We start from the raw sequence: 72,089 nt of genomic DNA, 5'->3' as shown, positions 1-72,089 counted from the left end.
CACACCCATTCTACAGGAGATTATATCCAGTTCACCTGAGATTCTCAGCAGGCAGCCGAACTGGGCCTGCCTCCACCCGAGATCGAACCCAAGCTTCAGAAGTTGTTGGCCAACTCACCTACTGCTGCAAGGCAATCAAGTAAATCCTTGCCCAAGAGCGGGGGTCAAGGAACTCAGCAGGCAGGCCGGAGCAAAGAGCCAATGGAATCCCCTAAGGAAGATAATAGGGGAAATATCATCATCAGGGAGATCAACATGATCTCCAGATGGCCCACTGATGGAGACTCTACCAGAGCTTGAAAGTCCCATGAGCGCCACTTAGAGATACAAGCGGTAGGGTGCAGTCGGGAATAAGCTGTAGGGCTCGAAGTCAGCTTCGGGCCGCAAGACCTGGAGGGAGTAGAGCTCCCTCATGATGATGCCCCCATAATCAAAGCCGTCATTACCAACAGTCGCGTGGACAGGGTTTTTGTTGACACCGGAAGCTCTGTAAGTGTGTTGTTCAAAAATGCATTCGAGGGCATGCAGATCGATGCCAATGAGCTCCAATCCGTAGCCACCTCGTACTGGTTCACAAGCAATAAAGAGCGACTAATGGGTCAAATTAAGCTAGCTATATCTTTGGGTAGTGAACCATTGGTGAGGACACGGAGGAGCACTTTCATTGTAGTAGATTCTCCATCCTCCTACAACGTCATCTTAGGGAGACCCGCCCTACACGAATTCTGAGCGACAGTCTCCAACTTTCATCAAAAGATAAAATTCCCCATGGGAGATCAGGTCGGGGAGGTCAAAGGCGAGCAGCTGGTCTCCCGCAGGTGTTATGTCGACATGGTGAAGGTCGAGGAATACAAAGCTCAAAGAACCTAGGATGGAGGAATCCACAACATCCAAGAGGAGCATCTTCCTATAGCCAAAGAACTCATTCCCTAGGTGGAGGTCTAGCTTTATCCTAATCATCCCAAGAGCATCACTCACATATCAAGCGACCTGCAGATCGAAATTAAGACGGCTCAGGTCAAATGTTTGGTGTGTAATAGGGGCGTCTTCGCCTGGTCCCCCAAGGAGCTGCCGGGAGTCAAGCCTGAGGTAGTTGAGCACAAGCTTCATCTCCTGCCTAATTCCCAGCCGATCAAGCAGAAGAAGAGAAACTTCTCGACCAAGCAAAATAAGATCATCCAAGCTAAAGTTGATTAGCTCTTGAAAGCAAGACACGTTAGAGAAATACAACTCCCACGCTGGCTCTCTAACGTGGTCCTAGTGTCCAAATCCAATAATAAGTGAAGGATTTGTATCGACTTTCGGGATCTTAATTGAGCTAGCCCTAAATATTGCTACCCACTATCGAGGATCGATCAGATGGTAGATTCAACCTTAGGCTACGAAAGGATTGCATACTTTATGCTTACCAAGGATACCACCAGATTCCTCTAGCCTGGGAAGAACGGGAGAAAGTTAGCTTCATCACGGTCGACGGTACTTTCTATTATACATTCATGCCATTTGGGCTACGGAATATAGGAGATACTTATCAGAGGATGATAGACAAGATCTTCCGAGAGTAGATAGGGCGAAATGTGGAGGTCTACGTGGACGACATCCTCATCAAGTCCACCGTGATAATAAATTTGATTTCTAATATAGAGGAGACGTGCGACACACTGTAGCAGTATGGACTAAAGCTAAATCCACTGAAGTGCTTGTTTGGAGCTCAAGAGGAAAAATTCATGGGATACCTCGTTACTGAGCGGGGGGTTGGAGCCGACCCGGAGAAGGTTCAGGCACTCCGAGACATGTAGGCGCCTCAAAATCTAAAGAAAGCCCATAAGCTGGTGGGCAGAATCATGGCACTCTCCAGGTTCATAACTCGATCTGAAGATCAAGTGCTCCCCTTCTTTAAGGTGCTCCGAAGAGCTGCCAAGTTTCAGTGGGACGAAGAATGCAGTAAAGCTTTTAAGGAACTGAAGCAGCACCTGGAGACCATGAACTCATTGTTTAAACCTATTACTAGGGAGCCGCTCTTGGTGTATTTATCAGCTACCCTTGAGGTCGTGGGGGTAGTTCTAGTGAAAGAGCAAGATGATGTACAACGACCAGTATATTTCTTCAGCCATCTATTAAAATGGGTCAAGTCTCAATACACGACCTTAGAAAAGTTAGTTTATGGGTTGGTTATCATGGCTCGCCACCTAAGACCTTATTTTCTAGCACACCCAATTACTGTACTGACCAATAGTACCATGGGGAAGACCCTTACCAACATTGAGATAGTCGGTCGTCTCATCAAATGGGCAACCGAGCTGGGAGAGTATGATATACAGTATCAGCCAAGAACAACGATCAAGGCACAAGCCTTGGCCAACTTTCTGATGGAAATCCATCAGCATGATTCTGAGGAGACATGGAAGATATACGTGTTGGAGGATCGGTGGTCGGCTTGAAGGGGGGTTGGATAGACGGCACCCCCAAATCTCGCTTCCTACACTATTGTTAGCTTGCGCAGCGGAATACAAATAAAAACAAACAAGCTAAACTAAATACAAGACAAAGAAAAGAACAAGCAAACCAATGCACGTCGATGTAACGTGGTTCGGAGATGATGCTCCTACTCCACGGCTGTCCGTGAGGTGGACGATCCCGATCCTTCGGTGGATTAGCCCCCGGAAACTCCGGCTATCTCAAGTCGCTCCTTGTGGGTGGAGAAACCTCACCACAACACACCAAGACCTCTTGGATTCCACAAACACTTGAGCACTTGTAGACTACTAATTAGACCTTAACCAAGTCTAATTTCGTCGCCTTGGCCGGCCATACCAAGCTCCTTCTTATAGAGCTTGGGGAAATCAGCCTTGCTGATTTGCCCGTTACCAGTCGACTGGTCCATGCACCAGTCAACTGGTGCCAGCCCAATGGCACTCCAACGGCTATCTACCAGTCGACTGGTCCCATGACTAGTCGACTGATCCCAGCCATTTCAGGCACAGAAAGCTTCTGTGCTCACCACCAGTCGACTGGTTCCAGTACCAGTCGACTGGTAGGGTTTCCCATCCCGAGTACATTTCTCTCGCACTCGGACCCTCACGACTCACTTGACTCTTCTTTGCAGCCTTGACCTCTTGCCTTCAAGCCTACTTCCTTTGGCTCTCGTCCCTCGGATGCATCCAAGCCCGCGGCTCGTCCTAATGACATCCTTCGCGTATGCCTCGAAGTCGCTTCCCTCGGCCCTTGTCCTCGCTGCCTCGTCCATGGTCCCTCGGATGCTCCATCCTTCACCGGACCCGAAGCCGTCAACCTGAGTCACATGTGTCACCTGCAGTCCTGCACAACTCAAGTACACATATCAAATAACGAGGGTAAACCTAACTTAAACCCTTTGCCCAAACACCAAAACACATGGTCCCGCGAACCATTGGGATTGCTCCAACAATCTCCCCCTTTTTGGTGTTTGGCAATACGTTTAAGTTAGGGAAAACATATAGCAAATAAACATGCTAAAACAAATGGACTTACGATGCCAAGGCTACACACTTGGACTTACACCGCCAAATGGACTTACGTTGCCAAGGCTACACACTTGACAACCGCCGAATGGACTTACGTTGCCAAGGCTACACACTTGGCAACCGCCGTATGGACTTACGTTGCCAAGGCTACACACTTGGACTTACTCCGCCGAATGGACTTACGTTGCCAAGGCTACACACTTGACAACCGCCGAATGGACTTACGTTGCCAAGGCTACACACTTGGCAACCGCCGAAACAAAATGCAAACATGCATTGAAACCTATCATTAAGGCTCCCCCTACACCTAAGCTCCCTATTGAGCTAGGATTTTATCACAGGGCTTTTTAAGAACCTATCCCAAGGCTCCCCCTACGCAAAGGCACTTAAGGTTTTCCCAATTTAAACCTTACTTCTCCCCCTTTGCCTAACATCCAAAAAGTTCTCCAACAATATCCCAATTGTTGAAAACTTATCATCCAAACTGACCCTAAACTCATGTATTAATCCCCCTTGGATCCCATACATCTAAACGAGTTGACATGGTCAAGAACATCGCTGAAAAACACTTTCAGGCTGGTATCAGTCGACTGCCCCACGTGCCAGTCGACTGCCCTCGTTAAAATGAGCTTACAGAACCATTCTGTGCTCAAAAACATTGTTACCAGTCGACTGGTATCTGCACCAGTCGACTGGTACCCTATTTCTGAAAAAATCAACCTTTTCAGGCCAACTTCAGAAATGCACCAGTAATTCCCTAGACCTCCAAAAATTCCCAAATTTTGTGGAGAGGTCTATTGTACCCTTGTCTACTTGGGAAAAATACATTAAAAAATGTATCTATTACCAATCCCAAGATTTACACAAAATCCAAAACTAGCTAAATGGTTCAATTGAACCTTGACCTAAAGTCCTAGTTTTGGCTTCCTTTTGATGTATTTGCCCATACCAACCCACAATGCATCCATAGCATTGGTTTATATGGCATCTATACATCTAAAACCAATTATCATGCAAAATGACCCCAATGTCATATTTCCTTGCATAAAACATAATCCATGTGTGCCAAATCCCTAGGTTTGAGACTCAAATCCGTCTCTAAACCATTTGGCACACTCCATGGCTCCTCTAGACCCCCAAGTAGAACCCACCTGAGATCCATTGCTCATGGGTCCCAATTTGACTCTTTGAACTCCCCCTAGAGCTCTTAACCTTAGCCACCTCCCTAGGTGACTCATCTATTGTGGCTATACCACAATGATGTCCCTTAGAAGATCTCCTTATCTTCTTGACCTTGGATACATCATCCTTGCCATAATCATATGCAACCCTAGCATATTTCTTTTTATTGCCCTTGGATGACTCTCCCTAGCCCTTATCATGTGTCAACCTAGCACATGGTCTCCTTTTGGCCTTGGAGGGACTAGATCGGTATCCCAAGCCCGATCTATCATTGTTGGGTTTTTGACTACCCAACACCATATTTAATCCTTTAGATCCAATAGTGAATCTCTTAAGGAATTTCTCTAAACCATCAAGCTTTGCCTTCAAAGCTTGATTCTCCCTTTCTAGGTTCCTAAACCTAGAGTCAACATGTCCACCTTGGACATTCCTAGACCTACCCTTTCTAGGCATATGTCTCCCCTTCTTGGGATTAATGCCTTGGGCCTCCTTAGGTCTACCATTCCTAGGTTTTTCATGAATTGGCCTCCTAGGGTTTTGATCTACATTAACCCTATTCCTATCATGATACTTAAATCCAAAATTTTGCATGGGCATATAATGATTAACATTATTCCTAGCATGCATGGAGGAATTTAAATTTGTCTTCAAATTTAAACTAGGGTTTACCTTACCCTTTACCTTTGGAGCTCCCCCTTGACTCGAGCCTCCATTCTTCCTCCACTTCTTTTCCCACATCTTCAAATGCGCCAACTTCTTGAGCTCTTTCTTCTTTGGGCATTTGGTGTGGTAGTGCCCTATTTCACCACAAGTGAAGCATCTAATGTGCTTCTTCTCCTTCTTCTTCTTGGCATCATCATTTCTACAACCCACATTAGTATTCAAATCAACTTGAATGGGTTTAGAATTTACCTCTTTCTTACCCATAGGACATCTACTCTTGTAGTGCCCTTTTTCATTGCAACCGAAGCAAATGATATGGTCCTTTGACTTGACTTCGGTGGAAGTGCTTGTTGGATCGAAACGCGCTAGAGGGGGGTGAATAGCGCTCGTGGCTATAATCGTTCGATTATCGGAATCGTAAAACGTAAGAGTTAATGCAGCGGAATAAAATAACACAGAGAGACAAGGGATTTTTACTTCGTTCGGAGCCTGTGACGACTCCTACTCGAAGGCCCGCGATCCTTGATCGCTTTCCGTGGGCAACAACTATAAGCTCGACAAGAGTACAAGTATTACAGTTAAGTATTAAAAAGAATACAGTTATACCGACGACAATATCGTAATCTGAAGATTCGGAGCTCGGCGACTGCAACAGCACTTTAGAATCGTCTCGTGAGCAGCTTGTAGCGATAAGATCACTTGAAAGTTGTTATTTGAAGCTGCTGGTCGAGACCCTTATAAAGGGGTTCAAGGCGCCTTATACTGTCACCAAGGCGCCTTGAGCGAGCCGAGTCACCCGCGTGGATCAGCACGGACCTGGTCGAACTCTATCTGGTTCAAGGCGCCTTGACCTATCCAAGGCCTTCAACCTCCGTCAAGGCGCCTTGAACTCCATTCAAGGCGCCTCCAGTCTGCTGCGCGGCCTTTTCCTACTCGCACCCGAGGCGCCTCCAAGCTCCATGGAGGTGCCACTTGCTCCTTTGTTCCTGCAAAATGTGTTAGTCCCAAACACATACCCGCAAAACAAAGTTAACACGGAAACATAATGAATGATAATAATAAAAGTTTTGACAAGTCATCTGACTTTGGGTTTCCTACCGGAAACCCTAGGTCGACCCGACGCCTCTGTTCCCTCTACGGGGCGCGTCCTTACCTACTCCACTCGGGAGATTTACTTGATGCCATCCTCCGATCGACTGGACTTTTGCTCGGCACTCGATGCTTCGGACTTTCTGTGAACATCCGCTTCGGACAGTTCAGACTCGCGACATCAGGACTTTACACCTAGGGTTACCACCCCCTAGGACTTTTGCCTGAAGCCATCGACCTGCCAAGACTTTCCGCATAGGGTTACCACCCCCTATGACTTAGGGTTACCACCCTCTAGGGTTTTACCTTGCCTAACCGCAGTTAGGACTTTCCTGAAACACTCAGCAAAAGCTGTCAGATAACAAAGCACCTTAACTTTGAATCCTTTGCCATTATCAAAACTTAGGTTCGATCGTCGGATGCTTCCCGCACCAACAATCTCCCCCTTTTTGATTATGGCAACACGTAATTCAAAGTTAAGAAAAACAACATATGTAATAACTGCATAAAGTTAACCAAGCTTAAGTAAATAAACTTCAAATGCAATAACAGTTAAGCTAGAAACTTTTAACTTTGTAATATTAGACTCCCCCTTAATAAAAGCCCTCCTTTTATTAAATACTTTGAATTTTCCTTTAACTTTAATTTACCTACTCTCCCCCTTTACCATATATCAAAAACAAACCAGTTTGGAAGTAGATTTGTATTTTTCTGAAGAAAAATTTTCAATAAAAGGATTTGCTTAGAAGTTATAAAATATGAGGTCACTTGAATGAAAATATGAGGTCACTTGAAAAAAAATAACTTTAAAACGTCATAAAAAGTTGACTAGATTTGAAAATATTTGAATACTCAATTACATGGACAAGTTTTTTTTTTTTTTTTTTTTTTTGAAAAACTGTAATTAAGTTTTGAATACTCATTTTGAAGAAAGTTTGATATTAAAGAAAAATATTTAGTTTTAGGACAGAGGGAGTAGCAGTAGTTTGTTTTCTAGTCCAAGCATGAGTCAAATTAAATTATTGAGTTTAATTTGATTAAGTATCAGAGCCTTAAAATAATCAGGTAAAGTAATTTGATTAGAACCTTAAAGTACAATCATGCTTAAGCAAAAAATTGAAACTTAAGTTTTTTTTTTTTAAAAAAAATAATTTTGAAATTTAATTTTAAAATAATTTTGAAATTTAAGTTTTTAAAATGATTTTGAAATTTGAGTTTTTTAAAATAATTTTGAAATTTAGTTTTAAAATAATTTTGAAATTTAAGTTTTTAAAATAGTTTTGAAATTTAAGTTTTTAAAATAATTTTGAAATTTGAGTTTTTTAAAATAATTTTGAAATTTAGTTTTAAAATAATTTTGAAATTTAAGTTTTTAAAATAATTTTGAAATTTAAGTTTTTAAAATAATTTTGAAATTTAAGTTTTTAAAATAATTTTGAAATTTAGTTTTAAAATAATTTTGAAATTTAAGTTTTTAAAATAATTTTGAAATTTAAGTTTTTAAAATAATTTTGAAATTTAAGTTTTTTAAAATAATTTTGAAATTTAAGTTTTTAAAATAATTTTGAAATTTAAGTTTTTTAAAATAATTTTGAAATTTAAATTTTTAAAATAATTTTGAAATTTAAGTTTTTTTAAAATAATTTGAAATTTAAATTTTTAAAATAATTTTGAAATTTAAGTTTTTAAAATAATTTTGAAAAATAATTTTGAAATTTAAGTTTTTAAAATAATTTTGAAAAATAATTTTGAAATTTAAGTTTTTAAAAAAAGTTTGAAATTTAAGTTTTTTTTAAAAAATTTTTTGAAATTTAAGTTTTTAAAATAATTTTGAAATTTAAGTTTTTAAAATAATTTTGAAATTTAAAATTTTAAAATAATTTTGAAATTTAAAATTTTAAAATAATTTTGAAATTTAAGTTTTTAAAATAATTTTGAAATTTAAGTTTTTAAAATAATTTTGAAATTTAAGTTTTTAAAATAATTTTGAAATTTAAGTTTTTAAAATAATTTTGAAATTTAAATTTTTAAAATAATTTTGAAATTTAAGTTTTTTAAAATAATTTTGAAATTTAAGTTTTTAAAATAATTTTGAAATTTAAGTTTTTAAAATAATTTTGAAATTTAAGTTTTTTTTTTTTTTTAATTTTAAAATTTAAGTTTTTAAAATAATTTTGAAATTTAAGTTTTTAAAATAATTTTGAAATTTAAATTTTTAAAATAATTTTGAAATTTAAGTTTTTTAAAATAATTTTGAAATTTAAGTTTTTTAAAATAATTTTGAAATTTAAGTTTTTTAAAATAATTTTGAAATTTAAGTTTTTTAAAATAATTTTGAAATTTAAGTTTTTAAAATAATTTTGAAATTTAAGTTTTTAAAATAATTTTGAAATATAATTTTGAATTTTAAGTTTTTAAAATAATTTTGAAATTTAAGTTTTTAAAATAATTTTGAAATTTAAGTTTTTAAAATAATTTTGAAAAATAATTTTGAATTTTAAGTTTTTAAAATAATTTTGAAATTTAAGTTTTTAAAATAATTTTGAAATTTAAATTTTTAAAATAATTTTGAAATTTAAGTTTTTTAAAATAATTTTGAAATTTAAGTTTTTAAAATAATTTTGAAATTTAAATTTTTAAAATAATTTTGAAATTTAAGTTTTTAAAATAATTTTGAAAAATAATTTTGAAATTTAAGTTTTTAAAATAATTTTGAAATTTAAGTTTTTAAAATAATTTTGAAATTTAAGTTTTTTTTTTTTAAATTTTGAAATTTAAGTTTTTAAAATAATTTTGAAATTTAAGTTTTTTAAAATAATTTTGAAATTTAATTTCTTAGTCATCTCACCTGATCTAGATTGTCAATCAGGGAATCCTATAATTGCTGTGAGATGAATTATTGTTTAATTTAAGGGTCTGGTTTAATTTTGTGTTAGATTCAGGTTTGGCTTTGGGTTCAACAAGTAAGCATTCTTTGGATAAACTTCTGGGCTATGGTGAGCCACAAGGAGCTCATTAAAGTAACCGTGCCTTCGAGATTTTTCAAATAGTCCTACCCATTGAACTTAATCCCAATCCTTGGTCTAACTAGTCAGGATCCATTTAAGGGTAGCTTCGGTCAGTTCCACTTGGCCAAATGCACCAGGTCGAAGCCATATCTTCCTAGACATGCGATGCCCAAGCTTCCCTAACGTACTATCATCCAAAAACTTCACCAGTACTGTGGTTCAAGTTAACCTTAGTCATTTTTAATCTAACCTTAATTACCCTGCCGGGTAATCTACTCTTGTTTTACCCATTTCGGGTAGATTAGGTTCAGTTACCCTGCCGGGTAGTTTAGTTGGGGGTGCCAGCGAGTCTGGATCCTCCATCTTTATTTTGAGTTTTAATTTAATTTCGAATCTTGAATTTATAACTTAATTTTAAATTTTGAAGTTGATTTTAATTTTGAATTTTGACTTTAATTTTAATTTTAATTTTAATTTCGAATTTTGAATTTAATTTTAATTTTAAATTTTGAAGTTGATTTTAATTTTAATTTTAATTTCGAATTTTGAATTTTATTTCTAATTTTAATTTTGAATTTTGAATTTTGAATTTAATTTTAATTTCGAATTTTGAATTTAATTTTAATTTTAAATTTTTGAAGTTGATTTTAATTTTGAATTTTGAATTTAATTTTGAATTTTGAATTTAATTTTAATTTCAATTTAGAATTTAGAATTTTAAATTTTTAGGATTGTTTTTCTTTTTGCTCCCCCTGGATCATGGCCTCGATATGGTCTATCGAGGTAGTATATTTGATCCTTCGGAACCCAGTATTGGCCAAGTCCAACTTGATTGACCAAGTTAGACTTGGAGACCCATGCTTGGACTGATTTAATACTTTGTTTGTTTATTAATGATAAATAAGATCTATATTTACTTTTGTATCCCAGCCCAGTTCTGTTGTAGACGGCTCTTTGTGTCCCAAGAATCAAGTTCAAATTCTTGGAGCCCAAAGTAAACCATTCTAAGGTATTTTCTAAATCTTTAACCTGATTTGTTAGACTTGAATTTTCTTCCTCAAGTTTTTGAACTTGAGTTGGAAATTCAGTCTGACTCTGGTCAGGTAAGGGTTTGGTGTTAGCCACTTCTTTAAGGACACTTACTTCCTTTAGAAGTGACTTAACTTTCAGGTTTGACTTAGCTAATTTGCGCAATAAATAGCTAACTAAAATGTTCAACCGGGAGATACTTACAGTGGGGTCTGGTCCTTCGGAAACGGATACGGATCCGTGGCTTTGCTCGGACTCTGCCTCAGACTCGCTCTCGCATCCGTATTCGACGACTTGGTCCCGGGCCATTAATGCGAGTAGACTCGTTTGTTCGAGCTCGTCGTCGTCGTCCTCCGATGAAGATTCGTCCCATGTTGCCTTAAGGACCTTTTTCCTTCTTTGCTTTTTGACCTCCTTCAGGTTAGGGCAGTTGGATTTGATGTGCCCTCTTTGGTTACACCCGTAGCATGTAACTTCAAACTTCATCTTTGTATTTTGTGGGCCTTCCTTTGATTTTACTGCCTTCTTTAGATCTCTTTTGTCGAATCCTTTCGTCTTGTAGAGCTTCTTCACGAGGTTTACCAGCTCGGTTGTAATGTCACCTTCTTCATCGTCAGAGTCTGGTTCAGCTTCCGATGTTGGTTCGGTTCTCCGTCGTGGTCTCGGTTCCCGGGTTCGGCTTGTACCTGCAACCAACGCAATACCTTTCTCGGTTGGTTGTGCATTAGTCTGCTCATGAAGTTCAAATTCACTAAAAAGTTCATCTAGTTTTAAAGAAGATAAATCCTTGGAAACTTTGTAGGCATCTACCATTGATGCCCACAATGTATTCCTTGGAAACGAGTTTAGGGCATACCTTATTACGTCCCGATTTTCTATCTTCTGGCCAATTCCGTGAAGAGAGTTAAGGATGTCTTGTATTCTCGCGTGAAGAGAACTCGCCGTTTCGCCTTCCTGCATTTTTAGATTATATAATTTATTAAGTAAAAGATCTCTTTTACTTACCTTGGTGTCGTCAGTGCCTTCGTGGAGTTCGATTAGCTTTTCCCAGAGCTCCTTTGCAGAGGAGAACGGGCCGACCCTGTTGAGCTCTTCCTTGGTAAGGCCGCACTGGAGGGTGCAGGTAGCTTTGGCGTCGGCTTCCACCTTTTTTATTAAAGAGGCGTCCCACTTCTCGCAGGGTGTAGTTTTGCCGTCGTCATCGGATGGCAGCTGAAGTCCCGTCTTTATGATCATCCACGTTTCGAATTGTATCTTTAGATACGTTTCCATTCTTCCCTTCCAGTAGCCAAAATCCTCTCCGGAGAATAGCGGGGGACGTACAGTGCTGAAACCCTCTTGTTGGGCCATTTATAATATGTAACAAAAGAAAACAACAGAATATGTTCCAAGACTAAGTCTTGGATTAGTAGTGTTGGAATAAAGAATAATAAAAATGAACTCGAGTGGTGTTGCACCTACTTCGAGCAAAAGTCGATTCGAGGGAAACAAAAATTAGAATATAGCTATAAGGCTAAATTCTAATTCGACTCAAAACAAAAAAGCAATTTTTTTTTGAGTGGTTGACACCAATTCAAAGGACCGCACGATACCAATTGTTGGATCGAGACGCGCTAGAGGGGGGTGAATAGCGCTCGTGGCTATAATCGTTCGATTATCGGAATCGTAAAACGTAAGAGTTAATGCAGCGGAATAAAATAACACAGAGAGACAAGGGATTTTTACTTCGTTCGGAGCCTGTGACGACTCCTACTCGAAGGCCCGCGATCCTTGATCGCTTTCCGTGGGCAACAACTATAAGCTCGACAAGAGTACAAGTATTACAGTTAAGTATTAAAAAGAATACAGTTATACCGACGACAATATCGTAATCTGAAGATTCAGAGCTCCGGGTCGTCGATGTCTCGCAACAGCACTTTGGAATCGTCTCGTGAGCAGCTTGTAGCAGTAAGATCACTTGAAAGTTGTTATTTGAAGCTGCTGGTCGAGACCCCTTATAAAGGGGGTTCAAGGCGCCTTATACTGTTCACCAAGGCGCCTTGAACGAGCCGAGTCACCCGCGTGGATCAGCACGGACCTGGTCGAACTCTATCTGGTTCAAGGCGCCTTCAGCCTATCCAAGGCACCTTCAACCTCCGGTCAAGGCGCCTTGAACTCCATTCAAGGCGCCTCCAGTCTGCTGGCTCGCACCCGAGGCGCCTCAAGCTCCATGGAGGGCACTGTTCATCCGAGTTGTAACTTGCTCCTTTGTTCTCGCAAAATGTGTTAGTCCCAAACATATACCCCGCAAAACAAAGTTAGCACGAAACATAATGAATGATAATAATAAAAGTTTTGACAGATTCGAACTCGGGTCTGACTTCGGGTTTCCTACCGGAAACCCTAGGTCGACCAGACGCCTACTCTACGGGAGGCGTCCTCACCTACTCCACTCGGAGATTTACTTGCTGTCGATCCTCCAGATCGACTGGACTTTTGCTCGGCACTCGATGCTTCCGGACTTTCTGCTGAACATCCGCTTCACCGGCCAGTTCAGACTTTCACCTGGTTCGCGACACCAGGACTTTCCACCTAGGGTTACCACCCCTAGGACTTTTGCCTGAAGCCATCGACCTGCCAAGACTTTCTGCATAGGGTTACCACCCCCTATGACCTAGGGTTACCACCCTCTAGGGTTTTACCTTGCCTAACCGCAGTTAGGACTTTCCTGAAACACTCAGCAAAAGCTGTCAGATAACAAAGCACCTTAACTTTGAATCCTTTGCCATTATCAAAACTTAGGTTCGATCGTCGGATGCTTCCCGCACCAACAGTGCTCACTAGGTTGACCTCCAAGACCTCTTCTTCATACGTCTTGGATTCTTCTTCAACCCTTGAGGATTTTGATGATGCTTCATCTTCCTTCTCCTCCTCGGATCTTGAGCATGGCTCAACTTCCATTTGCTCCACCTCCTCTTCTTGAGCTTCTAAGCCCATCTCCTTGGGCTCCACATCCGATTGGTCCTTCTTCTCCTCTTGGACCACTTCATCACTTTCTTCGGATTTTCTTTCTTCTTGTGTAGGAATGAATTCCTCCCATGGAAATTTCTTCACTTTGCTCCATAATTTATGGGCGTTCTTGTATTCACCTACGCGATTTATCACATTAGAAGGCAAAATTTCAATCAATATTGATATTACCTTTGAATTTGCCTCCGATCGTGTGGTTTGCTCCTCGGTCCAATGTCGTGGTCGGAGCTTCTTCCCTTTCTTGTCTTTAGGGACTTCAAATGGCTCTTCCACCACCATCATTGTGTCCCAATCCGTCTCGAAGAAGTTCTTCATCTTCACCATCCAAAAGGTGATGTCCCATAAGCTTCCTCCTTCGAACTTTGGCGGATCTATCAAGCCGGTCATCTTTGCTTCCTCGGCGGTTAGTCCGACGGAGAGCGGCCTCGCTCTGATACCACTTGTTGGAGGATCGGTGGCCGGCTTGAAGGGGGGTTGGATAGACGGCACCCCCAAATCTCGCTTCCTACACTATTGTTAGCTTGCGCAGCGGAATACAAATAAAAACAAACAAGCTAAACTAAATACAAGACAAAGAAAAGAACAAGCAAACCAATGCACGTCGATGTAACGTGGTTCGGAGATGATGCTCCTACTCCACGGCTGTCTGTAAGGTGGACGATCCCGATCCTTCGGTGGATTAGCCCCCGGAAACTCCGGCTATCTCAAGTCGCTCCTTGTGGGTGGAGAAACCTCACCACAACACACCAAGACCTCTTGGATTCCACAAACACTTGAGCACTTGTATACTACTAATTAGACCTTAACCAAGTCTAATTTTGTCGCCTTGGCCGGCCATACCAAGCTCCTTCTTATAGAGCTTGGGGAAATCAGCCTTGCTGATTTGCCCGTTACCAGTCGACTGGTCCATGCACCAGTCGACTAGTGCCAGCCCAACGGCACTCCAACGGCTATCTACCAGTCGACTGGTTTCATGACCAGTCGACTGATCCCAGCCATTTCTGTGCTCACCACCAGTCGACTGGTTCCAGTACCAGTCGACTGGTACAACCCTAAACTTAGGGTTTCCCATCCCGAGTACATTTCTCTCGCACTCGGACCCTCACGACTCACTTGACTCTTCTTTGCAGCCTTGACCTCTTGCCTTCAAGCCTACTTCCTTTGGCTCTCGTCCCTCGGATGCATCCAAGCCCGCGGCTCGTCCCAATGTCATCCTTCGCGTATGCCTCGAAGTCGCTTCCCTCGGCCCTTGTCCTCGCTGCCTCGTCCATGGTCCCTCGAATGCTCCATCCTTCACCGGACCCGAAGCCGTCAACCTGAGTCACATGTGTCACCTGCAGTCCTGCACAACTCAAGTACACATATCAAATAACGAGGGTAAACCTAACTTAAACCCTTTGCCCAAACACCAAAACACATGGTCCCGCGAACCATTGGGATTGCTCCAATAGTACGTAGATGGATCGTCTACTCAACAAGGAAGCAGAGTGGGGATACTTCTTATATCTCCTCAAGAAGATATCATGCAACTAGTTGTTAGGTTAAACTTTAGAGCTACTAACAATGAGGCAGAATATGAGGCACTTTTAGCAGGACTGTAGGCATCTCAACACCAGGGATGTTGCGGTAGTCACGTAGGAGGAAGGACTCTAGCCCACAAAGTATTGTTGATCAGGTATTTTTTGTCCATCTTGCAGAGAGATACCTAACGGTTGGTGGCCACTTGCCTCTCTTGCCAAAAGCATCAGAACCTGATCCATCGATCGACTAAGATTTTGAAGACCTTAATAGTCTTTTGTCCCTTTGACCAATGGGGTATGGACATCGTGGAACCTTTCCCTATGCCTCCCGGGTAAAGACGATTTTTACTCATTGCGGTGGATTACTTCTCCAAGTGGGTGGAGGCAGAGACCCTAGCCAGGATAACGGAAGGAGATGTTATCCAGTTCCTATGGAAGAATATCTTATGTCGATTCAGAATCCCATATAAATTGGTCTCCGACAATGGGAGGCCGTTTCAAGGGCACAAGCTCCAAGAATGGTGTCAGGGGTTTAGTATCACCCAGGCCTTCACTTCCATGGCATATCCTCAGAGTAATGGACATACTGAGATTAGTAAAAGAGAGATAGTCAGGGGGTTGAAGGTCAAGTTGGACCACGTGGGCGACAATTGGGTGGAAGAGCTTTCTAGCATCCTTTGGGCATACCGAATGACACCATGAGAAAGTACAGGGCTTACTCCCTTTCATCTCGTCTACGATAACGAAGCAGTCATGTTAGTCAAGGTCGGGGTTCCATCCATCCGACGGTTATTATATGACCCTGAGAATACCGAGCGATGACTTTTAGAGCTGGATCTTATCAGTGAAACCCTCGAGAGGACGGTCACCCGGTTAACCGCGTACCAACAACAGATGCGACAAAACTATTATAAGAAGGTGATCCCCCACTTCTTTGGAGAAGGAAATTTGGTATGGAAAAGGATCAGACCGGTAAGAGTGGTAACTAAGTTAGCACCTCAGTGGGACAACCCTTATAAAGTCATTAAAAAACTAGCGTCTGGTGCCTATTACCTACAGGACGCTTAGGGTAGAAAGTTGGACTACCCATAGAATTCTAATTACCTTCATCCTTATCGTGTCTGAAAATATTACTCTTTGTTCTAACAGTTGTTTAAGAGAAAGATCCACAGTCGGGGAATGAGTACTACATGCATATGCACAAAGCACCCGGTCAGGTAAACTCGGCCAAGATTATGCTTAAGTCTTTTATGCCCTTTCTCCTTGTACAAGCCCCAAGTAGAGCTCTTCCAGACCTCGCCTAATCACCCAAGCTCACTCAGGCGAGGATCTAAAACTCCCATTCACGATTAGCTCTTGTGGCTCTCAGCATAAGGAGTTCCTCTCGTTGAGCACGTAATAACCCGAAGGTACTCCTACAACGAAATCTAGCTTGAAGAGAGTCGTGAAGCAGGAATAAAGAACGAGGATAAAAGAACTAGAATAAGCCTTTATAAACAAAGGAAGTAAAAGAAAAATGAAACAACAAATGTGGTAGACAAGAAGTTACTTGAACTCTGAAAAACCATCATCGGCCATTTCTTTGATGATCCGATGATGGTCTAGGAAATCTGCTGGAGGGTGAGATGACAGGTACTCTCCTTCTCTGAGATGTTGGCTGCTCCTATTGCTCCATACGTGAGCGACCTGAGAAAGCGATCTCCTACTTGGGAGACAAACTTTGAAGAACACAGGAATTCTTCTCAGCTTGTCCGAAGACAATCGCTCTCCCTACCTTATAAGCTTCTAAGGCGATGACAGAGTTGGACAAGGCAGCTCGGGCTTGAGATAGCTCCGTCTATAAGGAGCCCAGCTCGGTAGTCTGGGATTCCAAACCCTTTTGATAGTCCATAAGGATCAGGTCTTTGGAATTAAGCTCATTATTCAAGAGGTCCATCTCCTGCTTATGCATGAGCTTGAAGCTATCTAGGGTCGCAATTTGCCGGGCCAGCTCTGACTGTGTCATCTCCTTGAGGGCTAGCTTGATTTTTGGCATTGGTCATTTGGTGGAGAGCTTCAAGTTTCTTCTTATCCTCCTGTAAAACATTGGTCGCTAGTAAGGCCTCACTAAGGATTTGTTCCTAGGCTACATTTAGTTTCTTCAAAGACTCCACCTCCACCTATAGTTGGCGCACTGTTGGGATGGAGTTAGAAGGATGGGATTTCAGGTCCTCAATGCGGTCCTTAAAGATTTTGTTCTATTGATACACGTCTATGGCTTCCTAGATTAAGTGTAACACCGTGGCAAAGAACTGGCAATGGAAAAGGTTAGCCAAAATCAAAAGAGAAGACTAATACAGGAGGGTGAGGGCTTACCACGGTAGCATCTTCAAAAAATATGTCTGCTTGGGTGGGAAGTGGGATGACATCTGTCCACTCCATAAACTCCTCCCAAACATCCCCTAGCTTTCCCCACAACAAAATTGTGCCCACATGAAGAACTGGGGGGGGGGGTCATGATGTAGCCCCCGTTCGGAAGGCGTAGAGGTGTGAAATCAAAATATCCGGGACCTGGAGGATCCATGAGTAGTCCCGCCGGAAGCACGTCTTGAGGAAGCAGAAGGTCAAGAGGAGGAAGGCTCAACTGGGGCAGCTGGTGGGAATCGCTTTTGGAGGAATAGTAGAGCCGCCCAGGGGTCCTAGCGCTAGAGTAGAAGCTGGAGTCGGCCTGGGTATTTGGACCACATAGGAGGTTTCAACTACAGGGGAGGCTCCAGCAGGTCTGCCCCTCGGCTGACGCGCAAGTGGTTGCTCGTCTGAATTTGACTCCTTTTCTGAAGTCAGGGGATGACGAGTAGGAGGATCAGGAGGAGTTCATCGAGTTGTATCTAATGAAGAATGGACTGGTTGTGTCACCGGAGGGCTGGAAGGATGAGAGGTAGTAGCAGCTACGCCCATCCGGGGAGTAGTCAGAACAGAGGATGAGATGCCCCGCTTGCTCAGGATTATTCACCCTCTGTGATTTATTTCCAAAGCACTTAGCAGGAGATGCTTGATTACAAATGCCCGGGCAATAGTGTCCACTGCAGCAAAGCGATGATCAGAATAGGAAGGCGAAAGCAAGCTAAGGCAAGTACTTACCCAGAGAGATGTTCAAATGACTCTACACAAACTTAATAAAAAAATAATTTTCATACTATAAAAACATCAATTTACAACTATAAAATTATTACAATAATAGGAACACAGTTTTATTAAGTTTTATAATAACAACACCTTACAACAACACATAAGAAGAGTACAATAATTTAAACAAATAAACAATTAACAGTATATATCAATACAATTATGTAGACAGCAACAATAATAAAATATTATGAACAACATGTTGTTGGTTTTTAAAATCAGTAATACATTATTGTTGGTTTCTTAAGATCTACAACATGAAAACCCAAAACAACACATTGTTGTTGGTTTCTTAAATCAGCAACATAAAGATCAACAACAAGATGAGCGGCCATAATTTTTGATTAAGACTGAACCACAGAACGCACAATATATTAAATCAAAATCCATTCAGAGATTCTCAATTTGATTTATTGTGTGTCCCGTGATTCAATTAGAGTAAAAAATTATAGTCTCTCAAAGTTTAAGTCAACAACACATTGTTGTTTACTAGACATGAAGTTAGAAGTTCACTATAAATGGTATGATGGTGATATTTATTATCCGGCACTACAAAGAAATAGGACTCCCCAATGTTAGACAAAATTAAAATTTTAATTTTAGAATGTTTTAGATCCTCTGTCACTTTTGGGATAAAAGTGACTGATGGATCTAGAGATGTCCAAATGACTCTAGACAAACTTAATAAAAAAATAATTTTCATACTATAAAAACATCAATTTACAACTGTCATACCATAAAATTATTACAATAATAGCAACAACAATTTTATTAAGTTTTATAATAACAACACCCTATAACAACAACACACAAGAAGAGTATAATAATTTAGATAAATAAACAATTAACAGTATACATCAATACAATGATGTAGACAACAACAATAATAAAATATTATGAATAACATGTTGTTGGTTTTTAAAATCAGTAATACATTATTGTTGGTTTCTTAATATCTACATCATGAAGACTCATAACAACACATTGTTGATGGTTTCTTAAATCAACAACATACAGATCAACAACAAGATGAGTGACCATAACTTTTGATTAAGATTGAACAACAGAACGTACAATATATTAAATCAAAATTCATTCAGAGATTCTCAATTTGATTTATTGTGTATCCCGTAATTCAATTAGAGCAAAAAATTATAGTCTCTCAAAGTTTAAGTCAGCAAGCAATACATTGTTGTTTACTAAAAATGAAGTTAGAAGTTCACTATAAATGGTATGATGATGATATTTATTATCCGGAACTACAAAGAAATAGGACTCTCCTATATTAGACAAAATTTAAATTTTATTTTTGGAATGTTTTAGATCCTCTGTCACTTTTGGGATAAAAGTAACTGATGGATCAAGAGATGTCCAAATGACTCTACACAAACTTAATAAAAATAATAATTTTCACACTATTAAAACATCAATTTACAACTGTCATACCATAAAATTATTACAATAATAGCAACAACAGTTTTATTAAGTTTTATAATAACAACACCTTACAATAACAACACACAAGAAGAGTACAATAATTTAGACAAATAAACAATTAACAGTATACATCAATACAATTATGTAGACAGCAACAATAATAAAATATTATGAACAACATATTGTTGGTTTTTAAATTAGTAATACATTATTGTTGGTTTCTTAAGATCTACAACATGAAGACCCATAACAACACATTGTTGCTGGTTACTTAAATCAGCAACATAAAGATCAACAACACGATGAGCGACCATAACTTTTGATTAAGATTGAACCACATAACACACAATATATTAAATCAAAATCCATTCATAAATTCTCAATTTGATTTATTCTATGTCCCGTGATTCAATTAGAGTAAAAAATTATAGTCTCTTAAAGTTTAAGTCAGCGACACATTGTCGTTTACTAGAAATGAAGTTAGAAGTTCACTATAAATGATATGATGATGATATTTATTATCTGGCACTACAAAGAAATAGGACTCCCCTATATTAGACAAAATTAAAATTTTAGTTTTATAATGTTTTAGATCCTCTGTCACTTTTGGGATAAAAGTGGCTGATGGATCTAAAGATATCCAAATTACTCTACACAAACTTAATAAAAAAATAATTTTCACACTATAAAAACATCAATTTACAACTATCATACCATAAAATTATTACAATAATAGCAACAATAGTTTTATTAAGTTTTATAATAACAACACCTTACAACAACAACACACAAGAAGAGTACAATAATTTAGACAAATAAATAATTAATAGTATACATCAATACAATTATGTAGACAACAACAATAATAAAATATTATGAATATTTATCTTAAAAATTCACAGTAAACCAACATGCTTGTGATTATATTGGCTATAAACACCAAAGGTCTTCATATTATCAAATGAAAAATTAAGTTATCCAATCTTTCAAATATCCTAGATGATTCCATGTAGTAAGATACCTCAAGTGGTCCTTCTTAGTATGCTCTTACAGATTCATCAGCTAAAGATTAAACCTAATGATACGCTATATTGTAAGTAGACTTAGAGATGGCATGCCAGTTAGAGTCAAGGTGAGGTAGTGGTCAAAGTTAAGGTGAGATGGCAGTCAGAGTCAGAATATATGCATCTAAACGGGGTATTCTCATCAAGACTTAACTCCTCACTCAACGCTATAACTCTCAGAATAAAGTCGATCGTTCCAGTTGCTGGTCGAGCTCTCAGAATAAAGTCGACCAGCTTTGCAACCGGTCAGACTTAAGGGATTTAGTTCCCCTTTCTTTGGGTATAAGTCTCTCTATATACGGTCGATCGCCCCCAAGGCCCGGTCAGATTGGGAGGACTTATTTCTCCACTTGATGCTAAGATATATAAGATAAACCTAAACGACCCTAAGGTCAGCCGGCCATACAAGGTTTAGCTCCCCATCCTCCAGAATAGACCTTACCATAGTTTGAAATCGACGATTCGACCGTTCCAGGCAGGTCTACCCTTAACCTTAACCGCCCAAGACGGTTACGGTTCACGGTTTAGAACCACCGATTCACGGTTCGGTTCATGGTTCATAGGCCCGGCTCAAGGCATAGGCCATTAAGGCCTATGCCTAGGGCCCCAATTTTATTAGGGCCCATTATTATTTTAAAAAATAAATAGATTTCATTTAGATTTTGCTCCAGATTTGGCTTGCTTCGATTTTCATTCTAGTGCTTTTTAGATTTTGCTGGCTTTCAATGCAACGATTTTGCTTCAGATTTTGCTGGCAACAATTTTGCTTCAGATTTTGCTCCTCTCAATTTCCATAGTGCTCTTCAATTAATTACAATGGCAACTACATTTAATTACATATTAATTATAATTATTATATTCTCTAGTCCTAAAATCACATCTAGAGCTACAAAATAACTATATAAGACCTTACACCTAATGTTTTTGTTATCACGTTTTGTAATTAGTTGATCATCTACTCATTCTCTCATTAGTGCTCCATATATTTTTTTTCCTCCCTCGTCATTGGTTCTCTAAGAAGACATTCTTCTCTTATCTCACTCGGTAATATTTTTTTTCACTTTTTTCTTTTCCTCAAAATATTTTTTATTATTTTGTATAAATGATAAATTATAGAAGGAATGGACTATGAACCCAAACCTAGATTATTAGCAATTGTATGAGAATTTTCTTATATATTTGTGTCGGTAATAGTTGAACTTTGAAATATCATCAAATTAAAATTACATTCCATGAATTGTTAAATCTGATTTATTAAAAAAAAGTTAAATCCACCATTGTCGGTCCTAAGTTTGAATAAAAAAGATAACGAAAAAATTATTTTTTTAAAAAAATATTATTAAAGGCTTAAATTTTTTTTTTTGGCCAAGGGCCTCGTGGAACTTTGAGACGACCTGATGGTTCACCACGGTTCAAGATTATTATGTTAAAAAAAATAAAAAATACAAATTATAAATTAAAATTTATTGTAAAAAACGGGCTTATACTTATTTAAGTTGCCAACGTATCCCCTTAAGGTACAGGGGAATCAAGGCACATGTAGTTCTTTACATTTTTATCCTTTACATTATCACTCACTTCCATTTATCATTCCTATCGTATTCGTTTCTTCAGTATCAAAATCTTCAACTTCGTCATCTGAAAGTTGCGTTCATTGAATTCTTTTCTCCGCTCTGGTCCAATCGTCCAATAATGCTTGGGCTTCCAATGAGTCGGGAGACAAAGTTGATCGTTGTTCATCTAATATGTTACTACCGGCACTAAACGTCTGCTTCATAGCAACAGCTGACACTAGACAAGCTAAAATTTCTTTGGTGATCACAGAGAGGACGAGAAAGTTTTGAGCCTTCTATGACCACCACTTTAAGATATCAAAATTTTTGTTATTTGCTCCATTAAAATCAAAAAAGTCATAAAATAATTTTTAAGTTCCTGTATGGAACTTGAGGATCCTCATGGACGTTTTGTCTATTCTTTTAATAAAAGTTATGTTTTTGTAAGTTTTAAATTATTACCAGTAATTTATTGTATTTCAGAAACATAAATTATGATCTATATTTTACATAATATTTATTATAAATATCATATAAATAAATTCTAATATTATATATAATATTAACTGGATAAGGAGAAGAAGAATTTTTAAGTGTAATTAAAGGATCATAATATAAAGTTAACATTTCTGGTAAAACTTCTAATTTAAATCTAGGATCTAAAACAAATGTAATTAAATAAATTTCAGGAATAAAATAAAAATATTTTCTCCATTTAGTTTTTATAGCTAAGATGCAAGTAGATAAAAATTCATTATTAATATGTTCATTTAAAACTAATACTATATTAGAAAAATTTTCTAAAACTAATTGAGCAATGGGATAATAAACACTGGAAAGTTATTCAGTTGCATCATTAAATACTTTTAAAATTTCACAAATACTATTACAAATATTCCATTGTTGTAAAAATAAATATGTATTAATATTAGCATTTTTTGCAAAAAAATAAACATAATAATTCTTTATATTGAAATGAATCTTGTAATAATTGGTATGTTGAATTCCAACATGTTGGTACATTGCGTGAAAATTTTTTAGGTCTCATTCCATTAGTTTTATAAAACATGCCCCATTGTTTCATTATAGATGGATGAGACCATAAATAAGAAATTACAATTCTAATTGGTTTAATATAACTTTTTAAAATTTTTAATCCATCTTGAACACATAAATTTAAAATATAGCATACATAACGAATATGAAAAAATAAACCGCCAATAATAGGTTGATAAATAAATTTAAATCATATATACAAGCGATATTGGAACTAGCATTATCTAATGATATTGAAAATATTTTATGAGTTAAGTCATATTCTTCTAAAATTAAACATAATAATTGTGCGATGTTATGAGTATTATATGATTCATCAAAAACTCTATAAGCTAACAGTGTTTTTTTGAAGGTTCCAAGAGTTATCGATCTAATGGCAAGTCACACCCATATACGAATGTGTTTGCCAATGATCACTCCAAATATTAGAACATAAAGAAACTTTATTATCTAATTTACTAAATTCATCAATTAAATTCTTTTTCCCTTGTTTTACTAATTTTTTAATTGTACGAGTAAGTGTAGTCCTAGAAACACGTTTAGCACATGGTTAAGAGATTTTTTTTACAAAAATCTTCAAATGTGTATTTAGATCCAAAACTAAATGAAAGATATTCTACGGAAAAAAATTTAGCCAATGATTCTTTTAATTTATTATCTAAATATAAAAACAAATCGGAATCAGCACTACAGCTAGTTGAAGAAAATCTTGATAATTGTGTTTAAGAACGGTCGAGTCCATATTTTGTCTGGTGCTTCGTTTCTACAAGTCGTTTTAACCCCGTATAGTCGCCGCCAGTTTGGAATTTGTATAAAGCATTGCAGTGCTTACATTTTACATGATTTCTCTCGACAAAAGAATAACCTTCTCAAAATGTTTAGTAAAAATAGAAGACTTTAAAGGAGGAAGTTCCCAAACCTTAGAAGTAATTGCATCGGTACTTCCTTGTGTTTCGGATGTCAGATTTGGAAGGTGCTCGATCTCATCATCGGTGGATTGAATGTTGGGGTCCTCCTCCCATGGATTCATTATTTCCTTTCCCTTCCGAACTCGAGATGATGCACCTCCATGGCCTCCTTCCATTGTAATTGAAAATTAAAAACAAAAATGTATAAAGAATACGAAATTGAGATTAAGAGTAGAGAAGATGTGTGTGAAAATGATGAAATGAGATATCTATTTATAGAGTTTGGATAGTAACAAACACTAAATCATATCATTGATAAAAAAACGGTCAAATAATCCTAATTGTTGAAAAAATACTCAAACGCCCCCCCCCCTCCCCAACGGCTAGGAACCGCTGGTTAATCGGCGGTTCAAATCGTAAAAAAAAAAATTGGTTGAACTGGCGGGCCGAACCGGCGGTTAACTGGCGGTCCGCCGGGTTTTCACCAAAGGAATTGGAACCGGCCTGACAACTTGTCGGGCTGGTTCCGGTTCGACCCGGTGAACCGGGTCAATGGGCAACCGGACCGTTGACCCAGCTACGGGTCGGGGCCGGGTCCGAGCCAGACCCTGCCCGGGGTCGGGTCTACTCTAGAAGTATTCTCTCAGCACACAACAAAGGTAATCTCCTAACATACAGTTGACCAGGATGATATCTAGTTAAACTTTCAGATACCAACATAGCAATTCAAAGGCAAGTCTTATTACATTTGGCTGCTCGGTCTAAAGTGTAGGATGAACCTAGGGCTGAGCTCCCTATTTCCCAACAAAAGCACTCTCATCATATAGTTCGGTCGAACTAGAGGGACTTAGTTCTCCATTTTTATTACAGTCTCCTATTACATACAGCCGGTCGAATATGAGTCCAATCGGATTACTTTTGATGGACATCACTGTCAGAGAATCATAATAACCCGTCAAAGAATAACAACTATTCATCAAGAAATATTATGATATCTAACACATACATGCGTATTAAATAAGCTTGATCAAACATATTCATATTCTTATTTTTTTCTCTAAATAAAAAATTACTTCGTCATTGGGGATGCACTGACATTCCTTGGACCAAAATTGCCCTTCGGCGAAGAATCAAATAAGTCAGTTTCATCCCCCGAAAATGCTCATTTTCCTCCTCTCGTGACCGACTTCTCGGACTCATAGGATTTTACCTCTAATAATAACAACAACAAAAAAAACTCAAAACACAGAGGTCAACTGCTAAAAAAAAAAAAACAAATGTAATACAACGGCATGGGTATCATGAAAAAAAAAAAGTTAATTGAGTTGTGATAGAATGGTGAGAAAAGATCGCCCTTGGTGCCTCTTGTAAAATCGGCAGCGTTGGCTACCATTGCCGACATTTCGTGTCTCTTTGTACTATTGGATGGAGGTTAAGGGACGACGATAGATAACCGCCGTCGGTGTTCTTAGAGGAAACGGAGATGCAAGAATAGGACTGGGAGATTATTTTTTTAAAAAAAAAATAACATAAGAAAAGAAAGGTATTATTGGAAAGAAAATGCGAAAGGAGGAGTGATTTGGTCAATTCAAAAATGGATATGGTTTTTTTGAGTAATATGCAAAAACTCGGTACATAAATCGTCGAAACATCTAAAATATCAATGAAAAATTTGTATGCATGTCGAGTAAGGAAAAATTAATTTATTTAATAATAATAATAATAATAATACCAGCTTGTTAATCAGTCATTTTTTTAAAAAAATAATAATTAATTTAAAATGAGAATAAATACACAAATCGAAGCTCTAGGGTCGAAACTGACTAGATTAGATCAACTTTTACTAAAATGTGTCCCTCACGGTTCATTTCAAAGATCAATTTTCTCAACGCATTCGTACTCCTCCCAGCTCATAGCTACTATATTTCGTGATTTACCTCCGTGGTTAATTGTGAGAGGCGCCGAGCGTAATCACCTTTTACAATATCCATCGCGATTTATTTGACCAAAATATATCTGATTTTACGCCGATAGGAACTGAAAACGTGCCGCTCCGGCCGGGTGCTGGCCGTCCCGTCGTGTGCTGTGGAGAGGCGCGGGCTATGGGTCTTGAAGCCTTCGTGCTGGTGCCGTGCATGGGCTCTAACAGGGCATCCGTGTCCGTCGGCAGTCAAGACCTGGAGGCGAAGGACTCTGTGCTGCGCTAAAGGCGGCGCAGACAGTGAAGGGGGCGGTAAGGCGGCAGGTGTGGAGGCGATGACGTGGACAGCGATCAAGCCACGCTGGCGATGGGAGCAGGAGGCGGAGCCCGGGTGTAGGCCCAACATTGCCTTAGGAACTTTGCGCTGCATATGCCTGGCCCAACATTGCCGCCAGGCCAATTCCTTGATTCTCTCTGTCGATGTGTGTGATTCCAGAGTTGCAAAAGCAAGTCGGCAATATTTTTCTGGTGTGCCAACTTAAGAAACTTTTTTTTTAATGTATTCATGTCTTTGTATTTGAATTTTACTAGGTAGATTGAGAATAGTAAATTTTAAAATAGATAGAATAAAATTTAAAATAAAGGAAGATTGAAAAAGTATAATGATTTTAAAATAATTATCAAAAATGCAATAGAAAGGGGTAATACTAAAACCTTCTAACTAGGTTAGGTAAATGTCTATTTTATAAGATTCGGTGAATTTTGTAATCGTTAGTGCATTGGTTTGACAAAAGATTATACATTGACTCTGGATGTCTGAAAAGAAATAAATTAAAAAATTAAACAGAGCATCATACGAAAAGATATAGAATATTTTAGATGAGTGATCATAATTTTTGATTAAGATTGAATCATAGAATACACAATATATTAAATTAAAATTCATCCAGAGATTCTCAATTTTATTTATTGTCTGTCCTGTAATTCAATCAGAGTAAAAAATTATAGTCTCTCAAAGTTTAAGTCAACAACACATTGTTGTTTACTAGAAATGAAGTTAGAAGTTCATTATAAATGGTATGATGATATTTATTATCCGACACTAAAAAGAAATAGGACTCCCCTATATTAGACAAAATTAAAATCTTATTTTTAGAATGTTTTAGATCCTCTGTCACTTTTGGGATAAAAGTGGCTGATGAATCTAGAGATGTCCAAATGACTCTACACAAACTTAATAAAAAAATAATTTTCACACTATAAAAACATCAATTTACAACTATCATACCATAAAATTATTACAATAATAGCAACAATAGTTTTATTAAGTTTTATAATAACAACACACTACAACAACAACACACAAGAAGAGTACAATAATTTAGACAAATAAACAATTAACAGTATACATCAATACAATTATGTAGACAACAACAATAATAAAATATTATGAATATTTATCTTAAAAATTCACAGTAAACCAACATGCTGATGATTATATTGGCTATAAAGACCAAAGGTCTTCATATTATCAAATGAAAAATTAAGTTATCCAATCTTTCAAATATCCTAGATGATTCTCTGTAGTAAGATACCTCAAGTGGTCCTTCTTAGTATGCTCTTACAAATTCATCAACTAAAGATTAAACCTAATGATAAGCTATGTTGTAAGTAGACTTAGAGATGATGTATCAGTCAAAGTCAAGGTGAGGTAGTGGTTAAAGTTAAGGTGAGATGGCAGTCAGAGTCAGAATATATGCATCTAAATGGGTTATTCTCATCAAGACTTAACTCCTCACTCAACGCTATAACTCTCAGAATAAAGTTGATCGTTCTAGTTGTTGGTCGGGCTCTCAGAATAAAGTCGGCCAGCTCTGTAACCGGTCAGACTTAAGGGATTTAGTTCCCCATTCTTTGGGTATAAGTCTCTCTATATACGGTCGGTCGACTCCAAGGCTCGGTCAGATTGGGAGGACTTATTGCTCCACTTGATGCCAAGATGTACAAGATAAACCTAAACAACCCTAAGGTTAGTTGGGCATACAAGGTTTAGCTCCCCAACCTCTAGAATAGACCTCACGATAGTTCGAAATCGACGGTTCTACGGTTTGACCGTTCCAGGCAAGTCTACCCTTAACCTTAACCGTCTAAGACGGTTACAGTTCACGGTTTGGAACCGTCGGTTCACGGTTCGGTTCACGGTTCATAGGCCCAACTCAAGGCATAGGCCATTAAGGTCTATGCCTAAGGCCCCAATTTTATTAGGGCACATTATTATTTTAAAAAATAAATAGATTTCATTTAGATTTTGCTCCAGATTTGGCTTGCTTCGATTTTCATTCTAGTGCTTTTTAGATTTTACTGGCTTTCAATGCAATGATTTTGCTTCAGATTTTGTTGGCTTCCAATGCAAAGATTTTGCTTCAGATTTTGTTGGCTTCCAATGCAACAATTTTGCTTTAGATTTTGCTCCTTTCAATTTCCATAGTGCTCTTCAATTAATTACAATGGAAACTACATTTAATTACATATTAATTATAATTATTATATTCTCTAGTCCTAAAATCATATCTAGAGCTACAAAATAACTATATAAGACCTTACACCTGATGCCTTTTTTTTTAATCTCATTTTGTAATTAGTTGATCATCTATTCATTCTTGTTGGAACCCCAAGGTTGTTTTGGTGTGATCAACAAGTTAAGTTAGGTCCTGCGTTGTTTCTAACCTTGTGTCTAAGTGTGCAGGAGCTTAGGAGCACAGGTAGTCGAGCGGAAGACGCAGCTAGCGAGAAGGACGGCAGTCCGAGGGACAAGGTGCTGCAGAAGGAAGCGCGCGGTGGTTCCGAGGGACGAAAGCCGGAGCGGAAGATTGCTCGGGGAGCAAGAGACGCAGCTAGCGAGAAGGTCGACGACCGAGGGACGAAGACTGCGGATGAGTACGCTGGCGGACGAGAAGGAAACACGAGGCAATTCCGAGGGACGAGAAGCCGGAGGGAAGCACGCTCGAGAAGACCGGAAGTTGGGTTCGGGTGAGCCCTTTTCCAGATTGCCGAGATCACCCAAGCGACCGGATCCGGAGCGGAAGAACTGGACCGAGGCGGGACTGAACCAGAGAAGTCCCGGACGAAAAAGTCAACAGCTGTTGACTTTGGGCTCCGGGGCGCCCAGAGCCCTCCGGGGCGCCCGGAACCCTTCCGGGCGCTCGGACCTTGAATATTGACCAGATCGAGCTTTGACTCGATCTGAACATTGGGGGATAAAATTTATCCCCCCCAGGGCGCTCGGAACCCTTCCAGGCACCCCGACCAAGGCTATAAATATAGCCTTGATCCAGAAGCTTTTCATCAATTCAAAACTCGCGCATTTCTTTCAAACACTTGTACGCTTTCTATAGTTAGCTTCTGTTGTGCGCTTCAACTTTGTAAGAGGCTTCTCCGCCTGAAGGAGAAATTCTAGTGCAATCATCTTTCTTGGATTAACAACCTCCCCGGTTATAACCAAGTCAAAACCTGGTGCCTCGTTTTCTTTTCTGATCTTAGTTTATTGCTTTGATTATTTTACAAGTGTTAGTTTAAGAGTTCGAGAAGGGTGTTTGCGTTTTGATTTTTTTTTTCAGGGCTATTCAACCCCCCCTTCTAGCCGGCCCAACGGTCCTACAATTCTCTCATTAGTACTCCATGTATTTCTTTCCCTCCCTCGTCATTGGTTCTCTAAGAAGACATTCTTCTCCTATCCAGGGGCGTAGCTATATAAGACTTAGGGGGTGCGGTCGCACCTCCTGGAATTCAAGGAAAATATTAATACGGTGGGAAAAAAAATTAAAAACAAGGTATAGTCATAAATTTTGAAATTTTCTCGTCTTTTTAGCAAAAAAAATCCAATTAAAACCCTTTCAGCCGAACCCATTTTCCTCTTTTCCCAAGTCAATTTTTTTCTCTGCCCGTTTTTCTTCTTCCTCCTCTAATTGCGAACTTTTATTTTCCTCTTTTCATTTTTTTCTTCCTCTAATTTATTTCATATTCTTTTTGCTAACTCTAATTTTACCTAAAAAATCTTCCGCGACATGTCGCTGCCGTTATAGCCCAAGTCACTATCGCCGCACACCGGTTGCTACCATCATCACTATCTTTGTTGCATGGTCATCATCTTCACTTGGCTAACGTCGTCGCTTAGACGATGCTCCATAAAAAAATACCTTTTAATTGAGGTGAAATTTTCTTGATTGTTTTCTTTCACTCAACCGACACCGTTGTTTGTTGCCAGCATCACCGTCATCGTTTGCCGACTCCGCCGCTTTGCCCCTCCTGAGTAAAACACCTTTTAATTAAGGTGAAATTTTCTTGATTGTTTTCTTTCGCTCAACCGATGCCGTTGTTTGTTGTCAGCATCACCGTCATCATTCGCCGACTCCGCCGCTTTGCCCCTCCTGAATAAAAATCTTAGCTACACCACTGCAGTCCTATCTCACTCGGTAATATTTTTTCGCTTTTTCTTTTCCTCAAAATATGTTTTATTATTTTGTATAAATGATAAATTATAGAAGGAATGGACTATGAACCCAAACATATATTATTAGCAATTGTATGAGAATTTTCTTATATATTTGTGTCGGTAATAATTGAACTTTGAAATATCATCAAATTAAAATTACATGGCATGAATTTTTAAATCTGATTTATTAAAAAAAAGTTAAATCTACCGTTGTCGGTCCCAAGTCCGAATAAAAAAGATAAAGAAAAAATTATTTTTTTAAAAAAATATTATTAAAGGCTTAAAAAAAAAATTTGGCCTAGGGCCTCGTGGAAGTTTGAGATAGCCCTGACGATTCGCCATAGTTCACCACGGTTCAAGATTATTATGTTAAAAAAAATAAAAATTACAAATTACAAATTAAAATTTATTGTAAAAAAAGGGTTTGCACTTATTTAAGTTGCCTACGTATTCCTTTAGGGTACAGGGGAATCAAAGCCCGAGTAGCTCTTTACATTTTTATCCTTTACATTATCACTCACTTCCATTTCTCATTCCTGTCTTATTTGTTTCTTCAGTATCAAAATCTTCAACTTCGTCATCTAAAAGTTACATTCGTTGGATTCTTTTCTCCGCTCTGGTCCAATCATCCAGTAATGCTTGGGCTTCCAATGAGTCGGGAGACAAAGTTGATCGTCGTTCATCTAATATGTTACCGCCGTCACTGAACGTCTGCTCCATAGCAACAGTTGGCACTGGACAAGCTAAAATTTCTTTGGTGATCATGGAGAGGACGAGAAAGCTTTGAGCCTTCTATGACCACCACTTTAAGATATCGAAATTTTTGTTATCTGCTCCATTAAAATCAAAAGAAGTCATAAAATAATTTTTAAGTTCCTGTATGGAACTTGAGGATCCTCATAGACGTTTTATCTGTTCTTTTAATAAAAGTTGTGCTTTTGTAAGTTTTAAATTACTGCTAGTAGTTTGTTGTATTTCAGAAACATTAATTTGTGTTCCATATTTTACATAATATTGATTATAAATATCATATAAATAAATTTTAACATTATATATAATATTAACTGGATAAGGAAAAGAAGAAATTTTAATTGGAATTAAAACATCATAATATAAAGTTACATTTCTTGTAAAACTTCTAATTAAAATCTAGGATCTAAGAAAAATTTTCTAAAACTAATTGAGCAGTGGGATAATAAACACTGGAAAGTTATTCAATTGCATCATTAAATACTTTTAAATTTTCACAAATACTACTACAAATATTTCATTGTTGTGAAAATAAATATATATTAATATTAGCATTTTGTGCAAAAAATGAACATAATAATTCTTTATATTGAAATGAATCTTGTAATAATTGGTATGTTGAATTACAACGTGTTGGTACATCACGTGAAAATTTTTTAGATCTCATTCCATTAGTTTTACAAAACATATCCTATTGTTTCATTATAGATGGATGAGACCATAAATAAGAAATTGCAATTCTAATTGGTTTAATATAACTTTTTAAAATTTTTAATTCATTTTGAACACATAAATTTAAAATATAGCATACATAACGAATATGAAAAAATAAACCGCCAATAATAGGTTGGCAAACAAATTTTAGATCATCCATACAAGCGGTATTGGAACTAGCATTATCTATTGATATTGAAAATATTTTATGAGTTAAGTCATATTCTTCTAAAATTAAATATAATAATTGTGCGATGTTATGAGCATTATATGATTCATCAAAAACTCTATAAGCTAACAATCTTTTTTGAAAGTTCCAAGAGTTATCGATCCAATGGCAAGTCACACTCATTTACGAATGTGTTTGCCAGTGATCACTCCAAATATCGGAACATAAAGAAACTTTATTATCTAATTTACTAAATTCATCAATTAATTTTTTTTTCCTTGTTTTACCAATTTTTTAATTGTACAAGTAAGTGTAGTCCTAGAAATACGTTTAGTACATGGTGTAGGATCGAAAAGAATTTAGATATCTCCACAATGACATGATATTGTCCACTTTGGGCCTAAGCCCTCATGGTTTTGCTCTTGGGCTCTACCCAAAAGGCCTCATGCCAATGGAGATATCTTTTTCTTATAAATCCATGATCTTTCCCATGTGTTTTCAATATGGGACTATGTTTGCAACCTTGCAACCCCAACACATGGATTAAGAGATTCTTTACAAAAATCTTCAAATGTGTATTTAGATCCAAAACTAAATGAAAGATGTTCTACGGAAACAAATTTAGCTAATGATTCTTTTAATTTATTATCTAAATATAAAAATAAACCGAAATCAATACTACAGCTAGTTGAAGAAAATCTTGATAATTATGTTTAAGAACTATCGAGTCCATATTTTGTCGAGTGCTTCGTTTCTACATGTCATTTCAACGACGCATAGCCGTCGCCAGCTTGAAATTTGTAGGAAGTATTACAGTGCTTACATTTTACATGCATTTCTCCCGATAAAAGAATAACCTTTTCAAAATATTTAGTAAAAATAGAAGACTTTAAAGGAGGAAGTTCCCAAACCTTAGAAGTAATTGCATCAGTACTTCCTTGTGTTTCGGGTGTCAGATTTGGAAGGTGCTCGATCTCATCATCGGTGGATTGAATGTTGGGGTCCTCCTCCCTTCCGAACTCGAGATGATGCACCTCTATGGCCTCCTTCCATTGTAATTGAAAATTGAAAACGAAAACGTATAAAGAATATGAAATTGAGATTAAGAGTAGAGAATATGTGTGTGAAAATGATGAAATGAGATCTCTATTTATAGAGTTTGGATAGTAACAGACATTAAATCATAGTCATTGATCAAAAAACGGTCAAATAATCCTAATCGTTAAAAAAAATACCCAAACCCCCCCCACCCTCCCCAACGGCTAGGAACCGCTGATTAACCGGCGGTTCTAACGGCTAGGAACCGCTGGTTAACCGACGGTTCAAAGCGTAAAAAAAAAATTTGTTGAATTGGCGGGCCGAACCGGCGATTAATTAGCGGTCCGCCGAGTTTTCACCAAAGGAACTGGAACCAACCTGACAACTTACCGGGTTGGTTCCGGTTCGACCCGGCGAACCGGGTCAACGGGCAACCGGACCGTTGACCCAGTTATGAGCCAGGATGATATCTAGTCAGACTTTCAGATACCAACAAAGCAATTCAGAGGTAAGTCTTATTACATTTGGTCGCTCGGTCTAAAGTGTAGGAAGAACCTAGGGTTGAGCTCCCTATTTCCCAGCAAAAGCACTCTCTGTTGGTGCGGTTAGCACTAACGATTTAACCCAGGTTTTGATGAATGACAAATCAGGTTAAGTTAGTCTGTTGTTGTCTAACACTCTGATCGAGTATGCAGGAGAAGTCCAGACAGGTCGACGGGCTGACCGGATGTCTGGCATGAAGCCCAGCTAGGTCGACGGGCTGACCGGATAACTGGCGAGAAGTTCAAGCGGGTCGACGGGCTGACCGGACGCTTGGCGAGAAGTCCAGATAGGTCGACGGGCTGACCAGATAGCTAGCGAGAAGTCCAGACGGGTCGAAGGGCTGACCGGACGTCTAGCAGGTAAGTGAGGTAAGTCACTGGAGGGGAGTGACTGCGAGGACGCGTTCCTGGGAAGGGAACATTAGGCGTCGATCCGGCTTAGATCCATTTCCGATATCTAAGTCGAGATCGTGACTAGATTCCGGTCTCGGAAAGACGGAATCTAAGTCATACTTCTTATACTAAATTCATAAAACTGAACTAACACTTTATTTTGTAGGAATTACTTGTCTCAGACTAACCTTGTTTTGTAGGAAAGCTGTTCACTGGAAAAAGGTGGTCCGGGTGCCCGGAGGGGATCCGGGCGCCCGGAAGTCCAGGCGCTCGGAAGGGATCCGGGCGCCCTGGAGGCAAAAATCATCCTGATCGCGAGTCGCCACTTGGAGTTCGCTGGTTGGACTTGTTCGGATCTTAGATGGCTAGAGGGGGGGTGAATAGCCTCTTAAAAATTTAAACACAAATTTCTACAAAAAACTTGTTAGCACAGCGGAATTAGAAAACTAAAACAAAGAAGAAACAAGCACACTAACACACTGATTTACGAGGTTCGGGGATAACTTGCCCCTACTCCTCGGCGTGTCCGTAAGGTGGACGAGTCCTTGATCTTCGGTAGATCCTACCCCGGATGACTCCGGCTAATGAAGCTCTCCTTCTCGGTGGAGTAACCTCTCCATAAAGTCTCAAGAAATATATAAGTTAAAGCACAAGACTTACAGAGCTCGGTGGCACAGAAGAATGAAATGAAGCTTACAACCACGCGAGGATCAGTGGAAGCAGAGAACTCACAGATCGCAGTTTTTCACCCGAGAGCTCAAGAACACCACAACGATCAACAGAACTTTCTTACTTTCTTGTTGTATTCTTCTCTCCAGCATACACTGCTTCTTATGTCTCTGCTCGATCAGCCTGCACCGGATCGCTGCCAACCTGCACCGAATCCCTGCTGCAAGCTACGGCGTCGCCAATCGCTTCTCTTCCTCTTCTGATTCTCTGAGCTCACACCAATAGAACCACGGTCTTCACTGGTGCCTCTGAGCTCGAACCAATCACCAGGAGTTAAGCCAATCGCCGCCTGATCACTGCCAGAAACACAGCCAATCGCAACCTGTAGCCGTTGCTGCTTCAAATGCATTTGAAGCAGAGAAAGCAGTGGAAAGATCCTTTGTCTCATTCCTTTGATGAGGCTTAATTTGAAACTAAGCACTGGTATGGTACCTGCAACCTGCATCTCCAAAAGACTTACAGCAGAAGGTTAAATAGAGATTGGCAAAAAGGAGTGCGAATCAGAAAATATTAGAGAAAGCGCATGCACAATGAACTTAACTGTGGATCAGTCAGCAGACCGATCACAGACCTTTGGATCGATCAGACAACAGCCTGATCGGTCTGGAAGGGGTTTGATCGGTCTGTGGACCGATCAGACTATGGGTGGATCGGTCCACAGACCGATCCCCCTCGATCGTTTTGAGTCCCTGCGATTCTGATCCCTTCATGCTGATCGGTCTGTAGACCGATCAGATATCCCACAGAATGCTTCTGTGTGGTTACTGATCGGTCCACAGACCGATCAGATAACCCACAGAAACTCTCTGTGTGGTTACTGATCGGTTCACAGACCGATTAGATAACCCACAGAAACTCTATGTGTGGTTTCTGATCGGTCCATAGACCGATCAGAGACTTCAGTATCACTGGATCGGTCTATCGACCGATCCAGTCACACAGGTTATCACTGGATCGGTCTGTTGACCGATCCAATCTCCCTGAGTTAGTTTTAGAGCTTCCCAGCCCTAAACCCTAACGTCTTCCTGGTCCAGAGAACGAGCTATCGAGCCCTCTCTGACCTAGTCCGGAGAACGAGCTACCGAGCCCTCTCCGACTTCGTCCGGTCCAGAGAACGAGCTACCGAGCCCTCTCTGACCTAGTCCGGAGAACGAGCTACCTAGCCCTCTCCGACTTCGTCCGGTCCAGAGAACGAGCTACCGAGCCCTCTCTGACCTAGTCCGAAGAACGAGCTACCTAGCCCTCTCCGACTTCGTCCGGTCCAGAGAACGAGCTACCGAGTCCTCTCTGACCTAGTCCGGAGAACGAGCTACCGAGCCCTCTCCGACTTCGCGTGCCAAGTATCCAACTTGGGCTTTTCCCTTCCACATGATCAACCTTGATCAGTAATCAATCCGAGTTCAATTATCATCTGATACAAACTTAAATCAGTGTCAACATCAAAACAACAGCCAGGTCAGACTGTATCAACAATCTCCCCCTTTTTGTTGTTTGACAACACGATTTAAGTTTAGATCAGAAATGTTCTTATTTTCATAATTTTAGGGGAATCAAGATCCTCCCCCTAAGATGAATACACCACGATGTAAGGAAATAACGGGAATCAAGATCCTCCCCGTTATCTTCTCCCCTAAAATCAAACCTTCATACATCTCTAAACTTAGATATCCTCTCCCCCTTTGTCAAACACCGAAAAGGTGCGAATGGGGTGATAAGACTCAAAAGACTCCCCCTTAACCCATACTGTCTTTTTCTTAATGCACCTAGAATTCCCTCTAAGTGTATTATGAGACAGTGATAAATGAATAAGAGACATACAAGACAAGGCATATGAGTAACATATTAAAAACCAATAAGGAGTGAAACATAGAGAAAGAAAATAAATAGCATACATAGATGAAATGAACAAGCATCCAGGTCAGACATAAAATATCCAACAAGCAGCATCCAAAAACATAGACAGTCAAAATGACATCATAGAACAATGTATATCACTCAGCCTCCTCATCATGAGGAGCATCAGGATCATCAACGGGAGGAATGGATCCCTGAGGTGGCATGCCGCTGCTCAAGGATGGATAGCCCGGGAAATCCTACGGAGGTGGGTATCTGGCCATCCAATCCATAATCACCTGATGTGTCGCCCGCTGCTGACTGCGCTGGTCAATCCAGACGCGCAGCCCGTGAAGCTCAGCAACCAGCAGCTCATCGTGCCGATCAAAGCGACTCTCCAGCTCGGCGATCTGCCAGCGCAGATCAGGATCGGCCTCTCCATCGTCAGCAGCAGGAGGAGCAGCAACAGGAGCAACCTATCGTGGAGGTCCCCGTGGTAACTCACCTAGTGCTCTCCCATACTTCCACCGGACGTCCCCATTTTGTCCTATGATTCCAGACTTGGAAAATGCCCGCTTCCCAAGCCTGCAATCCTGTCTGACCATCTTGATTATTCTACCCTTAGAGACATCAACCTGAAGGGTCTCGAGCCAGTCTGTAATTATATGCCCATAAGGCATATAAACAGTGTAGCCGCTCGGCTCACTATAGGAGACGATCGAAGAGTAGATGCTAGATACGATGTCAAAGTCGAGATGCCGACGTAATCCATAAAGCATCAGGCAATGATATGGTCGGATCTCAGACAATGGTTTAGATGTGATAGGCAGAAGGCAGTTTGTGACAATTTTAAACAGAATGTAGTCTTGAGGAGATAATCTCAAGGCTGCAAAAGTAGAGAAGTCAACATCTAGCTCATCAAGGCCACCCGGTCTAGGTTTCCTGAAGAAATACTCATAGACGGAGTCAGATGTGACATCAAAAGGTGAGGGTAGGGGGTCTGGTAGATCAGGAAATATCGAGAAGACATTACCGGAACACCTCCAACAATCGAGATACTCAAAGAATGATAAGAAATTGAAATCAAGAGTCCGCTTAGCAACTCTTGTTTTATAACCTGCTTCATTAGGAATCTTATGAAGGTTGTTATAAAACTCAAAGACCAAGTCATAGTTGATATCCCGTTCTAAATAGACAAGTGAGTCAAGATTGTAGTAGGAAATAGTTCCAGACACAGTTGGGCAAAACTCGTCCATGAATTTACGATCTACAGACCTACACGGGAGTAATTTGAAGGTTCTTAGTCTAAAGGCTTCCTCAAAATTTTGGTTTGGGAATCTGCCGGAGACAGCTGGTTGAGGACGGGAAGGAGCCTTAGACTTTGACTTAGCTGGTGACTTAGAGGTACCCTCACCCTCACCCACTGGTTTCTTCCTAAGGTGTAACAATGTGAACCAATAGGGGAAATAAGTGAGCACCGGAGCCCCCGAAACAAAAACCACAGTTATGGTGAGAAATGAAATCGAAATGCCAAGTTCTTAGAGAGGTAAGGAGTTACCTTGGTGCCATTTAGCTGTTGGCTAGAGCTTCGGCTAGGGTTCCGGCGTGCAAAGAGAAGAGAAAGGAAGAGAAGGAGTAGGGAAGAGTCGGCTAGGGTTCCGCGTGAAAGAGAAAAAGAAAGGATCGGGAAGATTTAAGGGTTACAGATGGGTGTACAGTGAAGAAATGATCGGACGGTTGTCCGATCAGGAGGTATCAGGAGCCTCCTGATCGGTCCATGGACCGATCCAGGAACATCCTGATCGGTCTGTCGACCGATCAGGGAACATCCTGATCGGTCGGTAGACCGATCAGAGAATGATCAGTGGCTGTCCTTGCATACTGGATCGATCTGATCGGTCTCCGGACCGATCAGGGACCTCTCTGATCGGTCTGTAGACCGATCAGAAAGTGATCAGTAGCGGGTTCTAGCGTGCCAAGCTGACCTGATCGGTCCGTAGACCGATCAGTGTCTGATACTTAAACCTCTCCAGTAATTTCAGTAACTGAAATTCATAGAGATAGTTCGATAATTCGTGGGAGTTTCTCTAGGAAAACTTTCAGGTTCAGAACCTAGAACCTGGAGGATCTACAAGCATAACGATTACCTAAAGATTATGGTCTGAACTTGTTTATAGCCCTAAAATTGCAGACATTTAGAAAACAAACAACTTAAGGCATGAAAGCTGAAATTTTTGATCCTTGTTATGTTCAGTTTCAAGTTTGTCAAAATATGTCAAAATTTCTTCACCAACTTGTCCTATTTTCAATCAACATCAGGAAGGTATCAATCAAGGGTATCAATCAACACATCAACAAGGTTAGATGATTCCTAGACACAGATCCAACCAAGATTCCTTGGTTGGAATATATGAGTAAGATCTAGGAGCCAAATACACATGAATTATGTAATGACCTTCCCCATACTCAATTTATGTCTCTTCAACCTAATTATTCAAGGGATGCATGATACATTTTGAATAATTTGGTTGATCCTAGCATCTCACCCCATATTTAGCAAACAAAAACAATTTGTTAAACCTTATAGTTTGTGTGAGATGTCCCCAAGTTGCCCAAATTAATTTCCCAATTTCTCTTGTCATTTTAATGGTCCTTATTGATCATAATGTGGTCAAAATGACTTATTGAGCCAAACACATTCCCAATTCCCTCCTTAAATGACTAAATTCATTTTCCGGAAGGGGTTTTGTGAAAATGTCGGCTAAGTTTGACTTTGACTCAACATATGTGAGTGCAATGTCTCCCCTAGCTACGTGATCTCTAATGAAGTGATGACGCACTTCAATGTGTTTGGTCCTTGAATGATGGACTGGATTTTTCGTTAGGTTTATTGTGCTAATGTTGTCACACAACACTTGCACTCCTTTATATGAAAGTCCATAATCTTCTAGAGTGTGAATCATCCACAACAATTGTGATACACTCTCTCCCATGGCAATGTATTCAGCCTCGGTCGTGGAGAGAGCAACACAATGTTGCTTCCGACTTGACCAACTAACTAATGATGAACCTAAAAATTGGCAACCCCCACTGGTGCTTTTCCGATCCAATTTGCACCCAGCATAATCGGAATCGGTATAGCCTATCAAGTCAAAAGACTCTGTACGAGGGTACCATAGACCTACTCGAATTGTGCCCTTAAGGTATCTCAATATTCTCTTAACTGCAATTAAATGAGATTCCTTGGCACAGACTTGATATCTAGCGCACATGCCCACAGCAAAAAGTATGTCTGGTCGACTAGCTGTGAGATATAGAAGACTACCAATCATGCTTCTATATTGCGTTAGATCAACTGGTTTTCCACTCTCATCATTGTCAAGGCGAGTGTTTGTCGCCATTGGAGTGGATACTTCCTTAGAGTCACTCATGTTGAATTTCTTGAGCATCTCTTGAGTGTATTTTGTCTGATGGACATAAATGCCATCTCGAGTTTGTTTGATTTCAAGTCCAAGGAAGAATGTCAATTCTCCTACTAGACTCATCTCAAATTCACTTTCCATGTGAGTGATAAATTCATTCAAATAGCCCTTGTTATTTGAGCCACAAATTATGTCATCGACATACACTTGGGCTACAAAAATGTTTTCACCATCTCTACGCAGAAATAGTGTTGGGTCTATTTGGCCTCTTACAAAACCCTTTTCTAATAGGTAAGTTGACAACCTCTCGTACCATGCTCGAGGTGCTTGTTTAAGCCCATAAAGAGCTTTCTTGAGCTTGTACACGTGGTTTGGAACTTCGGTATTCACAAACCCCGGTGGTTGTTCAACATAGACCTCTTCTTTAATGAAACCATTTAAGAAGGCCGATTTAACATCCATTTGATAGAGCTTGAAACCTCTATGTGCAGCAAAAGCTAGCATTAAACGAATGGACTCTAATCGTGCCACGGGAGCATAAGTCTCATCATAATCGAGACCTTCGACTTGACTATAGCCCTTGGCTACAAGTCTCGCCTTGTTTCTTAAGACTTCTCCCTTTTGGTTTAACTTATTTTTGAAGACCCATTTAGTTCCAATAATGGTGGTCTTCTTAGGTCTAGGAACTAAGTCTCATACTTGGCTCCTTTCAAATTGACCTAACTCATCTTGCATAGCTAAGATCCAATCAGGATCGTGCAATGCCTCATCAACTATTTTTGGTTCAATTTCTGAAATCAATGCGACTTCATTAGACTCATTTCTAAAGAATGACCTAGTCCTAACTCCTTGTTGGATGTCTCCCACAATTTGGTCTTGGGGATGACTAGTGGCTATCCTAGATTGTCTTGGTGTTGATGGTACCTCATGAATGGTCTCACTAGGCACAGGCAAGGACTCAATATCAGGCAAAGGATCAGATTGAGTTCTTTGTTGCCTTTGCTCATCAACATCAGAGTCAACTTCGACTCGTTCTTCATTTTGATCATTCAAACTTAGATTTCTAAGTTCAAATTGAATTTCTCCTACATCCCTTGGTTGATCATTTAAGTTAGGGATTTCTTCAAAAGCTACATCAGAGGACTCTTCAATCAATTTTGTCCTATTGTTGTAGACTCGATAGGCTTTGCTGGTGAGCGAGTACCCGACCAGTATCCCTTCATCAGCCTTGGCTGAAAATTTTCCAAGATGATCCTTGGTGTTCAAAATAACCACCTTACAACCAAACACCCTAAGATGTTTAATTGTAGGGGGTCTACCAAACCAAAGTTCATGGGGAGTCTTTCCTAAAAACCTATGTATCAGGATTCTGTTTTGCACATAGCAAGCTGTATTCACAGCTTCAGCCCACAAGTAGCTCGGTAGTGAGTACTCATTGAGCATGCTTCGTGCAGCCTCTTGTAAGACTCGGTTCTTTCTCTCCACAACCCCATTTTGCTGTGGGGTCCTTGGAGTAGAGAACTCATGCCTATATCCCTTTTCTTGACAGAATTCTAAAAACCTATGATTTTGAAATTCCCCACCATGATCACTTCTAATGGTTTTAATTGTTGTTGATTTTTCATTTTCAGTTCTTCTACAAAAGGAAATAAAAATATCTATGGTTTGATCCTTAGTTTTCAAAAAGAAGGTCCATGTATACCTAGTAAAGTCATCAATAATCACTAAACAATATCTACTTCCATTTAATGAAATAACACTACTGCAATCAAACAAATCCATATGTAATAAGTCTAAGGCAGTAGTTGTACTTACAGCGCTTTTACCTTTATGAGGCGCTTTAGTTTGCTTACCCTTCTGACATGCATCACACAATTTGGTCTTTTGGTACTTGATGCTTGGTAAGCCTCGCACTAACCCTTTGTTGACCAGCTTCCGGATATTCTTCATGTTCACATGAGCCAACCTCCTATGCCAAAGCCACGATTCTTCTTCTTTTGACATGAAACACTTAGCAAGAGCATTAGTAGCACTTTTAAAAGAAACTTGATAAATGTTATCTACCCTTGTGCCTACTAGTACCATGTCAAGTGTGTCAATGTTCTTGACTAGACATTGACTCGAATGAAACTCAATTATGTAACCCGTATCACACAATTGACTGACACTTAGGAGATTAAAAGTCATCCCCTTGACTAGAAGGACATTCTTGATTTGGAGGCATTCGGATATATGAATGTCTCCAACTCCTATAACCTTAAGACTACCATTGTTACCAAATGACACATTACCTCTATTTTTGTTTTGAATGGTAGAAAATAGTGACTTGTCCCCGGTCATGTGCTTGGAGCATCCACTATCAACAAACCAAGTTGATAGACGCTCCCCCTTTACCAATGCCTACAAGACACGAAAGATAGATGTTTTAGGTACCCAAATCTTGGGACCTAATGCATCTACAATGAAAGACTTAGGCACCCATGCCTTTGTTACCTTCTTCCTAGTCTCATGAACCCTAGAAACATGCGATCTATGAAATTGGGTTCTTGACACTAAAGAAATAAAGCTAGACTCCTTAGGTTGGTATCCTAATCCAGCCTTGTTGTAGACCGCCCTTTGGGCATTTAGAATCATGTCTAATGTCTTGGAGCTAGTTGAGAATTTCTCAAGCATTTTCTTGAGTTTCTCAACCTCACCCTTCAAGGCCTTGTTCTCATCCTCAAGGAGCTCTAGATGTAGGTCATCAACTTCATCTTCCCTAAGAGCTCTCAAGTTTTCTACTTCTTCTTTTAATGATTTATTTTCTGTTTTTGATTTTTTAAGCAAGATAGACAAATGTGTAATAGTCTTATAACATTTTTCTAGGTGAGAAGAGGTTACCTCTTCATCATCCGAAGATGATGAAGCCGTGGCTGAAGTGCTTGAGTCATCACTCTCGGACTCGGACTCCTCCCTTGCCATGAGTGCCAATTGCCGAGTACTCTTCTCCTTCTTCTCTTCCTCCTCCGATGAACTTGAGGAAGATTCATCCCAAGTGGCCTTGAGAGCTTTCTTCTTCTTGGCTCTTTCCTCCTTCTTTTTGGCCCGTTCCTCCTTCTTGAGTTTTGGACACTCACTCCGGTAGTGGCCTTTCTTGCTACACTCATAGCAAGTAATGTTAGACTTATCAATATTTTGATCTACAGTTTTACCTTTGTATCTCCTGCTTCTTCTCATGATCCTCCTCACAAAATTTGCCATCTCGCTTGATGATGATCCACCTTCATCATCGGACTCGGAGGAGGATGAAGATGAAGGAATCTCTTTCTCCTTCTTCTTTTCTTTCTTTCTTCTCCCATCCTTGCTCTTTTCTCCTGCAACCAAAGCTATACCTCTCTCCTTTTGACCTTTGTTAGCAAGTTCATGAAGTTCCATTTCACAAAAAAATTCATCTAACTTTACAATTGAAAGATCCTTAGAGACCTTGTAGGCATCTACCATAGATGACCACAAGGCACTCCTCGGAAAAGCTTTTAGAGCGTACCTTACAAGATCGCGATTCTCCACGTGTTCATCCACGGAATGGAGACCATTGATGATCTCTTTGAATCTTCCATGTAGCTCACTTACTGTCTCATTTTCCCTCATGGTGAGGTTTTGGAGTTGATTCAAGAATAGGTCCCTCTTGGCTATCCGAGAATCTCGAGTTCCTTCTTGGAGCTCGATAAGCTTGTTCCATAAATCTTTTGCACTCGAGAATGGACCTACCTTGACGAGTTGGTCCTTGGCAATCCCACATTGTAAGGTGACTACCGCCTTGGCATCGGCTTGCCCTTTACGAGTTTGTTCAGTAGACCACCTTGATGAATCGAGTTCCTTACCTTCTTCGTCCTTCGGTGATGTGAATCCTTCCTTGACCGAGAACCACATGGAGATATCAGTTTTGAGGTAGTACTCCATGCGGCTCTTCCAATACTGAAAATCTGCTCCATCGAAGAAGGGTGGTCTGTTGGTGCTGAATCCTTCCTTCATGGCCATCTTGTTGCTCCTTGGAATGTTAGTCCAGATGAAGAGCACCAGGCTCTGATACCACTTGTTAGGATCTTAGATGGCTAGAGGGGGGGTGAATAGCCTCTTAAAAATTTAAACACAAATTTCTACAAAAAACTTGTTAGCACAGCGGAATTAGAAAACTAAAACAAAGAAGAAACAAGCACACTAACACACTGATTTACGAGGTTCGGGGATAACTTGCCCCTACTCCTCGGCGTGTCCGTAAGGTAGACGAGTCCTTGATCTTCGGTAGATCCCACCCCGGATGACTCCGGCTAATGAAGCTCTCCTTCTCGGTGGAGTAACCTCTCCACAAAGTCTCAAGAAATATATAAGTTAAAGCACAAGACTTACAGAGCTCGGTGGCACAGAAGAATGAAATGAAGCTTACAACCACGCGAGGATCAGTGGAAGCAGAGAACTCACAGATCGCAGTTTTTCACCCGAGAGCTCAAGAACACCACAACGATCAACAGAACTTTCTTACTTTCTTGTTGTATTCTTCTCTCCAGCATACACTGCTTCTTATGTCTCTGCTCGATCAGCCTGCACCGGATCGCTGCCAACCTGCACCGAATCCCTGCTGCAAGCTACGGCGTCGCCAATCGCTTCTCTTCCTCTTCTGATTCTCTGAGCTCACACCAATAGAACCACGGTCTTCACTGGTGCCTCTGAGCTCGAACCAATCACCAGGAGTTAAGCCAATCGCCGCCTGATCACTGCCAGAAACACAGCCAATCGCAACCTGTAGCCGTTGCTGCTTCAAATGCATTTGAAGCAGAGAAAGCAGTGGAAAGATCCTTTGTCTCATTCCTTTGATGAGGCTTAATTTGAAACTAAGCACTGGTATGGTACCTGCAACCTGCATCTCCAAAAGACTCACAGCAGAAGGTTAAATAGAGATTGGCAAAAAGGAGTGCGAATCAGAAAATATCAGAGAAAGTGCATGCACAATGAACTTAACTGTGGATCGGTCAGCAGACCGATCACAGACCTTTGGACCGATCAGACAACAGCCTGATCGGTCTGGAAGGGGTCTGATCGGTCTGTGGACCGATCAGACTATGGGTGGATCGGTCCACAGACCGATCCCCCTCTATCGTTTTGAGTCCCGGCGATTCTGATCCCTTCATGCTGATCGGTCTGTAGACCGATCAGATATCCCACAGAATGCTTCTGTGTGGTTAATGATCGGTCCACAGACCGATCAGATAACCCACAGAAACTCTCTGTGTGGTTTCTGATCGGTCCATAGACCGATCAGAGACTTCAGTATCACTGGATCGGTCTGTCGACCGATCCAGTCACACAGGTTATCACTGGATCGGTCTGTTGATCGATCCAATCTCCCTGAGTTAGTTTTAGAGCTTCCCAGCCCTAAACCCTAACGTCTTCCTGGTCCAGAGAATGAGCTACCGAGCCCTCTCTGACCTAGTCCGGAGAATGAGCTACCGAGCCCTCTCCGACTTCGTCCGGTCCAGAGAACGAGCTACCGAGCCCTCTCTGACCTAGTCCGAAGAACGAGCTACCTAGCCCTCTCCGACTTCGTCCGGTCCAGAGAACGAGCTACCGAGCCCTCTCTGACCTAGTCCGGAGAACGAGCTACCGAGCCCTCTCCTACTTCGCGTGCCAAGTATCCAACTTGGACTTTTCCCTTCCACATGATCAACCTTGATCAGTAATCAATTCGAGTTCAATTAACATCTGATACAAACTTAAATCAGTGTCAACATCAAAACAACAGCCAGGTCAGACTGTATCAACAGGACTTGCCACGTCTCACCAGGGCGCCCAGAAGGAATCCAGGGCGCCCCGAGCATCATATAAAAGAAGGGTCAGAGGGGAGCTTCAGAACAACAACGGAAAAAGAAAAGTCTCCTACTGCTCTGCGCTTCTGCGACACTAACAAAACTCCGACACTACGCTCCTTCCTTTTTCTTTCTTGTCGGTATTTGTTTTATTTTTCATTAGCATTCATTGTACTGTTTTTGTAATCATTATTTCGAATTGCTAGTGAATTGTCCAACGAAAGTACTCACGGAGTACGGACCTTCGAGTAGGAGTCGTCACAGGCTCCGAACGAAGTAAAAAACATTGTGTTCAGTTTGTCTCAGTCTTTATTATTCCGCTGCACTTAACTCTTATTAACGCTGGTTTTTCGAATTGATATTCACCCCCCCCCCTCTATCGACATTTCACGATCCAACAAGTGGTATCAGAGCAGGTACCGCTCTGATTTGGTGCAACCACCAATCAGACAGGGGGTGAAAATATTTTTTTTCTCTTTTTTCTTTACGCCTAATTCTAAGTTGATATTATTATTAATTTAGAAACTTTTCTTCTCATTGCAATTAAATCTAAATTGGTGCAACACCAATTTAGATACAGCTATTATTTTTTCCCGCACTACTAATCCAAGACCAAGTCTTGGAATATTTTTTTTCTCTTTGTTTACTTGTGTGCAGGATGTCTCAACTAGAAGGATTTAGCACAGTACGACCTCCCTTATTCAACGGGGATGACTTCTCGTACTGGAAGAAAAGAATGGAAGTATACCTAAAGACAGACTACGATCAGTGGTTCAGCGTTATAAAGGCCTACCGAGCTCCAACCGACAACTCCGGAAATCCACTAGACACGGAACAGTGGACTCCGGACATGAGGAAAAAGGCGTCGACAGAAAACAAAGTGATCAATACGCTACACTGCGGCCTAACACGAGAAGAGATGAACCGGGTCAGACCACATCAGAATGCTAAAGAATTGTGGGACAAATTGATCGAGTTGCACGAAGGAACAAGCGACGCGAAGGTAACAAAAAAAGACCTACTTTTAAATAAAATATTTAATATAAAAATGCAGGAAGGGAAAACGGCAAGTCAACTGCATGCAAGAATCAAGGACGTCCTTAACGGACTCCACGCGATAGGCCACCAGATGGAAAACAGAGACTTAATAAGGTACGCACTAAATGTCTTTCCTCGTAATAGCTTGTGGGCATCAATCGTAGATGCCTACAAAATTTCGAAAAATTTATCTAAGTTAAAATTAGACGAGCTTTTCTGTGAGTTAGAATTACATGAACAAACTAATGCTGGAGCCGAGAAAGGTATTGCTTTATTTGCAGGCTCATCCAAAGAAAAGAAGAGCAAGCCTGAATCTGAAGAAGATTCTGATCAAGATTCCGAAGACGAAGAACACCTTGTGAACCTGGTAAGAAAAATGTTCACCAGGAGAAAAAGAAGCTTCAGCAAGAAGGACCTTCAAAAGATCAGTTCTCTCTCGGAACAAAAGAACGTGACGTGCTTCGGATGCAACAAAAAGGGGCACTATAAGAACGAATGCCCAAGACTGAAGTTCGACAAACCGAAGCCAACCAAAAAGAAGGCCCTCAAAGCAACGTGGGACGAATCGGAGGGAGAAGAGCAGAAACACCAGAGCCACCTCGCGCTGATGGCCCGCGAAGCTGAAACAGAGGATGAGTTGGAAGATGAAGACGGGTCTGAACCCGAATCAAGCCACGAGTCCGTACTCGTTTCCGAAGGCCCGGATGAGGTATATTTTAATTTAAACAAAAAATTCTTTAAAATTATTTCTTCCTTAAATAGTAAGTTAATTAAAATAGAAAATGAAAACAAATCACTCCTTGAGGAAAATCAAGACCTCAAGGAACAAATAAAAAAATTTAATCCAACTCAAGATATAATACTTGAAGAGAACTCAACATTAAAATCAGAAATTAATAACTTAAAAGAAATACTAGAGAAATTCACTACAAGATCAAAAAATCTAGACTTAATTCTGAACAATCAAAAGGCATATTATAATAAAACCGGACTTGGGTACAAGTCGAATTCAAATAAAACTTTTAAATCATTAATAACCCAATACAAATCAACTAATCAAGCTTGGGTTCCGAAAGCGTGTTTGACCACGCAAGTAGGAATTAATCAATATTACATACCTAAAGAAAAAATATACTATATTAACTCGAATAAACTAAATCAAAACCCAAAACACAAATCAAAGAAAACAAAATTTAAAAATATTAAAACTCAACAAAATATAAATTATCACCAAGTTAATTATAACTATAAAAGGAATCGACACAAACCTAAAATCAAAATTTAAATTAATGGCCAATAATTCAGGGGGAGGCTCCAGAATAGCTGGCACCTCCAAAACTAACTTACCCGATAGGGTAACCTAAACAAACTAACCCGGCAGGGTAATCAGGATTAGTTAAAAAGAGACCAAGTTTAACTTGAATCATGGTACTGGTGAAGTTTTTGGATGATAGTACGTTAGGGAAGCTTGGGCATCGCATGTCTAGAAAGATATGGTTTCGATCTGGTGCATTTGGCCAAGTGGAACTGACCGAAGCTACCCTTAAATGAATCCTAACCAGTTAGACCAAGGTTTAGTACTAAGCTCCGTGGATAGGACTATTCGGAAAACCTCGAAAGGTTGGTTACTTCTAATGACGTCCATGTGACTCACCAAGCTTAGAAGTTTATCCGAAAAATGCCTGTTTGTAGAGACCAAAGCTAAAACTGAATCTAACACAAGTTAAACCAAAACTCCATAATTAAAATCCAACTCATCTCACAGAATTATAGGATTCACTGATTGAAAACTTAAATCGGGTGAGATGACTAAGGATCAAAATTAAAATTCGAATTTCAAATTTAAATTAAATTTCAAATTAAATTAATTAAATTAAATTTCAAATTAAATTTCGAACTGAATTAGTTAAGTTAAATTTTGAACTAATCAAATTTTGAATTAAATAACTAAAATGAATTACGATTAATTTACTTTTAATTCTAAAACCAAATTAACTTTAAAAATTATTTTAAAAATTAAATTAACTTTAAAAATTATTTTAAATTAACTTTAAGAAATATTTTAAAAATTAAATTAACTTTAAAAATTATTTTAATTAACTTTAAAAATGATTTTAATTAACTTTAAAAATTAAATTAACTTTAAAAATTATTTTAATTAACCTTAAAAATTATTTTAAAAATCAACTCTAAAAAAAAAAAACGGGGCGGGCACCCCTGGTATACCCTTCCGGGGCGCCCCGGAAGGGGTCCGGGCGCCTAGCCCGAAATCAACCCCGGGCGCCCGGAAAGGCTGCGAGCGCCCGGAGTTCCCTATAAATAGGGGGCAGCAGGCGCCCCCAACACTTGCCACAAACTCCTTCACTCTTACCAAGGTTCCATCTGAACCTCAGTGTGAGAGTGTTCAAAAATTAAATTTTCTTGCGGTGAAGACGCTGCCGCGACTCAACCGAGGTCATCAGTTCTATATTTTACGATGGCTCCTCGGTAAATCCTTTTTCCTTGTCTAAATTTTTTTTAAATTTGTCTTGATGTTTTTATTTAGAATATCTCTTTGATATAACAGTAGGAAACGAACAAATACTGGTGCTGGGCCCTCTAATGCTAGTACTGACCCTAGGTTTTCCACAGATGAACTTAGACTTAGATTTGAGTCAACCATTTATATGGCCATTAGGACTAAACGCATAGATAGATCATTCTTTTTAGTTTCTTGTGCTCCTGTTATGGAGGTTATAAACCACTATAACCTAAGAAACCTTGTTGAATGTACTAGTCCGGTAAACATAAGTCTGTGTGCTGAATTTTGTAACAACCTAGTGAAAGTAGATGACCTTACCTATACTACTAGGGCAGCAGGTACTGATATCACGCTATCACCTACGACGATCCGGGAGTTTTTAGGGTTACGTCCATCCACTTGTTCCTTTTTGTGCTATCCTCCCAGGGATCTACCATTCGGAGATCCCTACTCACATATCACTCTTGATACGATTTATTCGTATTTTTTGGGGGGAGAGCGAGATCCCACTGTGACCCAGTTTAGGTCTGTAGAACTTCGAGTCCAGGACTATGCTCTTTATAGGGTCTTAGTCTTGAAAATTGAAACTAGTTTTGAAATTTTAATCTTGAAATTTAAAACTTATACACTTGTGTTTAAGATTTTGTCTATTTAGACTTAGCTATTTTCTAAAATCTAAAAGCTAATGTTTTAAACAAGTTTTTCAAAAGTTTAAACTCCCCCAGATTATCTTGACATTATTTCTCTTTATCTGCTTATCTTGACATTTCAAAAATCTATGCTTATGTAATCAATGCTTATTTTTGATGAATGCCAAAGGGGGAGGGTTAGGTGGTTAAATTAGCTAAACCAGAGTTGAAAATACAAACTAACTTAAAAACCCTTTTTGTCTTTTCGTGCATATGTTTTCACTAACTTAACCAGGTTGTCATTCCATCAAAAAGGGGGAGATTGTTGGTGCGGTTAGCACTAACGATTTAACCCAGGTTTTGATGAATGACAAATCAGGTTAAGTTAGTCTGTTGTTGTCTAACACTCTGATCGAGTATGCAGGAGAAGTCCAGACAGGTCGACGGGCTGACCGGATGTCTGGCACGAAGCCCAGCTAGGTCGACGGGCTGACCGGATAGCTGGCGAGAAGTCCAAGCGAGTCGACGGGCTGACCGGACGCTTGGCGAGAAGTCCAGCTAGGTCGACGGGCTGACCAGATAGCTGGTGAGAAGTCCAGACGGGTCGAAGGGCTGACCGGACGTCTGGCAGGTAAGTGAGGTAAGTCACTGGAGGGGAGTGACTGCGAGGACGCGTTCCCGGGAAGGGAACATTAGGCGTCGATCCGGCTTAGATCCATTTCGGATATCTAAATCGAGATCGTGACTAGATTCCGGTCTCGAAAAGACGGAATCTAAGTCATACTTCTTATACTAAATTCATAAAACTGAACTAACACTTTATTTTGCAGGAAAGCTGTTCACTGGAAAAAGGTGGTCCGGGCGCCCGGAAGTCCAGGCGCCCGGAAGGGATCCGGGCGCCCTGGAGGCAAAAATCATCCTGATCACGCGTCGCCACTTGGAGCTCGCTGGTTGAACTTGCCACGTCTCACCAGGGCGCCCCGAGCATCATATAAAAGAAGGGTCAGAGGGGAGCTTCAGAACAACAACGGAAAAAGAAAAGTCTCCTACTGCTCTGCGCTTCTGCGACACTAACAAAGCTCCGACACTAACAAAGCTCCGACACTACGCTCCTTCCTTTTTCTTTCTTGTCGGTATTTGTTTTAATTTTCATTAGCATTCATTGTACTGTTTTTGTAATCATTATTTCGAATTGCTAGTGAATTGCCCAACGAAAGTACTCATGGAGTATGGGCCTTCGAGTAGGAGTTGTCACAGGCTCTGAACGAAGTATAAAACATTGTGTTCAGTTTGTCTCTGTCTTTATTATTCCGCTGCACTTAACTCTTATTAACGCTGGTTTTTCGAATCGATATTCACCCCCCCCTCTATCGACATTTCACGATCCAACACTCTCATCATATAGTTCGGTCGAACTAGAGGGGCATAGTTCTCCATTCTTATTACAGTCTCCTATTACATAGAGTCGATCGAATATGAGTCCGGTCGGATTACCTTTGATGGACATCATTGTCAAAGAATCGTAATAACCCGTCAAAGAGTAACAACTATTCACCCGGAAATATTATGATATCTAACACATGGATGCGTATTAAATAAGCTTGATCAAATATATTCATAGTCTTATTTTTTCTCTAAATCAAAAATTACTTCATCATTGGGGATGCACTGACACTCCTTGGACCGGAGTTGCCCTTCAGCGAAGAATCAAATAAGTCAGTTTCATCTTCCAAAAGCACTCATTTTCCTCCTCTCATGACCGACTTCTCCGACTCATCGGATTTTACCTCTAATAATAACAAAAAAAACTCAAAACACAGAGGTCAACTGCTAAAAATAAAAAAAACAAATGTAATACAACGGCATGGGTATCATGACAAAAAAAAAAGTGAATTGAGTTGTGATAGAATGGTGAGAAAAGATCATCCTTGCTTCCTCTTGTAAAATCGGCAGCGTTGGCTACCATCGCTGAAATACCATGTTTCTTTGGTGGTAAAAGATGAATACGTTCGTCTTCAGCGTCTCCACTAATCTGTCTCAGGGCTAATACGGAGGAGGTAAATCACGGGCGGCTACTAGCCTTTAGAATAGTGACTAGCACATAATGGAGGTATTTATCTCGACTTTGTCGAAATTCGAACCCCAGACCTCATGGTGGCAATACCTCATGTGCTAGCCACTAGACCGTCCGACAGCGTTGGCTACCATTGTTGACATACCGTGTCTCTTTGGTGGCAAAAGACGAATACGCTCGCCCTCAGTACCTCCGCCAATCCGTCCTAGGGCCAACACGGAGGAGATAAATTACGGATGACTATTAACCTTTAGAATAATGACTAACACATAAGAAAAGTATTTATCTCAATTTTATCGAAATTTAAATTCTAAATCTCATGATGACAACTTCATGTATTATACCATATTTCTTTACACTATTGGATGGAGGTTAAGGGACGACATAGATAACCGCCGTCGGTGTTCTGAGAGGAAACGGAGATCATGCAAGAATAGGACTGGGAGATTATTTTTTTTAAAAAAAAATAACATAAGAAAAGAAAGGTATTATTGGATAGAAAATGGAGAAAGGAGGAGTGATTTGGTCAATTCTAGAATGGATATGGTTTTTTCGAGTAATATGCAAAAACTCGGTACATGATTCGGTAAATCGTCGAAACATCTAAAATATCAATGAAAAATTTGTATGCATGTCGAGTAAGGAAAAATTAATTTATTTAATAATAATAATAATAATAATAATACCAGCTTGTTAATCAGTCATTTTTTTTAAAAAAATAATAATTAATTTAAAATGAGAATAAATACACAAATCGAAGCTCTAGGGTCGAAACTGACTAGATTAGATCAACTTTTACTAAAACGTGTCCCTCACGGTTCATTTCAAAGATCAATTCTCTCGACGCATTCATACTCCTCCCAGCTCATAGCTACTATATTTCGTGATTTACCTCCGTGGTTAATTGTGAGAGGCGCCGAGCGTAATCACCTTTTACAATATCCCTCGCGATTTATTTGACCAAAATATATCTGATTTTACGCCGATAGGAACTGAAAACGTGCCGCTCCGGCCCGGTGCTGGCCGTCCCGTCGTGTGCTGCGGAGAGGCGCGGGCTATGGGTCTTGAAGCCTTCGTGCTGGTGCCGTGCATGGGCTCTAACAGGGCATCCGTGTCCGTCGGCAGTCAGGACCTGGAGGCGAAGGACTCGGTGCTGCGCTAAAGGCGGCGCAGACAGTGAAGGGGCGGTAGGCGGCAGGTGGGGAGGCGATGACGTGGACAGCGATCAAGCCACGCTGGCGGTGGGAGCAGGAGGCGGAGCCCGGGTGTAGGCCCAACATTACCTTAGGAACTTTGCGCTGCATATGCCTGGCCCAACATTGCCGCCAGGCCAATTCCTTATTCTCTCTGTCGATGTGTGTGATTCCAGCGTTGCAAAAGCAAGTCGGCAATATTTGTCTGGCGTGCCAACTTAAGAAACTTTTTTTTTAATGTATTCATGTCTTTGTATTTGAATTTTACTAGGTAGATTGAGAATAGTAAATTTTAAAATAGATAGAATAAAATTCAAATAAAGGAAGATTGAAAAAGTATAATGATTTTAAAATAATTATCAAAAATGCAATAGAAAGGGGTAATACTAAAACCTTCTAACTAGGTTAGGTAAATGTCTATTTTATAAGATTCGGTGAACTTTGTAATCGTTAGTGCATTGGTTTGACAAAAGATTATACATTGACTCTGGATGTCCGAAAAGAAATAGATTAAAAAATTAAACAGAGTATCATACGAAAGGGTTTATCGAGAATCGACTTTTATTTGATTTAATCGTTCTATCATGTAATTGACCAACCCAAGGATAATTGTAGTGCATGGAAATTTATAACCAGTGGTAGAGACTTGTTCAGAGAGAAAGAAATTGCACTTATCGTTAGGCATGCGACATGCGGCGCATGTGGTGAACTAATGACTTGACGTGTGTCCCCATCAGATGCCACTTTTGTGGTAAAATAATGAGACACGGAGTCGATAAGAGTTAGGCAGGGTAGACAGGGAAGTGATAGAAGTTGGGCAAAGCTGAATGAAATGTGGTTAGAGACAAGAATGATATGATGGGTGACGTTCTGATACTTGCTGCTCAACGATTCTCTCTTAACAGTTGTTATAAAGCAAGCTGGCACAACCCAATCCATCTCACAGTGAATTGTGTTCCCTGTATTTTTCTTCAGGTAATTAGTTGAATAAATTGATAAACAGTCGATCAATCGAGGCAAATGATACATGATTTGCTTTTAGCAGCCCCTTGTAGTCTGTAGGGTAATGATATACTAAGAATTTTATTGCCTACCTACTAAATTTATAGTATTATATCTCGATTATTGTTTCCTAAAAGTAAAAACAAAGCTATATATTTCTGATTACATATGCGTTCTGCTTACTAACGACATAAAATGATATCTCAATTTACAATGAGTAGAATGGGTTTAACTTTTAATATTATAAATCTCCCACGACAAAATCATCTACATTTACAATATGATGGATTAAGAATCACTGTATTAAAGTGAAACAATTGGTTCGGTTAGATAATTCAAAGTATAATTTAAGCATTTTTTTTTATGGATTGAAAACTCATGCAACAACAAACCACAGCTTAAATAAATGAACGTTATTTTAAAACGAAAATGGTATTCACATAAGCAATAGTGACCCATGTCTCTCAATTAAAATACTAGTTCCTGAATAAAATAAGTGACCATGGAAAATAGTAGAGCGCAGTTCTTATTAAATCAGTGACGTCACGAATATGTTTGTTTCTGTTAATCTAATCGCACTTTCTAGTGGAAATTTAAGTGACAAAAAAAATCATATATTTTTTTTCTAGAGACAAAGGAGCATAGACGACAATAATAGTGGTAAAAAAGTCGCCAAGGAACTCACATTGGGAAATGCGATATGATTGAATAGAAAAAAAATTATAAATTGGTGGCCGTGATTAAAAAAAATAACTACATATAATATTATGTAATTAGGATAATTATTTTAAAATAATATTGATTATATTTAAATGATTTTCATCAAATTAAATAAGATGGTATAATAATATTTATGATTTAGAATTTGAGATTTTAGGATGAGATATAATTACGTAACAACTAAAATAACTGGTACAGGATAATTGACATGGTCAAAAATGATATAAATAATAATTTTTCTTTTTTATTTGGTGCATCTTTTCCTTTCTCGTGTTCGCCTTTCTTTCTTTTCCATTTGACAGTCTATTCCATGATCTGACTTATTGGCTGTAAAAACAGAGCGGGCCTATTTTTCCATGAATGGATTCGATCTCCTCTAGTCAACTCTTACAGCATCATCAATGAAATCTTATCACGCTTTGAAGATAAAAAATTTTTAAAAAATAAAAAAAATCACGCATAACAAGAACCGAGATTATGTCCTTTACCTACATCCCCCCGCACTGTCTTTGTTTTTTGCACTCTCTCTTTGACTTGAGACATTTAGCTTACCCAAAGATACCTTTTTTATCATGAGACTCCGCAGTGTGTTCATTCAATGCTGCCTCTCCAAGTAGAATAAACAGCTGCTCCTTGATCAATGCTCATTGCTCAGTTCTTTTTTTAAGGAAATCGAAAGGCCCTTCCTTGCCCCTGATATTTACTGCAGCCACAAGGCAAAATAAAAGTTTACATGCCTACTTTGAGAATTTAGTACAGGGACAGTGTTAACATCAGTGTGGAAGAAGATACTTTAAGACCCAATGGATCTTCTCTCCTTACTTCCTTCCTCCTGCCATGCTCACAATCACTTCTGCGCACCCTGGCTCCACCTTTTCCTTGTCCTGTCTTCAGGATCTCTGCCTACATCCCCTCTGTCTGTCCCTTCTTCCCTCTCATGCTCCTCTCTTCCTATCAAGCCTACATAGGCGCCAAACGACTAATACCTAATACACTGATAGATAGATAGATAGACAGAGAAAGCTTGTTGACAGAGAGGAGAGAATGGAAGAAGCAAAGGATGATGGCAAAGCACCAAGCAACCCAATGGAAGAGAGGAAGCTGATGGAGCTGTGCAATCCTAGTCACCATCATCATCGCCATCCACTCCATGGTGCCTCATGCCACAACACCAGGAGATATCAGGCTGCTGCAGCGTACCCAGCTTTACTACCACTTCCATTCACCTTGCCTTTGCCTTTGCCTTTGCCTCCTCCTCTCCTCCTTCATATCCCTCCTATCGCGTCCCTCCCGCAGGGCATCAACATCCCCAAGCCGAAAGCACACATCCACAAAGCCTTGTGGAAGGAGAAGCCCGTTTGCGATGGAAAGTTGGAGGCCAAGGTTGCTGTCTTGCCGCTCTCTCCAGGTGTTCTTGAGTTCCTTGTACTTTCCCTTGTTTGTTGCATACTTGCACTTTTGTCATTGTGGTTCTGGGCGTTGTGGCACGACACAAAGTAAAGTTTTTAGCTTTTTCTTTTCTTGGAAAAAGAAAAAGAAACAAAAATCATGCTAGCATGAGTGCTCTTTGCCCTGAACTTATGTCATAAACCTGATTGCAGAAATCAAGGTGATCAAACCACAAATCGACTCAGTTCTTGCACAAAAAAGCTCCCAAATAGATGAAAAATGCATGGGCTTTGATCAAAAGTCTCTGCTTGATTTACAAGCTTTGGTTGCCACCAAGAGGCCTGATTCGGGAGGTAGAGAGGGGTCTACAATTCACCTCCTAGCAAATCACTTCCTAGTGCAATTTGACCCCTCGCAAAGAGTCTACCATTATGATGTGAATATATCCCCACGTCCCTCAAAGGAAATTGCTAGAATGATCAAGAGAAAACTCGTAGAAGACAATTCGGATGTGCTTTCGGGTGCTTTGCCGGTTTTTGATGGCAGAAAGAACTTGTACAGTCCAATTGAGTTCCAAGAACACAAGCTTGAGTTCTTTGTAAGTCTCCCTATTCCCGTTACCAGGTGCTTGCCTAATCAAAACGGTAGCTTGATTGGGAAAGTGAAGTCTAAGTTATTCAGGGTGAACATAAGATTAACTTCCAAGCTCAGCGGTGAGGACTTGGATAAATTTTTGAAGGAAGAGAAGGACTGTGTGCCTCTGCCGCAAGACTTTCTTCATGCATTGGATGTTGTCTTGCGCGAGAATGCAACAGAGAATTGCCTCCAGATGGAGAGGTCGTTGTACTCGAACACCATGGGCGGAGCAAAAGACATTGGTGGTGGAGTTGTGGGTATGAGAGGCTTCTTTCAAAGCCTCAGACCAACAAAACAAGGCCTTGCGCTTAATGTTGATTTCTGCGTGACTGCCTTTCATGAGAGCATCGGCGTCATCCCGTACCTTCAAAAGCGTTGTGATTTTCTACGAGATCTCTCTCAGAAGAAGACTAGGGGATTGATTGGAGAAGAAAAGAATGAAGTTGAGAAGGCTTTAAAGAACATTAGAGTCTTTGTTTGCCACCGAGAAACAGATCAGAGATATCGGGTTTATGGCTTGACAGACGAAGTGACTGAGAATCTCAAGTTTAGAGATAGAGATGGGAAATACTTGATGCTGGTTGATTATTTCAGGGACCAGTATAATCATGACATACAATTCAGAAACCTCCCATGCTTACAAATCAGCAAAAGTAAGCCATGTTATCTGCCAATGGAGCTATGCATGGTTTGCGAAGGCCAGAAGTTCCTTGGAAAACTTTCAGATGAGCAGGCGACAAGGATTCTCAAGATGGGCTGCCAACGACCCTGTGAAAGGAAGGAGATCATCAACAATGTTATGGGAGGAAGAGCAGGCCCAACAAGGTGAATTCACAGTTACGTTTGGCAAAAATTGCGTTGATAGATTGGTTTTTCTAACATCCATTTTCCTTTGCAGCGGACATTATGCAGATCAATTCCAGCTTCAAGTTTCTCGCGAGATGACACAACTCTGCGGAAGAATTCTTGAGCCTCCAAAGCTCAAGCTTGGTGATGGTGGGCTTGTTAGAGATGTAACACCTTCGCGGTACGATCGACAATGGAATTTTCTTGATAGTCACGTAGCTGAAGGCTGCCATATTACAAGATGGGCTGTGGTAAGTTTTGGTGGAACCCCAGAGCAGAGATCCTGCATTCCTAAGTTCATAAACCAGCTCTCTTATAGATGTGAACAGCTTGGAATATTCTTGAATAAGAAGACAGTCATCAGCCCAATTTTTGAACAGATGCAAGTCCTGAACAATGTTCCTGTTCTCGAAAGCAAGCTCAGGAAGATTCATGATGCTTCGGGGAATTTACAACTACTTATCTGCATAATGGAGAAGAAACATAAAGGTTATGCTGATCTGAAGAGAATTTCCGAGACTGTCATTGGTGTCATAAGTCAGTGTTGCTTATATTCCAACCTAACCAAGCTCACTTCACAATTTCTAGCAAATTTATCCCTAAAGATCAATGCTAAGCTTGGTGGCTGCAATGTAGCATTATACAACACCCTTCCTTGCCAAATTCCGACAATTTTCTCTGAGGATAACCCCTCAATCTTCATGGGTGCCGATGTCACTCATCCACACCCACTGGATGATGTTAGTCCATCTGTTGCAGCTGTTGTTGGCAGCATGAATTGGCCGGCAGCAAATAAATACACATCGAGGATGAGATCCCAAACTCATCGCCAAGAGATTATCGAAGACCTAGCTGATATGGTTGGTGAGCTAATTGAGGAGTTCTTTTTATCAGGTAACAAACTTCCTAGCAGAATTATCTTCTTCAGGGATGGTGTAAGTGAGACTATGTTTCATAAGGTGCTAAAGGAAGAGCTCCGGGCCATTTGGGTGGCTTGTTTGAGATTTCTCAATTACAAGCCAACTATTACTTTCATTGTGGTCCAAAAAAGGCACCACACTAGGCTCTTTTTCAATGAAAAGAAGGCTTCTACTGGCCACTTCTTCGACGAGAACATACCTCCTGGAACTGTTGTGGACACTGTGATTACGCATCCGAGGGAATTTGATTTCTACCTGTGTAGTCATTGGGGGATGAAGGGGACAAGTAGGCCAACCCATTATCATGTTCTATGGGACGAGAACCAGTTCAAGTCTGATGAAGTGCAGAAACTGATACACAATCTTTGTTACACATTTGTCAGGTGCACCAAACCTGTATCGCTCGCCCCGCCCGTGTATTATGCTCATCTAGCTGCATACAGAGGCAGATTGTACCTCGACAGGTCAGACTCTACTGCATTCACAAGACAAACGCTATCGAGAGCTGGACCTCTACCGACTGTGCCACTGCCTAAGCTTCGAGACAATGTCAAGAAGCTAATGTTCTACTGCTGAGCAGTTTCTTCATTAACTAATAGATTTTGAACAAATTGGACGACGTGTGAAAAAACAACATTGCCAATCAATTATAAATGAAACAATATCCATTAAAGGGGACCTTTTTTTTTTGTGACGTCTCCATCGAGTATGGTACTTTGACGTGGTAGTGGTAATTCAGACATACTCAGCTGCCAAAAACCACTTGAAATCCACCCAGATACAGGAAAATTCATTCTGAAAGGGATGCAAGTATATTCTTTCCGGAGTTGTATCATGATTTTACTTGTGTAGCTCTGCTAGTTAGTAGGATGTGTATTGATGAAAATTTTCCTGTATATATAAGTTGCTTGTAAAAAGCGAACTACTCGACAATGGATTGTGATGGTGAAATGCAAAACGAATCTATTTATTGATATTGAGCATGGTCCACGTAGCTGTACGTGTATTAAGCAATTTGACAGCCAAGAAGATAGCTACTTATTTGCAAACACAGAGATGTAAATGAAATTGATCGGCAAAAGGATTGTGACATAGCGAGGCATTAAAGATATATGTTGCAGCTCTTCAGGAAAAAACGGCAGCAAATTGCATGAGGCTTCTGCCATATAGTAGCTGTGTAAGTAATGCATTAATTATTTAGTATAATTTGTTTCTCGTTTCAATTAAATTGTATTCAATGGCATCACCAGAACAACTTTGTCATGTCAGCGACATAGTCGCCCATAACAAACAACGTCTCAAGATTACGGGGATTTATAACGTTTAATATTAAAAAGAAATGCAAATATTTTTTAGTACGATATTTTATGACGTAATGAAAAAGACGAGACAAGGACGATGTTTCATGCGAATTAAAACTCTCCGTTCTGTCTCCCCGAGGAAGCGTAATAAATGTCAACCCTTTCGCTGCCACTGGAACCCGAATCACGTAACAAGTGCAGCAGCAACAGCAACACTGCCGCAGCATAAAACAGCAACGCTCGGTGCCTCTCTCTCTCTCTCTTTCCCCAGAACCGTCAACAGAGCACCAGCTCAGCTGCGGCAGAGTCGAGTACCACTGTCGCAGCACCAGTGCCTCTTCTCTCACTCATGATTCCTTCTGTCCAACTCCTCTGCCGTCTGCGCCACGATTAAACCCCCCATTAAATGCAGCCCAAAACACAGGGCTCAAAACGGACCCTCAAATCTCCGACCTCAAATTAATTAAAAAGCTAGAGCGATGTAGATTACGGCCATCGTAGACTTCATCATTTGCCTAGCTAGCCACGCAGAGGTATTACATCGACGCTTGACTACTGAAAGGCTGAGCCGCAGAACAGATTTAAACTACAGTCTATGGATCACTCGCACAGTGCACACCTCGCTTCCATATATCTCCGACCTTCCGCCTGCCACCGCGAACAGTGACAAGTCGAGGCGTTGGGGTCCTCTGCAACCGTGTCTGCTGAATCGGTGTTGGACCTCGTGCGTGTATGGCTGCATGCGCCTTAATTTTATTTAGTGTGGGACTACCACTGCTCCTTGTCAATTCGAAAAATGTGTTACTCTTCTGGTAGAGTTCTGCGCGCTGTAAAATACTTTTGAGGAAATATACGCGGTCCGTAGGGAGCGAAGGGATAATGTGGGTCGCCCGGTGCTTGCTTGCTTGCTTTCATTTGCTCGACGAGCCACGTGAAGACTGAAGAGGCGTCGGTTTGGTTGGAGTAGAGCGTGGTTAAAGGGCACGACCGCCACCGGTATGATGAACGTATAATATTATCTATATGGTAACTGGACTAGTGGTGGAAGACTTGAGCTGTTAGCTGAACGTCTTAGAGCAACGTGGGAAGCGTTAATGTATTTTTTTTATTTTTTTTTAATGAATATGTAGCATTAACGCGTTAGCTTTGAACGCGTTCGAAAAAGTCGCCTGGATGCCTTAGCCTTTTTGCTTTTTCTCCTCGTCTAAAAAATTAAACGCGGTAATGTTATGCGGGCCGGAAAAGGCTTATTTGGGCCGAGCAAGGCGCATGGTCAGCCCATCGTGCTTTCTAAATTTATAATCAATTTCAATTTTCCGATAATTAAATAATGAATCGGTTGGTTAATTAAAATGACGGTGAGAATTGGCACCCTGTTCTAATGTGGCTACGCCATTGACAGCCACCGGTATTGTCTACGATTGAACTGGTAGTGGTCTCCTGGTGTGGTACGGTGATTAAGATATTGAATGTTAACACATGATGTCTTAGATTAAAATTCGATGTATCCAAGTATATTTCTCTCATGCCTTGTCATCTATGTTAATCATTAATAGACATTTATAATTTACAATTTTCATGTTAACTTAGAAACAAATTGACTAAAATATTAGGGATGAATAAATCATCTTACGTGATTCGATTTCTAGTGGAAGACTTGAGCTGTTAATTGAGCGTCTTGGCTTTTTGTGATTTTTTCCCACTCGACTAAAAAAATAAATGCGGTAGTAACGTGTGCCGGAAAAGGCTTATTGGGCCGAGCTAGGTGCCTGGTAAGCCTATTGCGCCTGATTTTAATTTTCTTGTTTTATTAATATTTAATTAATCACATTTTCATATTTTCTAAAATCGTTCAGAAATTTTGTAAATCATAATTTTACTAAATTTTCATATTAATCTTACCTTTTATCCAACAGGTAATGTTAAATGATCAGCCAGAATATATACATGCATGTATATGCATTGACATTTTAATAATATCATATGTATATACTAATTATATGTATATATATACATACATTATAATTGGGAGATAATTGAGAGATGGAGATTTCTATCTGATTTACTCTTATCTATCCAATTTGGCTTGCTTGCTTTCCGTAGAAAGTTCAAAAAAGTTGTGATAACTGCATCATAAATTAACCTAGCAATGATTTTAAGCAAAAGAAAAATTTATTGTGAAAGTTAAACAATTTCCAAGTCCATAAATCAGCTTGCCAACTGAAATTAGTTTTCCTTTTAAAATTTATACCGTATATTCAGTTTAAGTTAATTAATTTTAAGAATTTAATTTTATAAAAAATTTTTTTCGATCATCAAAATAAATTAAGAAGCACAATCTATTAGCTCAACATTCTCAAAGATAATATATATATATATAAAACTAAAACACACCCTATCAGCGCATTTTACCCCGAGTTATATCTTCCTTCCAAACATAAAGCCCTAACTAGCTGACATCTTTCACTACCACAAATTCCAAACATAAAGCCCTAAGTAGCTGACTTCTTTTACTGCCACAAAAGCCAGATCATACATTCAACTAGTAAGATATAATTTATACTATTGTATATCAAATATCCTGTGAATTTACTAAGAATAAATATAATAATTTACTTTAAAAATGTATACAATTAATTATATACATAAGATATATTTAAAATTATATTTAACAAAACTTAAGCATAATAAAAAATATAATAAATTATACCGTTAGGTGCAACACTAATATAGAAAACTCTTGTCAATAATAGAATAAAAGATAATAATACTCATCTCAAGTGGTTTAGTATCGTCGGTCTATCAATTAAATATAGACAGATAAATCATGAGAGATTTTTTACCTTAACACAACAACAATTTGCAGGGGAGGTAAGGCACCTAACAATATATTTTACATCTGCTGAGAATTAACTCCAAGATCTATTGAAACCCACCCATATAATTACCAATTATACCAACCCGTATGGACTAACGTCAATATGACTCTAAGGAAGAGTGAGATCACGTTGGATTTATTAATTATACTTAATCTTACGTTACCTTACAACTCAAACTCATAATCACAAAGTCACAATACATATTAACCATCCTGATGTGGGGTGTTAAATGTGGGCCCCGGGTTGACGTGGAAGATAAAGTCAAGGTGAGATGACGGCCCAAGTCAAGGAAAGGTAGTAATCAAAGGGTCATCCTTGAATAGGGCCTAGCCTCTCGTCTATTACTAAGGCCTCTTAATCTAAGGACAGCCGACCCAATGGCCGACCGTGCCTGAGGGACGAAGAGGTTCGGAGATGAACTCCTACTCCTCGGCGTGTCCGTAAGGTGGACGAAGCCTATCAATCCGTCGGTGGATGAGTCCCCGGAGAACCGGCTAAATATGAGCTCCTTATGGGTGGAGAAACCTCGCCACAACTACTTCTTGCAACAGCAAGATAAGGAGTACAAATACAAGAGAAACAAGAAGTAAATACACAGCACATGTAAACAACCCTTGCCTTCTTGTCGACTGTTGAAGAAGCAACAGCTTCTCAGACGCCAACCACAGCAGCAGCTCAGTCGGAGTCCCAGCCGAAGGAAGAAGCTCACGCGAAGCTTGAGCACCCAACGAGCTCAACAAAGCTCAGCAGGAAGAAGAAGCAGAAGCTTCAGGCAGGAGAGAACTTCCAGAAGGAAGAAGAAGTAGAATCAGAGAGAGACTCACCGAAGTCCTGTAGCCTTCTTTTATTCCTGCGAAGAAGAAGAGCAGAGAACTAGCCGTTGCTACGCAACGGCTAGTGCGTGGACCGATCAGGCTGAAGCCTGATCGGTCCAGATCCTCTCTGATCGGTCTTGGGGACCGATCAGGACCTGTGCTGATCGGTCCCCGCACGATCAGACTTCGAAGAACTCGCCCAAGTTCCCTCGTCTCTGATCGGTCCGTGGACCGATCGAGGTGCATGGATCGGTCCACGCACCGATCCCTCCTTTCTCTTTGCCTTCGTTGGCTTTCGATCGGTGCGGACCGATCGAAGAAAGCCAGCGATCGATATCGATCGGTCACGGACCGATCGGATACCCAATATCGGATCGATCCACTGATCGATCCAGAGCTTGGGTTTCGCCCAAACCAAGTTCCAAGTCTTCCAAACCAATATCCGGTCAACCTTGACCTATTGGTATCTCATGCTTAGCATCTGGTCACTCTCTTGACCTGCTAAGACTCCCTATCAAGTGTCCGGTCAATCCCTTTGACCCACTTGGACTTTTCTCTTCGTGTCAAGTATCCGGTCACTCCCTTGGCCTACTTGACCTTCTCAACACCAGATGTCCGATCACCCTTGATCCATCTGGATTTTTCCTTGCCCGGCTTCACTCACCAGGACTTTCACCTAGCTTCACTCACTAGGGTTTTCACCTGGCTTCACTCACCAGGATTTCCACAACTGCCTGGCTTCACTCACCAGGACTTTCCAACTGCCTAACATCCCAGTTAGGACTTTCTCATTCACCTAGCTTCACTCACTAGGATTTTCACCTGGCTTCACTCACCAGGATTTTCCCGAATGCCTGGCTTCACTCACCAGGACTTTTCAACTGCCTAACATCCCAGTTAGGACTTTCCCACTGCCTGGCTTCACTCACCAGGACTTTCTACACTGCCTAACATCCCAGTTAGGACTTTTCCATGCCAAGTCTCCATACTTGGACTTTTCCAGTGCCAAGTCTCCATACTTGGACTTTTCCCGTGCCAAGTCTCCATACTTGGACTTTTCGCGTGCCAAGCTCCCTGCTTGGACTTTTCCAGTGCCAAGTCTCCATACTTGGACTTTTTCCCGAATCAGGTCAACCAGGTCAACCTTGACCTAAGGTTGCACCAACAATCTCCCAATCATCTATTCTTGTCCCATATCAAGAATACAACTCTTCCACGAGTGTCAAACATCAACATGCAACTCAACTAGGTCAACCTTGACCTAAGGTTGCACCGACAATCTTCCTAAGTCAAACATCAAAATACAACTCGAGTCAGGTCAACTCGAGTCAGGTCAACCAGGTCAACCTTGACCTAAGGTTGCACCAACAAATCTTACGTTACCTTACAACTCAAACTCATAATCACAAAGTCACAATACATATTAACCATCCTGATGTGGGGTGTTAAATGTGGGCCCCGGGTTGACGTGGAAGATAAAGTCAAGGTGAGATGACGGCCCAAGTCAAGGAAAGGTAGTAATCAAAGGGTCATCCTTGAATAGGGCCTAGCCTCTCATCTATTACTAAGGCCTCTTAATCTAAGGACAGCCGACCCAATGGCCGACCGTGCCTGAGGGACATAAAGGCACCACAACTCTTTGTGCATCTAACCGCTTATTATTTGGCTGGGACGAAAAGAAGACTGGCCTATCTAAAGGACAACCGGGAACATATTCGGTCAGGTCCCAATAACCCAGCCTTTTACTCAGAATGCAATTTCACATAAAGTCAATCAAACATGTGGGCATTACTGTTCATTCTCTTACCCTCCTATACATAGTTGGCTAGGTAAAAAGGTGACAAGAATTACAAGGCTTGATATCCTCAGACCCACGGAGCATGTTAGGTAGCTCAGAAAAAATATGACTAGATTTAGACAACTTGAGATATTACTTCAGTAGCTAGGGACCAATCCCTAGTTGTAAGGTCGGCCGACCAAAAGGTCGGTCGAATCTCTGGGGGCTCAGTTCCTCACTCTCCAGAAACAAGCATCCCCACATACAGTCAAACGATTATATGTTGGTGCAGCGGGGGCGGCAAGAGGGGAGGGGTGAATTGTCTGTAAAATAAAATATACCCTTCTCGTGCTTTCAACTCTTAAAATAGAAATAGTAAAATAAAATCAAATAACAGAAAAGAAAGAAAGACGACTCAGCAATTTGACTTGGTTACAACCTAGATGGTTGTTAATCTAAGGCGGTTGAATAGCGCACTAAGAATCTCCTTCTCTGAAGGCGGATAAGCCTTTTACACACTTAAAGAGCTCAAGAGTTGCTAGGAAATTGAATACGGAGTTGAATGATTATTTCCTAGCTCCAAAGGCTTTTATATAGCTTTTGAAAATCCTATCTCGAGTCTTGAGGGTGCCTCCAAAGGGGTTGAGGGCGCCTCCAAAGGGGTTGAGGGCGCCTCCAAGTGAATAAGCGGATAAAGTTTTATCCGCATGCCAACGGTCACAAAGACTGGGTTGAGGGCACCCTCAACACCATGCAGGGTGCCCTCAAAGCCATGGAGGGCGCCCTCAATGTTGTAGGGTATAAATAGCTCCAGCTTCTCTTTTTCTCCTTTTCAGCTTCCGAAGTCCCGATTGCTTAGGTGATTGTGGCCAACCGAAATAGGGCTCACCCGAACCTAATTTTCGGCCTTCTCCTCGAGCAGACTTCTGCCCCGGCTTCTCGTCCCTCGAACGTCATGCACGTTCTTCTTGTCCACCGGTGTACTCTTCCACAGCTCTTTCGTCCTTCGGACGCACCAAACCCGTCGGCTCCCTTCCGTGTCGTCCTTCTCGCTAGCTGCGTCTTCCGCTCGACTTCCTGCGCTCCTAAGCCCTTACACACTTGACACAAGGATCAAAACCAATACAATACCTAACCTAACTTGGTTGATCACATCAAAACAATCACGGGGACCAACAATCTTCCCCTTTTTGATGTGTATCAACCCAAGTTCAAGTTAAGGAAAAAATAGACAAGAAATAATTTAAAGAAATTACTAAACTAACATTTTAAGCATAAAGATTGCAATAATAGAATTTATAATTTTCTAAGTAAAAAAAATATATTAACTTGTTCCTATCCAAAAAAAAATTTAAGTACTAATTTTTTTAAAAAAATATTAACTCCCCCTGAACTTGTTTCTATCTCTCCTCCTTTGATCACAGCAAAACTGGGGAAGGAATTTTTCAAAATAAATTCTAAGGTATCTTAGGTAATTTAAACAAAATATTTTTGAGAAATTTCCAAAAAAAATGTTTAAAAAAAACTTGTTAAAGTATTATCTAATTTCTATTTTCATGCTTTATCAGTAAATTAATTAAACATTTTATTTCAATATTTTGGCTTCGAGACAATGGCGAGGCACTAAGCCTTCTTGGTTATTGGAGCAACAACTACTTTCTTAGACAAAGCCTCATAAAGAAATTAACTATTTAATTTTTCTTGCTGAAAGCACTAACTTACAAAAATTTAATCTAGAAAAGATTTTGGAACTTTTGGGAACTTCCTACTGGATTAATTAAGTATTTAAGAGGTACATAACTTTTGGGAACTTTTCTAAATTGTCCCTAATGTTTTCTAATATACCAATTCAACTTTCCATAAATTCTAAGCTTTGTTTTTTTTTAAATTTGTTTGGTTTAAAGTATGCATCAGTTTTCAGATTTTCAATTTGCATTTTCAAATTATCATTTTCTGATTTTAAATTATCTAACATTAATTTTAAATTAGCAATTTCTTTTTCTGATTTTACTAAGTCTTTTGTAAGAATTTTGATAAATTGAAAAGACTGTTTAGGGGTTAGAGTACGTACCTTACTTACCTCTATTTCTGATGCTCCCCCTTTATCGTAGCTTTTTTCTGATGATTCCCCCCCTTCATTTATACTCATCTCTAAGCTGGTTTCTTCTTCAATTTGATGGTTGACCATCAGTGCTACTCCTGAGAAGGCTTCAACTTCTGATTCGGAGGATGATGATTCATCTCATGTAGTCTTCAGACTCTTGCATTTAGAGGGCGTCGGTCTTTGAGACTTCTCCTTGTCCTTTTTCTTTAATTTTGGGCAGTCATCTTTGATGTGCCCTTCTATTACATTGATGTTTTCTCGATTGCGATCTAAATTTATTATTCTTAATAAACTTATTTAACTTTCTTACCAATAACGCCGCTTCAGTTTCGTCAATAGACGCTTCAGAGACAGGATCGTCCATCTCAGCTTGTAGGGCAACATTGAGATTTGACTTCTCTATTTGTTTAGATTCTACAATTCGAGATTCGTGAAGTTCAAAGGTAGAGAATAAATTTTCAAACATACTTACCTCAAAGTCTTTATAGATGTAGTATGAATATACTAATGACGTCCATTCTGGAGCTCTTGGGAAGGCGTTGAGCGCATACCGAATCGAGTCTCGGTTTGTTACCGATTCTCCGATGTTGTTTGGTTGAGTTATTAGTTCCTTGATTCTTGCTTGGAGTTGCGCTACCTTCTCGCCATTGTTCATCCGGAGATTTGTAAGCTGAGTCCGGAGAATATCGCGCCTTGCTAACTTCGCTTCTGAGGTACCTTCATGCAGCTCCAGGAATTTTTCCTAGAGGTCTTTGACGGAATCGTAGCTTCCGATCCGACTTACCTCCTGGGGTGGCAAAATGCTGAGCAGATGGAACTCTGCCTTTCCGTTGGCTACAAAATCAGCTTGCTCCTTTTTCATCCAGTTGTATTGTTCCTTGTCTTTAGGGACTGCAAAATCATATTTCATAACTAAAAGAATATCAAATTTTGTTTTAAATAATACCTCCATTCGGCGTTTCCATGTAGTGAAGTCTCCGTCGAATTTCGGGGGATGAATACTTGCACCGGCCATCGTCTTGATCTTGATGCTTCAGTCGGTGGTCAGTCCTTCTGAGGCGGTCTGGCTCTGATACCATTTGTTGGTGCAGCGGGGCCGGCAAGAGGGGAGGGGTGAATTGCCTGTAAAATAAAATATACCCTCCTCGTGCTTTCAACTCTTAAAATAGCAACAGTAAAATAAAATCAAATAACAGAAAAGAAAGAAAGACGACTCAGCAGTTTGACTTGGTTACAACCTAGATGGTTGTTAATCTAAGGAGGTTGAACAACGCACTAAGAATCTCCTTCTCTGAAGGCGGAGAAGTCTTTTACACACTTAAAGAGCTCAAGAGTTGCTAGGAAATTGAATACAGAGTTGAATGATTATTTCCTAGCTCTAGAGGCCTTTATATAGCTCTTGAAAATCCTATCTCGAGTCTTGAGGGTGCCTCCAAAGGGGTTGAGGGCACCTCCAAGGGGATAAGCGGATAAAGCTTTATCCGATCCGCATGCCAATGGTCACAAAGACTGGGTTGAGGGCGCCCTTAACGCCATGGAGGGCGCCCTCAATATGGAGGGTGCCCTCAACGCCATGGAGGGCACCCTCAATGTGGGGGGCGCCCTCAACGCCATGAGGACACCCTCAATGCTGCAGGGTATAAATAGCTCCAGCTTCTTTGTTTCTCCTTTTCAGCTTCCGAAGTCCCGATTGCTTGGGTGATTGCGGCTAACCGAAATAGGGCTCACCGGAACTCAATTTCCAACCTTCTCCTTGAGCAGACTTCCGCCCCGGCTTCTTGTCCCTCGAACGTCACGCACGTTCTTCTCGTCTACTGGTGTACTCTTACATAGCTCTTTCATCCTTTGGACGCACCGAGCCCGTCGGCTCCCTTTCCGTGCTATCCTTCTCACTAGCTGCGTCTTCCACTCGACTTCCTGCGCTCTTAAGCTCCTGCACACTTAGACACAAGGATCAAAACTAAAACAGGATCTAACCTAACTTGGTTGATCACATCCAAACAACCACGGGGACCAACACTATAGAACTGCCCGGACTTAAGGGACTCGTTTCTTCATTATTTTATCATTAGATCTTCGACATCATAGAGCATATATATCAAGACAATCCCAAGTGTCGGCCACTTACAAAACTCAGGGTTCCACTCATCACCCGCCATGATATGCTTCCGATCATCTGAACTTCCTCCCGGGATATCTCCACGGGAAACATTATCAAAAAATTTTAACAACTTGTTAGAGAATATTCGTCTATGATGATACGGGGCCTATAATGGAGCCTTCCTTGAAGATGATTATACTGTCATGCAGCTGATATATTATTACAGCATATTCCTTCAACCACCTCATTGATAGCGTCAGTTACAAAAAGGGTGCACATGGATAAAGGAAAATTCCTCGAACTGGGCTATACTCCTTCCAGGATGCATATATTCCATTGTTCAACAACTTCTGATACCCGACATTCTCTATCATCTCATAATTGCAGAGGTTACAGAGGTGATATATAAATGAGGGGGCATCTCTAATGGCAAGGTATGCACACTTGATACATTTTACTGCACACTCATCAGGCCACTCATTTACTTTTCTACTTCCCCCTCGAGCAATACATTGACTTGAACGTCGAAGGACATTCGCTAGGGACCCCTTCCATAGTTTTTGGTGCTGACGTTCGATTGACTCGTTTAAGTGTGTGTGGGGAACTAGCGCGGTAGCCCATAGTCCTCGATCCAATCTGAAGGTCTTTGCCCAGTCAACATTATAGCTACCTACCCAGTGCGTCATCTCTAGCTTTCAGACGAGATCATATTTAGCACCGTTTGTGAGAATCTTTGCCTGAATCTAACACTCAGAGATGGAGGAAGAAAGATGACTCACCACAATTACCTTGACATAAGAGGAGCTAGAAATATTAATCAACGCCTGAGTGCAGAAACTAATGCAGTAACAATAACAGGCAGCGATCAATGGTACTTTGCTGCACGAGCCCGCTGCATCGACGACAGGCCCTCATGCCAAGCGAGGGGCCTGGGTGGGAGGTCCGATGGAACGCCAGGTAGTCCCTCTAGTGGAAAGCTTGGTGCCTCCATATGTTCCACCAATCCACTTATCGTCCGCACCCCAATTGCCTGCATATCATCGGGCATTATTTCGTACGTCGCCCAAGTATATGGGATGAGAGGAGTGGCCTCAAGGATCTGTTGGAACCCAAGGTTGTTTTGGTGTGATCAACATGTTAAGTTAGGTCCTGTGTGTTTCTAAACTTGTGTCTAAGTGTGCAGGAGCTTAGGAACACAGGTAGTCGAGTGGAAGACGCAGCTAGCGAGAAGGACGGCAGTCCGAGGGATGAGGTGCTGCGGAAGAGTACACCGGCGGACGAGAAGGAAGCGCGCGGTGGTTCCGAGGGACGAAAGCCGGAGCGGAAGATTGCTCGGAGAGCAAGAGACGCAGCTAGCGAGAAGGTCGACGACCGAGGGACGAAGACTGCGGATGAGTACGCTGGCGAACGAGAAGGAAACACGCGGCAATTCCGAGGGACGAGAAGCCGGAGGGAAGCCCGCTCAAGAAGACCGGAAGTTGGGTTCGGGTGAGCCCTTTTCCGGATGGCAGAGATTACCCAAGTGAGCGGATCCGGAGGAGAAGAACCGGACCGAGGCGGGACTGAACCAGAGAAGAGGTCCCGGACGAAAAAGTCAACGGCTGTTGACTTTGGGCTCCGGGGCGCCTGGAACAGTCCTGGGCGCCCGGAGCAGCCCGGGGCGCCCGGAATAGTCCGGGGCGCCCGGAGCAGCCCGGGGCGCTCGGAACCCTTCCGGGCGCCCGGACCCAGTATTTTCGCCAGATCGAGTCAAAACTCGATCTGAACGTTGGGGGATAAGATTTATCCCCCCCCAGGGCGCCCGGAACCCTTCCAGGCGCCCCGACCAAGGCTATAAATATAGCCTTGGTCCAGAAACTTTTCATTAATTCATAACTCACGCTTTTCTTTCAAACACTTTACGCTTTCTGTAGTTAGCTTCTATTGTGCGCTTCAACTTTGTAAGAGGCTTCTCCGCCTGAAGGAGAAATTCTAGTGCGATTATCTTTCTTGGATTAACAACCTCCCCGGTTGTAACCAAGTCAAAACCTGGTGCCTCGTTTTCTGTTCTGATCTTAGTTTATTGCTTTGATTATTTTACAAGTGTCAGTTTAAGAGTTCGAGAAGGGTTGGTTT

The 72,089-nt window shown here is 40.3% G+C and overlaps 1 protein-coding gene across 1 annotated transcript; it reads left to right on the top strand.

Moving 5' to 3' along the window:
• The first annotated feature begins 55,855 nt into the window (after positions 1-55,855).
• On the top strand, positions 55,856-59,971 carry LOC122027314 (protein argonaute 7-like). Its single transcript, XM_042586258.1, has 3 exons — positions 55,856-56,614; positions 56,808-58,056; positions 58,130-59,971. Exons 1-3 carry the CDS (start codon positions 56,251-56,253, stop codon positions 59,571-59,573), a joined length of 3,057 nt encoding a protein of 1,018 aa, XP_042442192.1. The 5' UTR covers positions 55,856-56,250; the 3' UTR covers positions 59,574-59,971.
• Positions 59,972-72,089: the final 12,118 nt, after the last annotated feature.

Source organism: Zingiber officinale, chromosome 10A, assembly GCF_018446385.1.
Source record: "Zingiber officinale cultivar Zhangliang chromosome 10A, Zo_v1.1, whole genome shotgun sequence".
Taxonomy (NCBI): Eukaryota; Viridiplantae; Streptophyta; class Magnoliopsida; order Zingiberales; family Zingiberaceae; genus Zingiber; species Zingiber officinale.
Note: the sequence above shows the minus strand (reverse complement) of the source record. Positions and strands in the feature narration are given on the sequence as shown.

Coding starts and splice junctions, on each gene's coding strand:
- LOC122027314 (XM_042586258.1), top strand. CDS start 56,251: ATGGAAGAAGCAAAGGATGATGGCAAAGCACCAAGCAACCCAATGGAA. Junction 56,615..56,807: donor TGTCTTGCCGCTCTCTCCAG/GTGTTCTTGAGT, acceptor ACCTGATTGCAG/AAATCAAGGTGATCAAACCA. Junction 58,057..58,129: donor GGAAGAGCAGGCCCAACAAG/GTGAATTCACAG, acceptor TTTCCTTTGCAG/CGGACATTATGCAGATCAAT.